This window comes from Daphnia pulex, chromosome 12 (genome assembly GCF_021134715.1).
Source record: "Daphnia pulex isolate KAP4 chromosome 12, ASM2113471v1".
Lineage (NCBI taxonomy): Eukaryota > Metazoa > Arthropoda > Branchiopoda > Diplostraca > Daphniidae > Daphnia > Daphnia pulex.
Genome location: NC_060028.1, coordinates 6,090,529 through 6,161,937, shown reverse-complemented (window position 1 = coordinate 6,161,937; position 71,409 = coordinate 6,090,529). Strand labels below are relative to the sequence as shown.

Below are 71,409 nucleotides of genomic sequence, written 5' to 3'. Positions count from 1 at the left end.
ATTTGAAAATATTAAAAATGAATTTGAAAATTCATTAAAATAGAATAAACAAAACCTTTTTCTACCTGTAAGGTTCGAAAAAGCTTATCACCTTGCCGAATCATGCTACCGTATTCAAATTTCTTTTTATTTCTTATTGTTTTATTAAACGACCAATTATCGAAACGTTTCTCATAGTTGAATATCTTTCGAACATCATGGGCGTTTTTTGTTTTGTTTTTGTTTTTGCAAACATGCACGGGACTTTTCTTTCACCTTTTCATTATTTTTTATGGACTCGGCAATTTCTTTAGAGTGGTAGTTACAACGAAATCAAAGTTACATTGAGGATCATGTCATACATTTTAAATTAACTCATACGTCAATTTTCACAGTTTTTCTTTTTTTCTTCATATTTTTGGAGATAGAAGGCATATTTACAAGCAGCCAGTTTATTTTTACGCTCTGTGGGTTCCCACTCCCTTGTATGTCTCTTTCCCAATCGTAACGGTGTATGCATTGCATACGACCCACCGGCCAGTTTGTTTTCACTAATAAAAAAAAAATTTTGTGTTTAGTAAAATTATGGTTTAAATAAGATTAATTTTACCGGGGACGGCGTATCCTAGGAATTTGAGTCATTCGCAGTTCTTAGAGTTGAGGTGACGGTGTTTCAAAGCTTCTAAAATAAATCTTGATTTGTGAATGAGTATTGTAGAGTTTTCTCGAAATTCTTGATAGATGACTGAGTCCGCACTTCAAAGGCCAACATTGATCCATCAGGGTGCTTTGTAGATGAAGGATCCGTTGGGGGTTTTGTAGCCTTCCAAAATTATTTTAAAATTTAACATCCAATTGTTTTCTTATTTTCAGATTCAAAAATGCTAGCAGCTTCAAAAACGTAATGTTAAGACGTGTATCTAATATGTGTGAAACACACAATTTCGTGTGATTTAGAGTAGTGGGGTGTGCCACACAATGTAAAATTCCTACCAATTCCTTAATTTCTCATTACAGTCAATTGTTTTTATTTATCCTTCAATCAAAGCACTGGGGAAAATTTTATTATCTTGGAAGGACTCTGAACTGGGTATATATAGAAGGCTAGACTTTGCATTTCTTCAGATTTGTTTAATTGGTGTTTTAAGTCTGGATGTAATCTTCGAAGAAAATATGTTGAAAATCGAAATTTACTGCCGAAAAGAACCATTGCACGTAATAGCTGATCAGTAACGTTTTTATTCTGATGGGGTTTATTCTTCTGATTTCAGAAAAAGATCAGTGCTGGATGTTACAATTCCTAAAAATAAACGTTTTACTATATAATTTTTTGTTAGCTTTGTTTGTTAGGTTATTTTAACTATACTGATAATTGAATCTCTATGAGATTCCAAACGTTCGTAGCTGGTTGCATTTCTCTATTGATGCGTAAGTGCTTCAGTGAGAAGTGACCCGTTTTTAATGTGTATAGCATTCGTGTACTCTTTAACTGTCCCTACTTTCGTATGTTTCGTCTACTTTGTACACCACAGTTGGGCTTCTTATGTATGTCCCTTGATATGTATGTATGGATGAAAGTGTCCTTGATATAGATTGCTGCTTGCTGTTTGCGATGTGCTGAGTTACTACAAGCAGGTATCAGCATCCTAATCACTGGCTGTTGAATTCTGTGAATCAAACGACAAAAACTTCATCAAGAGCAAAGTGGGAACGCTCTCATTCGCTCTTCAACTTTATTTCATCTGAAATTGCTGAAAGGTGCCAGCTGGCTCACGAGTTTGTCAAACAAACGAATTTCAATCTTTTTATCTGGTTGTTTGTACTTAACATTATTTCTTATTGTGTGCATAAAATTTTTAAGGTAACCTGCGAAGGCGGATAAACCAAAAGCTGGTCGGCCTTCGACCCCCTGACTATTATCTATTATATATCAGAGGATTCTCGCCCTGGATCGAGTATGGCACCACCATCTCCTGGCCCTTCCCCACGATAAAGTCGAGGGACTCCCTGCCTGACGGCGTTTTTTTTCGGGAGAGAACGTCCTCAATCCTAATACGTTCTCTTACTACGTGGCAATACACCCCGAACGGGTTGTAGAAACTGCATCACTGGCCAGTGTTGCTCCGGCCAATTTGAGGTACAACCTCAATTTACCGGACAAAACCATCGACAGCGGGTCGCTTTCTAAAATTTAAGAGCAGCTGTGGAAAAATGGAGCTATGCTGGATTTATCTACATGTGGTCAAGAAGACATTCTTCTCCTGTTTTACAACTGCTTAAGAGAAGGTCTTGAAAGATTGTTCTTAATTTTCAAAATAAATTTTATTTTATTTTCAAAACTTAAATACAAATTTTTTCCCTTTTTTCTAGATTGTTCGATTGCGTAGTGGAGGAAATGGAATTTATGTTCCAGGTCGTTGTGTTCCACAGATATTGAGTTGCTGACAAAAGATTCTGAAAGTGTCAGCGAGAGAGATTTCTAAATCATGTGCATTCATTTCATGTTTGTTGCCCAGTTCTGTTTGGTTTTTTTCAACCCAAGTCCGAAGGTTTTGTACTTCAGTACTTCGGTATTTGTGGAATTCATTTAGTCTCGGTTTTTTGTAAACCGATTTGGTTTTTTTATTATTTTTTAAAAATCTTAAATTCTTTTGCGTGTTCAACTTTTAAAACATGAAAAAATGTGTGTGCGTCAACAGTTCGGTTAATGAAACACAATTTACCTGCCTCTCGTTTTAGTTTGCAGCTCTTGTTGAATAGAAAGATTCTGGGATTTTTTTTACGCGAGAAAGACCCAGAGTAACAATAGATTCATTTTTTTTCGTAATCTTCAAAGTTTTTAAGTGTTTTTTCTCTTTATTAGGTCCCTCGAACAAATACTCATCGTTGATCCTGACTAATCATCTTATATCTAGACCTACACTTTATTAAAACGATTTATGATAAGCAATTGAATATCCACTGATTTTCTGATTTTTCAAATTAATTAGTCAACGTAAGTCAAAACAATATCATGTCCCAATTTGCCGTTGAAAAATAAGCACGAACAATTCTTCGGGTATTGCTAATGTGGTTGTTAGCAGACTTCCATTTACCATTTCTTATTGATTCTATTATTCACTCATTACTTTTTTACCCTGCTGAACTGCAATTCCTGCTGGTTATTCTCGTGTCCTTCATCACTGGTAAGTTTTTTTATCACGTTGGCTACAAATGTATACAAAGGTATCAGTTTTATTTTAAATAAGTTTAAAAATTAACCATATCATATGTGTTTACCTAAATCTTTCAGGAGCTCGGCGATTTGTCTCCTATTTATTTGTTCCAGTTCCAGCTTCCCCCTTGCCCGCTTCTTCTTCCTCCTGTTCAGTCTGGCCAGCATAGTTTCCTGTCACTCAGGTAAATTTGCTGTTTTTTTCCCATTATTTCTCTTTCTAATCCAACCTGTCGAGTATACACTTCACTTTCCCTTAATGGCTTCTTTCTTCTTCCTGGAATTTATATTCTTTCTCTTGCAATTATACCCGTTCCCTTTTATTGTATTCTTATTTACCTACTTCCCGAAACCTCTCCTTGCGATTACACTTAAGTAAAAAATTCAATTAAAATTTCGATTAATTTTCGTTTTCTTTTTTAAGGATCTGACAATTAGTTACTATTTGGCTTTTTTAGTTTTTTTTATTTGTTAAGCAACGATTACATTAAAAAATTAAACTATTACAATTAGAAAATAAACACAGTTAGGTAGTACTTCACTTAGAATTAGAGTATACATCAACAATTCCAGTGAATCCAATCTCTGGCAAAACTGTTGTTAAGGCTCGTATTTGAAAAAAAATGTCAGCAAGAATAATAGGTTATCAGGTCATAATAGGTAATCAAGGAAAAAGGTAATCAGTTATAAAAACTTTCCACAAAAACTGTCTATAAATCTTAACGTGTGTGCTTAATGTGCAAAGTACTATAAACTGACTATTATGACCGATGAAAATTTTTCAAGACTAATGCAAGGGATGTAGTGCTAAACATGAACCTTTATGAAAAAGCAATTCGTTTGCGACTAATAAGACAGGTTCAATTCACGAATTCATCATACCCAAACAAAAGACATTTTTGATTATGTCACTGAACGAGTAAATCACACAGCCAAATACCTAGGTTTGAAATAGACAGTGAGGGTTCAATAGAATGTGGTATTACGTTTTAACTTACATTTGTCAGTGATGACATTCACATTACACAAGATGTCAGATGGACTTATTACGCTTGATAAAATTTGTCACCAGTGCCTGTTCACTTGGACAAAAAACTAAAGCTATGGACAAACGAAAGCTATGCTACCTCTTTCTGAAATTGAGGTATATGGATAACATAAAATTTTCTTAAAAATGATGCTTATTATAAATACTATTTTCAAGAAAAAACATTTCTGAGTGGTTTTATTTAAAGTTTATTTCATGGATGAAATGATTTCCAAAAAAATTTCAATTACTGCTAACTAGCAAGACATTATTTACCCAAAAAAGCAGTTGTTTTACTAAACAGGAATCCTAAATAATGCATCTTCATAATCTATTCACTACGTAGTATGGAAAATAACTCTAGCCAAACGAGCTCTCTAGTAATTCCACTGGTGTACTTAAACAATGCATAGACAAAAAGAAAAAGAACGATAATATAAAAATAATAAATGCACTTCCTCAAACCCTGAAGGTTCCCTCTGTGAAAAATGTTTTAATTTTGTTTTTAACGAGCAAGTAATTTTGCATCCAATATAGAAAAAAAAACAATCATTTCGTCAAGATATGCTTTTTTCATTATCTAAGTACTATCTTTCTGTATTGTAGAACTGGATCGGATGATGAGTTGCATATTTTTACAATAGTGCTGTTTGAGATCTTTTTTAACATTTTTTTACATCGCGCAACTAAACAGTTGAAGGAACTTTTTGTCTGCTAGAAGAGCCTCAGGTTTTTTTGACTTGGTGGTGGATGAATCGGTGGACGGATCGGATGCGTCAGACGTCAAGAAAAGAGACAAATAATTTTGGAGGAATTCGAGAAAACGAGTTAAGCATCGAGTTAAACCTCTTTCATTGTTAATCATAAGCGACAAGAAATATAGAATCGTAAGCAGCTTACTCTAAAACGTTGGTAAAACTTGTTATCAATGAGTTAAGCAACTTAATTTGTAGGTTAATCAGAAACAGCTGGAAACCTAGCCTACAAACAATTAAGACACATAAAAATGTAAATGATTTGAGAGAAACTAGTACCATCAAGAATAAACAGCTTTACAGGTTAATTCATCCGCAAACTAAAAAAAAATATCACCATGATATGTTAGCAATGATTCATGAATTAGGAATTTGTTCTTGAAAATACGACGAATCACTCGCTCGACGTGAATTCGTATCCAGTGCTTACTCGACCACTAAATACCTGTTTTTTGGGAGTTTGTTACCTTTGCTCACATTGGTCGGAGGAACTATTTCACACCGTTTTTCCAACATCATATTGGTGTATTTTCTTTTGAAAAAGTGTGTCAAGTATAATAATTACCATACCTTTATTCAACAAGTCGAAGAATCCAGGAATCCGCGTCCGTTGTCCTACCGCAAGATATCCCGATACATGAATAAGCCATTAGGTGTGATCACAACATAATATATGAAATCTTGCATAATTTTTTTTGTAATCTGACCATATAACTTGATTTAGTCTTGGAAAATCTTGCTTTAGTTATGGCTGATTATTTTTTATTCTAGCGCAATGAATTCAACTATTAGCTAACTTTCATCAAGAAATTAGCTAATTTTTTTAACCTTTTTTTTATATTACAATAGATATTTGGACGATCCAATGGTTATGTGAAATCGAAGAGCGGGTCGTGCATGGCTGTGCAAGGTTCATGTGATTTTTCTTAACCTGACGTGCCACCGTTTGAACTAGAAAAATTGATTCTAAAATGTAACGTTTTCATCCACGTTATTTGAAAAAGGAAGTTGCCATGTCAATCTATCCTTCTAACTTCTTTTCTTATCGAAGCACGCAACGAGCTGAGATACATTTTTTTCCAGATGCATGGGTTTTTCTTATTCGTTAAATATCAACATGCAATATGATATAGACATTTTTGCGTTAACGTCAATTTTTTTCTTACCTCTTCCTCTCACATTTAATTGCATTTTGCATTCGTTTCATCATTGACTCAAATGGAAAATTTGCTCAAGCCTAACGTGTGAGTTACCAGCCCTTTTATCTGACTTATAGATTGCGACACTTGTCCGTGCCGCCCGTGTCGTTCCGAAGAGTCCGGAAAGCGCATGCATGAATCCCGATGCGGAGAAAAATTATTTCCTGATGAAGTAACTACGAATCCCAGGTTTATCGGCTTTTCTGGTGTTGAGAATTTTGACGTTACACATTATGGGAGTGTTTCGTTCGTACACAGGGTGGTAATATGATGTCAGCGTGTTATCTAGTCAATTTTTTAAATATATTATCTTTTGGAATATGTTATTCAGACTGTCAATTATACCGGTCTAAACCTTAATATTACTGGAGTCTCTGCTGGCCTACAAAAATTCCGTAACAATTTGCCGGTAAAATGGAGTACATTATGGATACATCTCCATTGTCGTTAAGTTCCTAGCAGGATAACGGTAAAATACACTTTATCTTCGTTTTTCTGCAACAAGGTCGACGATATTAAGGATGAGCTCATTCGCTCGAGGGCCGATATCGATCCAACCAGTGTCATATGCTCAATTTCTTTTTTGGACACACGGACCGATGCTGATTTGCTCACTGAGTTCACCTTCGTCAGCACGGAGGATGTCAGTTGGGCCTCCCCCACCAAGTCATGTAGTTTGGATCCGATCCCAACCCGCATTCTCAAAGAAGGTTTCACTTCTCCTTGTTCCAGCCATCACATCCATCGTTAACCTTTCTCTCCAGACCGGTGTATTTCCTCATGTTTTTAAGCATGGCCTGATAACACCTCTTCTAAAGAAGCCAACACTGGACAACTCCAACTATCGACCCGTCACAAACCTCCTCTTCGTTTCCAAAGTCCTGGAGCGAATTGTCGCAAAACAGCTGGACATTCATTTTTCCACCCACGGCATTCTCTCACCTGCTCAGTCTGCGTACCGTCCACATCACTCAACCGAGACTGCTCTTCTGGCGGTTCAAAATGATCTGCTTCAAGACGCGAGCCATGGCCATGGCTGTGTGGTTCTCCTCCTTGATCTGAGCGCAGCATTCGACACGATCGATCACGTAATTCTTCTGGGCCGACTCTCCGCTCATTGTGGCATTCGAGGAAAGCCCCTGGAGTGGATTGCTTCCTATTTGACGACCAGAACGCAGTCGGTCGTCATCGACGGCGTTGCATCCGAACCGGTCGAAGTAAAATATGGTGTCCCCCAGGGTTCCGTACTGGGGCCAAAACTATACTCCATTTACGTCAACTGCCTGCGCCTTGTGGCGGAAGAGTACGGCGTGAGCATCGAGCAGTACTCGGACGACACTGCTATTTACTTCGAATTTGGATTCTCGCGGGAATGCCTCGACCAGTTCGAAGCACTTAGGATCTTGTCAATGTGCGCTGGCGACTTAATCGACTGGTTTTCATACAACTGGGTCAAATTAAACCCACAAAAGAGCGAATTTCTCTACTTTGCCCCCTCTGAACTCGCCAACAGGCTAATCTCGCTTCCCCTACGTGTCAGTGTTAACCTCCTCGAACCTTTAACATCAGCCAGAGTCCTAGGTGTTCAGCTTAGCTCTGACATGACAATGGATCGACAGATCTCCGCCATTGTGAGGGCCACCAACTTCAATCTCTATCGGTTGGGCAAGGTAAGAGGTCACCTGACAACCGAAGCCACCAAGATTCTCGTTCACTCCCTTGTCATCACACACCTGGACTATGCCAACTCCTTGTTAGCCGGCCTTCCACAGATGAAACTAAGACCACTTCAATCAGTACAGGACTCTGCTGCCCGTCTCATCTACCGTGGCGCAATATCCACAGAGCTATCAAGATTTCTCCTGCATTGGCTCCCCATTAAATTCAGGGTCCTCTACAAGATCCTACTCCTCGTCTTCGACTGCCTGCAAGGAACTGCACCAGTTGAAGTGCACCACGGAAGTGCATTCAACTCCACGTCCCTGGTCATTCCGGTATTCGCACCGGGGCCAGAAGCCTCGGAATTATGTCTTTAACCACGAGAAGAAGGAAGAAGAAGAGCACCACACCAAAGCCGGCCTGCCAGAAGAGGTCTTTCACAACTTTCGCCCCGCATCACTGGAACAAACTTCCACCGGCGATTCGCTCCACAAACATCAGACTTGATTTCAAGAAACTCCTCAAGACACACCTTTTTACTTTGTCATATCTTACTTTAACTGCACGTCACTGAGTCATAGCTCCCCTTGTATAACCGTCATTTGAACGTATTTTAGTATATGAGAAAATGCGGTATAGAAATTTTAATATACATACATACATACATACACAGATAAAGACCACTGTGATCTTTATCTGTGCTCTAACATGCTGGGCTTTTCTATAAGTTATTCTTCCTCTTCAAATTTGAGCATCATTTTCTTCATTTTAGTAGCTTGAGCTGTAGAGCAACATCTTCAACACGAATGCCAATACAATAAATCCGCTTAGTGTTGTTTTTGCATATTACTTTTTCATTAACGCGAATACTTCTTCCCGCTCATTATTTGAATTTTAAGAAATGTGTTCGGCTGTAGGGTACTTCAAGACCAGGGGAAAGGGCTAGAATGAACGCACCGTTCCTTTTGGGATCAACTTTATTCAACATCTAATACCCCTTTCCAGTTAGTTGTATTTCAACACGCTATCAACTAATTGTCAAGATGAATGAAAAAAGAGATTAGAACCCGTTGTCGTTTTTTTTACTCAGTTGGCATTAAGCATTTGACAGGTGCGTAGGTTTCCATTTGTGTATACTTATTTTGTACGGCCGAATCCGAACTCGCTTTCATGGGTGCTTATGCAGAAATGATTATGATTCCTATAAAAATTTCAAGAAGCATTATAATGAGTTATCTAAAGACAAAGTGGTATTGATGAAACAATATGAATCCACAAGTGTTGATGGCTTGGACAACCATATTGTTCACCAAATACTTATCCAACAAATAATGCCGGAAGAATATTCTGGCTCTGTCTGAGAAGATCCAATGTTTTGATACATAAAATTACGTAAAAAAACAATATTTAGACCAAACTTTACATTTTTATGCATTACTTCTTAGGAATCACATTGCTGTGTTACATAGTATAACAGCAAACACTGTTGTAATATTAACTAGGACATTGCTGAGTTACGTTTGCAGGCGGGTATTTTGACTGCAAATAACCATCACATCCAAATAGCATCAATAGAACACGACAAATTTAAATCTCAGAGGGTAAAAAATTGTTTAAATATATGGTTGTGAATATTAAAAACAATTTTTCAATGTGTTGATAATTAGGGAAAAGAGGAGACCTTATCACCAGATGAAAACGTTTAATCAGAGATTTCGGCCAATGGAGAATAGTGCTCCGTTGTATACGTTATAGAAAGTATGCACAAGCAATATTCCAGAAAGAGAAGATGTTCATCGAAAAGGAAAGGTCGACAACAGGGTAGAAGTATTGATGGACTGCAAGGCGGAAATGTTTATTTACATGATGGTGAAAGTCTGTGACAACAGCAAGGTGGAAGTGTTTATTTGCGTCAAAGTGGAAGTCTGGGACAGCAGCAAGGTGGAAGTATTGGTCGACAACCCGTCAACTTTTACGCACATGGAGTAAATCACAAATTTGGTGACGTGTACAGCAAAAAAATGCTACATGAACGGCAACTGTACACATATTTGGAAACCAAAAATTTAAAATTGATTTGCGTCCCGGACGATGGTTTTAAGTATTGATAAAATTTTAAATTTATTTCCTAAAAATTTTTATATCCTTTTATGTCCAGAAATTGTTTATTTTGTGCATCAAAGTGTGCATTAAGCATTTTCGCATCAAGTATACGAACACATGGAATACCACATTTCCGCACGACAACTTATTATAGAGTATGCAGACTACTATATGGAGGAGAATAAATATTTCTTCAAAGATTTCAACGAAACCGAACTTTCCTTTACTCAACACGGTATTTTCTTTTATGAATTTGTTAAAACTAAATAAGGGCAAATTATTTAAAATTTTATATTTTAATTGAAAATAGTAAGACAACTACGCAAGCTAGGCTGTTTTAATGATTATGATGCATTGCTACATTTTCTAAAGTGTTTCTTTCTTAAAGTGTTCAACATACCTAGTTTAGTGTTGGAGTATTTGAGTGTTAGAGTTACTACAACATAGTATGTTGTAGTAACTCAAGTAAAGATCACTTAGTTAACAGCTTCTGAATTTTAGACACTAAGCGTAAAAGGCAAGGACGCTGCATACAAAATGCCAATGTTTTCAATGATTGCAGCCTACGTAAGGTTAGGTTAATTGAATGTAGAATTGAAAAACAAAACAGAAGAAGCCAAATTGATTATGGGTACACCAGATATTTAGTCAATTATTTTGGTAATGTAAACGTAATATATGATTGAAATCTCAGATACATTGCAAGCAATAGTGCCTGGAATACCTACTTCACGAATTGTTAAGTATGACATGCCCATAAAACCAACTTTGAGAAGAAAGACATGAAACATACACTTCTGTGGGTTTTTTGAAGAGCAATTTCTTCATTCCTCTTCACTATGCAAACACGAAAGCAAAGTTCATGCAATGGAATATGAAAAATCTATAAATTCATATTATCCACTTGTTAACGAGCTTTCCGATCCACAAATGCAAAATTTACTAGAAAGTACAGTACCTACCAGAAGTTTGGAAACGCCCGAGAGAAGCTTATCTAGAAATCTCATTTTCGTGGCGTTCCCAAAAATCCATTTTTTCACGGGGGACAACCAAATTTTTTTTGGAAGTAGCCATAATGGTCGGCTACTTCCTGAATTTTTTTCAGATTTTTAAAACTAAGGGGAGGGCAGCTAAAAATGCATGTAAGAGTTTGGAAACATGCTGTAGGGGCTTATTAGAAATCGGCTGCTTTGACGGTCTCTAAATAGGGGACAAATACACTTACAACGACGCGAAAAGTTGTGAAAAAAAGAGCTTCGTAAGCTCTACAACACGCGTCATGATTTGAATTTTTCAAAACACATGTAGTATAACTAATTTTTAATTCAAAACGGGATTTATTATTTTATCTTTTTTCTCCCCTATTTTCCAACCAAACAGTGTTGCCGCTTTTTCCCTATTGTCGTGTTATCCGAGGAAGGGAAATATAGCCTGAATTTATTCAAGTGCCGCAAGGGGCGCTGCATACGACAAGTTGAGTGTTTGTTTGTTGAAGCAGACGTGTGTCAGAGTTGGTTCGATCACAGTATTATTTCAAATTTCTTGGCTTGGTAAGGAAGTATTGTTTACTGAAAATATTTGCGAATTATAGCGAATTATGTCCCAATTTTGGACGTGGAAACTAGAAATCAACGCAAGTCATTCGCTGAGAAATATTTAAACTTGCATGATGCAAATTATTGGAGTGCTGCTGTGTTCTCAGACGAACAACGTTTTGTGTAACTTTTTTTTCTACATTTAAAGTGGTTCAAACTGAATGAATTTTTAATTCTTATGTTTCTTTTACAGCTTTAATGGTAGTGGTTAAATTTCACTATATGCTGGTTTGCATCATGTTAACATACCCAACAGTGTATGTGTATGGGGATGTCTATCGAGCAAATGCAAGAGTGTATTGAAGGAACTTGATGGGCGTTTGTATTCCGGACAGTACATTGAAGTACTTCATATGCGAATGTCATTCCCTTCTGCCAGGACAGCCCTCTAATTCATGATCACTATCCAGTTCACACCGCACAGGCAGTCAGGAAGTTTTTGCAGTCCCATGGTGTAGCTGTAATAGAAGATTGGCCGAAAAAATCTGGTGATATTATGCCTTTGGAAACTGTTTGGTTTCATCTAATTGACAAACTAAATGAATTTAACATCTTGGCATTCGACAAGGCTGGTTTATGGTCAGAATTGTCTCAATTGTGGAAAAGTCTAGATGTTGATGGCTACTTCACCCAACTTATTTCTGATATGCCCGAGCGTTTGAAAATATCATTCACAAAGATGGAGCTTAGACTCGATAGTTATGTAATAAAAACTAAATCCCTGATTCCTTGTGAAGACTGGCCAAAATAAATATTTTTCAACATGGGTCCTCATTTCATTTGTTTATTTAATAAGATGTATGGCCACCTTTAGCACGTATCACAGCTTCGCATCGATTTCTCATTGAAAAAATGTATTTTCGCAATATTTTCTTTGGAATGCTATTCCAGGTGTGTCGTAGGTTAGTCCACATATGATCTTTAGAAGTCCGACTACTTTTTCGCAGTCTGCAGTCGACGTTATCCCAGATAGATTCTATAGGATTAAGGTCCGGACTCTGCGGGGACCATACCATCCTCACTACATCTCCTTTAAGCAAACCAGTACAACAACTTTAGCAAATACAATTCCTTATAAATAAAAGAACAGGAGATGGAACACAAATCATTGATATGCTTATCAGATTTCTCTTTCTTCGTAAGATAATTTCTGCACAAATTTGAAGAATGTTTTGGATCATTAGCCTCCTGGAAGATGAATCCTTTGCCAATCTATTTCTTTCCTTCGGGAAGAGCACGTCGCACGAGGATTGTGTGATAAACGGTTTTGTCCATGATTCCTTCGATTCTTTTAACTGGGTTACTCCATTCGCACATATTCCTCCCCAAACCATAACGCTTCCACCTCCATGTTTCATAGTCGGAGTAATATATTCTTTAATAAAGCGCTCGTTTTTCATCCTACGAACAAAGGTTTTGCGGTTGTTTCCAAAAAGTTCAAATTTTGACTCGTCAGTGAATAAAACTTTTTTCCACTTCTTCTTCGACCACTTAACATGCTTCTTGGCGAAACGCAGCCTTTTTATGATATTTCTGGCACTTAGTAAGGGTTTGCGGCATGCCACTCGTCCAATCCTGCCCCAAGAGTGGAGGAAATGATTAATTGCCGACTGGCTGACAGGGATGTTTCTACTTGAATTAAAATCTTCGGTTAAAACCGATAAAGTTGCACGGCGATTCCTTACAGCGCATAACTTCAAATAATGCCGGTGAGACTCGTTAAGAACCCTTGGTCGCCAACTTCTCGGTAAGCTTTGGTTGGTCTTTCATTTATTGAAACGCTGGATAGTTTTACAGATGGTCGATAAAGCATGGCCAGTTAGGACAGCAATGGTACGCATACTTTTTTTGGGAAAACTGTCAGTGAACAGTGCAACTATTTTTGCTCGCTCTTCAACGGAGAGTTCTTTTTTTACACCCATCGTAACACCAATGACGCGATCCGCGGGGAACAGCACAACAGGACATTCAGGGAACGACTAAGGATTACTGAATTCTTTTCATTGTGTGGAAGAGTCAAAAAGAGGAAAATATACAAATAGTATTGACAGCGAAAAGCATTTCAGTTCGTTTTCGAAAAACAAAATTTGGTTTTTGAAAATTTTTCTAACCATCCCTCCAACGGCAGACCCGGATGGCCCCGGCGGCCTTAGGATATTAGGGACAAAAAGGGGAGGATTCTAAAACAAAGGATGTCCTTCCGTTTTTCCACCCCATATTCTTAGGTAATGCCGTGTGGTAGGGGCATGCCTTGCAACATATTTTTGGGTGATGTAACATTTAAAAACGATACAATAAAATACAGATCCCTTTCACCTTTTTCAAAATAAAAAATCATGGATATAGAGAATTTATTTGTCTTTTCGAGGAAAAAAATGAAACTCGTAATCACTACTTTTGGACCGGGGTGATCCAATACCTGGCGCGGGTACGACTGTGTATATCTGCTATAGATAAAAAAACAACATTCAATTTTCCCAACCTTTTCAAACCAACATTATCAAAAACTTTTTATTTTGACCGAATCATATTTATTTGTTTTGGCCGGATCATACCTAAAGAAAAAAACGTACCGAATAAACAAAAGATAACATGTTTTGGCCAAATGCATTTTTTTTAATTCTTCGATTTGACTTTTTGACAAATACAACATAAATAAATGTAGACTTCGGCCGACGGCCAAATCAAAGAATTCTTTTGATACGTAGTGTATAGCTCGGAGTAGAGAATAGCTTCATTCTTTACCTATTTCATCTGCCATTACGGGATCCAAGAGTAAAGTTTGATGAACAAAGACGAACTTGATCAAATTATTTGACAAGTAAATCTTAGTTACCACCCACCTAACATGACTTGGGGTCCATTTTAAAGTAGCGGGAGCTTATTCCAACTTTAATTGTTATTTACTCTCTAAGATTCATTTACTAAACACTAAATAACAAATATCACTTGAAAAACTGAGTCGACTGAAATGTTTTTAATCAAATCCCTTATTTATGCAACGACCCTATTGTATAAGCCAATTGGTAACGTCTTGGCTGCCAGCTCCTGTTCAGATATTCTGACAGTAATATATTTGTCGGAAAAGAAGCCAATAGAATACTCATCATAGATAACGACTATGATATATTATACTTTAGATGATGACTTACTATAGAACTTTAGAACAATAACTTTAAAAAGAAAAAACAAGTTTGGGTCGTAGAAATCGGGAGTAAAGGTAAAAAATCACTTTTGGTTTTATCTCACAAGAAACGAGAAAATTATTTACTATGCGTTACTTTAACATTAACTGGAAGCTAAAACGAAAAGCTAAAACATGAATTTGAATCTTATAAATTGTAATTTATTTTGGCTGCTACGATTGTCACGAGCATCGTGGCTGTCTGGTCCGATTTCTTGAAAGGGGCACTATACACACAAACGACATTGACCGAAACATAACAATTGAGTCATACACTGATTAATTTTTCTTGTGTCAGTGTACATACTTTTCATAAAGATACACAGTATAACCAGAAAAATCTCGTGTAAATAGTAATGGTATTTATTTTGAGTATAGGTTTCTGCTGTCTGCCCATTAGATCATCCCTTGACATGAGGGCCAAAGAGAAAACATGGAGTCGTGGGCTCAGGTATACCCAGAAAACCTGTTTGAAAGGGAACTGCCAAATTTTGTGTATTGTAAACGTATGTATTTTGAGCATAAGTTCATGAAACTACTCAAAATTTAAATTTATAAGCTAGGTGTTATAAAATGTGAATATTGGCCAATTTTCCCGGTATTTTCAATTGTTTTTATCCGATACTTCCTCCTCGTCTACATTTTCCGCCATGATCACGTGTAAAACCCGTTGGGCATGGAAACCATTTTCCACTCGATGATGATGCTGCATAATAGACTGACCCTGGCACTGAGGTGCAATCACCAGATTCCGGGTAACAAGGTTGACTTTTACGTTACGTAAAAATATTTTGATAAGGGAAGTGAAAAAAATGAATATACACGATGAAATTTTATTACCTTGTCCAGTGGTACTGGGGCAAGCACAGTACTTCGGTGAAAAGCAAAAGGAATAAAACAGTGGTTAAGAAGGTCGAACTAGGAATCGTTGTAGACTTCATGACGAGAGTTCTGGTGCTCGGGAAGTCGATTTTAACACTAAAATACTAACGTCATGTAACTCTTCTATCAAGGTGGAACTCAGCAGGTCTTTCTGTTGACCGAATATGGAGACATACCAAATCAAAGAGTCATCCCATTATTTGCATAAGTTTTGGAAACTTACCTTGGGGCTGTTCCTCAGATGTTTTTAGCTACATTGCAGTTACTACCAAAACCTTTGGTCATGTTGAAACCGTAAAAAAAGTTTCTTCTATTATGATTCACACATTGAGTATTTTTTTATGCGAATTACTTTTTCGGAGATCTTTCAATCAGTTAAAAGAAGTCAAAAGTGTTACTGTAAAACGAAACTGGTTTAGGAGAGAGTTGGGTGAGTCGAGACGCGTTTTATTTTTGAGATATGACTCCCAAAAAAATTAACCGATTTAATCTTTTGTTTTCATTTTTTCTGTGCCTTTCTCCATTCCCATTATTTATTTATTTTAATTTTAAAACAAATGGTTTACCTTGTATCAATTTGTAAAGTTTTGAGAAAATTTGGGATATTAGCCTCTATGATATGGGGTGAATTGACGGTGGATGATGTGAGCCTCAGTTTAGTCTATTAAACACCAGGAAAAAATATTTAAAAATGAATTTCTATCCGCTTTTATGATATCTGTTCGTTAGAAAAGTTTTTATTTGAATATACCTATATAAGTTTTCTTTAAAAGCAAAAGAAACTGCTTTATTACAAATGGGGGAAAATTAAATGGGCTTGGTTTCGGGTGATTGATTTACGAGATCTCTTCTGATGTCCAAGACAATCCCATCATCGAAATGGCTCTAGACCATGAGAGCTCTGATCGATGAGCCTAGCTTTGGGTATATTTTAATTTGTATGGGTGACATACGGGCGTTTTATCGTATTTTTTAACACAAACGCACCATTAGTCTTCGGCACACTTAAATTCAAATAGAAAATTTATTTTAATTTTCGAGGACAGAAAGTTTTCATAATTTTTATTGTTATTTTAAGTTTATAATGTTTAATTAAAGACGCCTTTCAATTTACTTGGAAAGCATGACTAAAGCGTGTTTACATAATGAGTCAGTGCCGTTGCCCCCTCCCATCAGTTACTCATACTTCCTTATCAAATTAATTTACTTCACATGTGGCAAAAAATAGCCAAATTATTGATGTGATTTATTAATAACATAGCATTAAGTTGAAACTTAATGCATAAAAGTTAAGCCTGAAACTTTAGGGAACCATGAGGATTGTGCAATTAAAGAAAAATTGACAAAAAATGTCGCGCGACTATTTTTGGTGGTAAATTCAAACTCACTTTACTTCTGATGACGCCAGGTATACATATTGCAAACAATTCTTGAAAGTATTGGTCATCCTTTTTTTGAATTAATGAAAAATCAAACTCGTTATAGGGACATTCCACGCAAAAAAAAACATTTAAGCCATTTTGGGATATCCCATGATATGGGAAATCACTCATGGGGGTGAATGAAGGGGGAATCACAAATCCCAAAATGACCGACTATGAGGTAGGAGAATGCTATGCGACTAAAAAAACGGCGATATGTATGAAAAGAGCCCTTTACAAAAGGAATTAAATCTCAAATTTAAGGAAAAGAGGATTTTGATCAAAATCAAAATTTTGTAAACAACAAGATACAGATTTTGAAATTGATATAATTTTGTTTTTTCTTTAAACTACATTGAATTAAAAAAAAATAATTCGTCAGCTTTATAAACAAACAAATATGGAATCGATTGACCTTTTTAAATTGCAATCGAGTGAAGAAAAGAGGCAGGAATAAGAGCTTTTTTGTATTTCGCCTTTAATCCCTAAGGGCAAAATATGGTTATAGGAACACGAAATGTAAATTAATCCCTCTTAAAGGACCACCCACCAAACATGGCGGGGGTCCGTTTTAATCCAGGAGGGGCTTATCTAAAATTTTAAGAGAAACTACGTCGGGAAATTATAATTTTAAAAATAAAATAGAAATATAGTGTGAGAATCAGCCTAAAAAACTTTATTATAACTAGAATTATTTTGATTTTCACCCATTCCTTATTCGTACAAGGACCCTATTGGTGGAGGCTCTTTTGGGAAAAGAAACCGAAAGAGGCGGAATAACTCTGGATTAGGTCCATCCCAATATTTATCCAATCAAACTACCACTACAATGACCGAAACGATTACGTAGAGTACCCGGCCGACAGGAAGATTGAAATCCAATAGAGGTTAAAAAACCGGCCTCACAGTTGGGACAGAAAGACTTGCATTTCATCGTCAATTCTCCAATACCATCTTCAATAAGCAAAATTTCACGAGTTGGGCAAGGTCCTTGTGTCCGTAATTCCCAACACTCTTTGACCGCTGCTTCATCTAGGCTTCCGAAAAAGTGCTTCCCATCAACAGGACATCCTTCTGGAACAGGTTCACATTGGGGTTCATTGTTTTTAAGAACGAACCATTCACTGTCTAAGCAAGGACCCTGTGGTCAGAGAGTAAACACTTTTATATTTCGAATTTAAAATTAATTCAAACAAATGCCATTTTAAGACCTGAGTGTTGTGAAAATAACATTCACCGATTTCATCTGAATAAAATGCTGGCCGATCGTCAATGTCTACGCAATCACAAAATCCATCTTGGTTAGGTCCGTCAAATAATTGCATGTTTTTTGGACATTGTTCGGTATTGCCAATCGGGAAACATTTTCCATTAAAAAATGTTTCTTCCGTAGACGCACAGTAGCTATAAAAATTTGAATGACGTATTAGGATATGGATATGAATAGATGATATAAAAAAATACCTGTTGCCCTGTGGCAAACAGAATACTCCAGTGAATTTGCAAACGAATAAAACAGAATTTGTTAAGAAAATCAAACTGGGAATCTTTGCAGACATGACGAGAGAAGTCTGGTGCTAGCCAAGTCGATTTGAACACTAAAACACTTTAAATCATGTGGCCTCCTTTTAAGATTATATGCTGAAGGCCAAAAAAGACGCGTGCAGCCATAAATGGAAAGCATTTACATTGTCCATAAGAAAAGTATACGAATGGAAAGACAAAGGGAGAGTGAAAAAAGAGGAACCGACCCCTTTCTTCCCCACTATTCTTCTCTTCCTTAACTTTCCTTCCATTCGTACACTTTTCTTATGAACAATGAATTCTGGTGCTCGTGAAGTCAATTTTAACACTAAAATTCTAAAGCGCCATGTGACTCTTCTTTCAAGGTGAGACTCAGCAAGTCTTTCTGTTGACCGAATATGGAGAATTGCAGATATACCACGTAAAAAGATGCGACGTTGCGAAGTTTTCCCATTATTCACATAAGTTTTTGAAACTTACCTTGTGGCTATTCCTTGAATAAAGGTATATAAGAGATATAAGGTGATGCAATATTGGCCGATACTTTTGCCGTTTCCAGACGCTGCTCACACACTGAGGAATTGTTTTCCAATGTGAATAACTTTCGCGAGGATCTTTCGATTCGTTAAAAGAAGCCAGAAGTGTTTTGTGAAACGTTATTCGGTTATAGATCTAACATTGAACATGATCATTTTCTTCTGTTTTTCGTCTTTATTGCATTTCACTATTACCCCAAAAGCCGCGGTTACATTGACCCAAACAATTTTGCAATGTAAACATTCTATGAGAGGGAGAATACGTAAGCGTAAGGGAGGCTGGAGAAATCACTAAGATAAAAAAGAGTTCTGCAATAAATAATTAAGTAATCAACAGATTGCTCCAGATATCAAATTTGGTCCAGGGGACAAGGCCTCTAAAATCCGATTTCCCAACCCTTTTTGTACGCCAAATCATCCGAGCCCCAGTAGACGTGTTTTCCATCAGCTGGACTTATTTCTGGAAGCTGTTCGCACTACCGTGTGATCTTGAACACCAATCACTGACCTTCTTTGCAAGAGAAAGTATTTTTGGAGGTAGAAATCAAACTTGCTCTTCTTTTGATGGCGCCAGGCATATTCAGGGTAGGTTCCAATATGTATCCTTAAGATATAGTGGTATCCGAACTTCAGGTAAGTTCCGCTCTTTGGTAGTAGCCGCTATTATCTGCTCAGAAACCACTTGCATCGACAAAGTTAGTTACAGCTTCTTGTATTTTTTTGTAATATTAAAGTTTGAATATAGCAACTTCGTAAACAAAAATTTCGCTTTGGATATCGTTAGTTTTCTTATTGGATTTTATTCGTGGTTAAGAGCACATGAAAACTGCACTGAAGGAAATGTCTATGCTCCTGGGTCCGTAGACAGAGACGAAAACGATTCCCCTTTTGGAGATGTTTTCGCTTTATTTTCTTATTATTTTTTATAATAAGCTTAAAGCAGACGTCGATGTTTTCATGAAGAGTCCAAGTTTGTCCTGTTTGGTGGCTTAGACCGAGAAGATTTTTGAGTAGTTTTTACCATGCTCTTCAGTTTCCTTGAACTTAATCGTTTGACATCTTTACTGGAAGTTGCCCGCGAGATCTCAACTTTCACTGGTCGTGGTTGAATACGGTTTACAAAATTGACTCAATCAAAGGTCTGTTCTAATGACTTGATGGCTATGAAAAAGGCCAGAAGCACAGGGTAATTTTTTTAGTTTAAGTGGCAAAGTCAAAATCGGTGGGTGACATTGATATCCAAGAATATGGTATTTCCTTTTTTCCTAGCCATGCATGTTAAACCAAACTGGTAATAACAAAAATGTTAAATTCTCTTATACATTTTTTATATAATATTATTGTGCAGTTGAATGGGCCTCAAGGGCTTGCCCAAAGTGATTCATATCAAGAGAACGATCTGTGCTGTAAGTATACTGTTGTGTGAACTGTTATAAAAATTTATTTACATATAATTGCATTTTGAAGTAGATTTGGTGAATCCTGTTGGGGAAAGTTGTGGTGATAACATAATGTGTGATGGGTTAATGGTACAAAATGGGTTGGATAAAAGAGTTTTGGGATACGAGTCCCAGAACAGCACAATGCCAATAGTATTACTGTTCAATCATCAAAAAGTAATGTTATCTTACCACATGTATTATTGTATTGTTAATTTATTCTCATATTGTGTTGCCTTATTTCACAGGGAAGTCAACCAGAAAGGATTGCAACGTAATACTAATACTTACAAGTGCCATTCCAGACAAGAAATTTGTACGAGCAGCCTACACTCTATACCAATTTTTTTCAGTCAGTCTGTTGAGCTTGTTCTTCTGAAAATTGTAACGTTACCCAAAACTTCACTCCTAACAAGTTAAATCCATCCTTTCTTATTATGGATCTATCAGACTTTGGTAATTATAGTAGCAAATTTATTGCAAATTATCTTCATTATTAACGGTTTTCAATTTCAGAACAAAGTCCTCACATCACTGGAGTTGCTGTTGCTCCCACAATTAATTTTAGCTGGAAGACGTAGGAAGAACATTCGTCAATATTTCATTGATTGCAGAGAGCCAGAGAGCCAGAGAGATATAAAATTTTAATGATAAGAGTGTTTTCTTGTTGTGTAACGTTTAACATAATGCTGTTGGTATTAATTGATAGGATTCTGTGGATATTGCAACAGCAATACAAGAAATAGATCTTTCAGCTCCTTTTCTATTGAAGTATGACAGTTCGTTTCACGTTATTGCTAGGAAGGCCCCCTTTGTCAGCGCCCAAGAATCTAACGATGGCTGAATAAGTTTATTGGCTGTATTTGATCTAAAATGGTGTAAGGAGGTCGAATCTGTCCTTCTGTCGAGGAGGAAAAGTTATTGAAAAGATCACTGAACAATTAAAATCATGTGGTACCGCAAGCATTTTTCGTAATATGATACTGACACCATCAGTCAAAAGTTGTTATACATGCTGTTCTGTTTTTGCCACCTTGTTCCATTCAAGTATAAAATAAACAAAAACAGTTTGCATTGATAAATAGAATTTTATTTGTTATATAGTTCAGGATCATAGAAAAAATTTTTAATTCGGTTCAGAAAACGTTCCAGACAAATATTATTGGGGTTGCACAACCAAATACCAAAATGCTGTTATCAATTTTAAAACCTTCATTTTTAACAAGTTTAAACGTTCTAAAACATTATATCAAACTTGTTATAACTGTAGGTTACATATCTTACTAAAATAGAAACCTGCAAAAAACAGCAGGTTATAACTTACTAAAAAACCTAACTTAACCTAACCTAACATAACCTTTTTCGTTTTTCAACTTAAAATTCAACTGAGATAATATAAAAGAAAAAAAATTGAAAATAAGACCTGATATAAAGCTAAAGCAGGCCGATTTTTAAAAAAAAAAGTCGCGTTTCCCTAGCCCTAGTCGTTCAACTGCAAAAAAAGGCAAAAGTGGTATAATTTGCATAAGGTCCTCTCGGCATTCCAAAGACTTTTAGAACCGGCTAAAAGTACTTCAGGAAATGTAAACAAAAATATGAAAAAAAATCAAAGGTGTTCTCACTACCTCTTGCTATGTACATACCAAATTTGAAAGCATTTGGTTAAAAACTGTAGTAGGGGAGACCGGGGCTATCGCAAGTAGAACCAGTTATCTTGTAGATATCTTAAAGATATCAACATGTCTATCTGCTGTTTTACATTTCTAAGATATCTACAAGATACCGTTAAGATAAATCAAACTATATACAGTGGGTACCGAAAGTATCCGTACGGCTGAGAGGATCAGTAGGGAAAACACGTTTTTCAAAACGCTCCCAAAAATAGAATTCTCGGTGGAATTCAATAAAAATTTTTTCAAAGGTTAACATTAAGGCGGGGTATCATGTGATTTTTTTGGGAATTTTTCAACAACGCGATAGGTGGTTTTTATCGCGTTGCGTAAGTATCCGTACGGCCGAGAGGCCCAGTAGGGAATGGGCTTACTTTGGAGGCCTGTTATTCAGTAACTACGTAATATTATAGGGTGGGAAATTTCTTAAAAAAAAAGAGCTGCATTAGCTCTATCTGTGGTCATAAGATCACATTTTTTAAGTTTCATTTATAGTAATGAAATCAAAAATGAAAACACGAATTATAAGTTTTCCGTTTTCTTCCCCTCGATTCCCCATCACCAGTGTTGCCATATCAAAAAATATTTACCCTTTCTCTTTCTCCCTCTTCCGTCCAAGGGAAGAGGGAGATTTTGGGATATGGCAACACTGGTGATGGGGAATCGAGGGGAAGAAAACGGAAAACTTATAATTCGTGTTTTCATTTTTGATTTCATTACTATAAATGAAACTTAAAAAATGTGATCTTATGACCACAGATAGAGCTAATGCAGCTCTTTTTTTTAAGAAATTTCCCACCCTATAATATTACGTAGTTACTGAATAACAGGCCTCCAAAGTAAGCCCATTCCCTACTGGGCCTCTCGGCCGTACGGATACTTACGCAACGCGATAAAAACCACCTATCGTGTTGTTGAAAAATTCCCAAAAAAAATCACATGATACCCCGCCTTAATGTTAACCTTTGAAAAAAATTTTATTGAATTCCACCGAGAATTCTATTTTTGGGAGCGTTTTGAAAAACGCGTTTTCCCTACTGATCCTCTCAGCCGTACGGATACTTTCGGTACCCACTGTATCCAAGAGATACATGCGATTCTATCTTAGAGATATTTTGTAGATAACTTGGATTTACATCTTTTTAGAGATATATTTTTCTACTAGGGAAGACTCTTTCCGTCAAAAAGAAGCGCCCCTTTTTCTTTCATTTTCATTTCACACGATACTGTAATTAAATAAAACAAAAATATAAGGTTAGGTTATTTTTATATGTACGTAGGTATTGAAAAATCCACGAGCGAAAATGCTATTTATGTGTTACGTAAGTGCGCTTTACGTTTAACCGGCATATTTTATCTTTAATTAAGACCTGATTACATTACTAGTTATGGTAGTTACTTTTGCACTTGAGAGCCTAGAATGCTCCCCAAAACTTGTTAGACAAGTTTGAGATTTTTGGCAAGATATTTTAACCAAATTCTTTGAAAGTTGTTGATCTCAAAATCTAATTTCTACATTTTTATAGATGAGTCAGAATAGCTGAAGGGACGAATATTTATCATTCTTTTTTAGGCGAATTTTTCCGTTGAAGTTTCGATTCGTTGTTACAGTAGAATATTTTGTATGTTAAATTTATACATTTTTCTTTCCCCAGCATGTTTTTGTGCGGTTTGCTTCTTCTTCCCAACATTTTATTTTCCGTTTGTACCCGCCAGGGGTGCTCCATGTCGTTGCCCCCCTTTATTTTCTTATTCTAACATATTTACTCAAGTTAATCTATTATCTATATATGAAAAAAAACTCGCAAAATTTGTACGTGCACGTTGACCTTACACAGTGTGATATGGTTTACGCGCTATCTCATCAATCAACAAGGTAACAAACTACTCTAATAAAACTGAATTATATTTTATATAATTCAGTAGTGGCGTGCTGGTATCGCACGTGATTGCCACTCAGACAATCCGGGTTCAAATCCCGAGAAATGCAGAGCTTCTATATATGGCAAATGCCTTAAAATGTGTGCAATATCGTCTAATACGATAGAAAATCGAAGTATACAGAGAATGAGGAATATTAGGAAGGTGTGAAGAAGCGAAAAATACTTTATTAATATATTAATTTATTTAAGATGTCTTGGGCAAGATCTTGGAGAGATGACATTTGGCAACTGTATAGCTTGTACAAAGATATCATTAGTTATCTTTACAGTAGATGTAAATATATCTAGAAGATATCCGCAAGATATTTTGTTCTACTTGGGATGTGGGACATTTTTTTTCTTTACGCTGCCATTTATAAAAAAATGAGAATTATGAAAAAATAAAAACACAGGGGTGATTCCCTGGCATTCATTTACATTTGGTAATTTTTTCTATTTTTTCCATTGAATATTTGTATAGTTATGGGATGAAATGCAAAAATGCCGAAAAATAAAAAGTTTAGGGTTAAACGGAACAGAGCCAGGGGTAAAATTGAACATCGTTTTTCTCTGCAACGACTGAATTATATTTATTAAATAATGCACTGGTGAAAAGGAAATTCATTTCCCTTTCAGAAGTGCTGAATTTTTATTTATTTCACAAAGTAGAAGTGGAGATAATATCAAAAAAGTATTTTTCGATCAGTTTTCCTTTATTTTGTCGCCAGGGGGCGTTTTTTGGAATTAACATTGATCTGGCAATACCTGTTTTACCCCGTTTTCCATGTTCCGTTTAACCCGAACCCAAACAACATAAAAAAGTTAATTTTGACATACTTAGGAACACATTTCTTCTAAAAATTAAATACCATCTTAAACTAGGAAAAAAAACCTATCAAACAGCCATCTGGGTTTTATAAAAATATAAATAAAAGTATTACAAAAATGAAAAACTAAACGTCAGAAATTTTTTTCCGATTCCGATTTTTTGGTTTTTCCCATAAAACTCGACAAACTCATCGAAATTTCAGGAAAAAAAGTTTACAAGATTAACATAACATAATTTAACATACGATTTATTTATTTCATAATTTTTAGACAAATCGTTCATATTTAATTTTCCCTGTACATTTTAGCCCCTAGTCCCACATAGCCCCGGTCTCCCCTACTGAGAGGACTGCAAAAACAGCGTTTCTGCATAAGGTCCTCTCGGGCTTCCAAAGACTTTCGGTAGGTACTGTATATATGTTCACTTTTTCCCAAAAAGCTTTCCTAAGTGCTGAAGCACTTAAATTAGAGATGGAAGTAAATTAAATAGGTAAGTTCAAAACAAAAATAAGGTGTACAATAAGGTGTATCTACACCTTATACGTTTATATTTTATATATTATTATACATCTTTTTTTACGTTGTTTTTTAAACGACCTTAACATGAAAAAACTAAAAAATCCCTTCGGGTACTTTGCTAACGCAGAAGCAGATAGCATGGTATAGGATTGCATGGTACGCGTAGATGAGAGGGCGCAAATAGGGCTTTGGCCCGGGACGTTTTTAGCGGGGTTTTTTTTATGGGTTTTTTAGACGGGTTTTTCTTCTTCCGCGGGTCGTAGCGGGTTGGGCCAACTGAGTGAACGGGTTTGGCCCGGGCCAACCCATGGGTCAAAAAATTTTTACCGGTCCGGTAACGGCCCGGGTAAAAAATCGGGTCAAACAAACTTTTTTTTTACAGACTTAAAAAAATTCCCTAAATTTCTTAATTATCTTCTTCTTCCAACAGTGACACGTCAATTCTGTCTTCTGAACACCCCTGAACGCCCTTTTCTACCACTTATCCTACTTTTCATGCTACGAAATTATCGTAGAGCATTTGGCGGCAATATTTTGAGGCCGCAGGCATAGAGAATAACGAGCTTCTCTATGTGACTACTAGATGGCGCCACCACTCGGGTTGGCCCGCGGACCCGGGGGTTCAACCCGTCGCCCGCCCCGTTAAAAAAAATGCCTCGGTGGGTCGAGTCGGGTTGGGTTTTTTTTCGTTCAGCCCGGGCGGTGGCCCGGGTTTTCATCGCCCGGGCCACAGCCCTAGGCGCAAATGGACCGAAAACTGGAATCTTCAACTATCGGCAACTCTGGCCGGGTGTGTAACTAGAGGGCCCATTTTAACATGGAGTCTCATGGGACTACCCCCTTTGAGGCCCTAAATTTTTGCGTTAAAAAAAAGTTTTTAACTTGTTACATTTTTTATTATGTGTAGAATAATTTTTAATACAAAGTTCATGTAATTAATTTTAAGAAAAAAATGTCGAAGTATTTTTTTAAAAATAAAGAAAGTGGCGAAATCGCCGCCGCCAAGAAAAAAGGGGGTGGACTTCCTTGTCATTTTGGCGCTTGGTGCCTGGGGCATCGCGCGTCCCAGAATCAGGCACTGCGCGCCAAAAAGAAAAGAAAGTCCACCCCCCTTTTTTGTTGGCGACGGCGATTTCGCCACTTTCTTTATTTTTTAAAAAATACTTCGACATTCTTAACTAAAAATAAATTACATGAACTTTGTATATAAATTTATTCTACATACAATAAAAAATGTTACAAATTGAAAAAAAAATTCAAACACAGATATGCAGGGCTTCAAAAGAGGTAGTCCCATAAGACTCCATGTTAAAATGGGCCCTCTAGTTACGCACCCGGCCAGAGTTGCCGATAGTTGACGATTCCAGTTTTCGGTCCGGTTTGGCAGTCGACGGCTCTGGGAAGAACGCGTACCATAGAATCCTATACCATGCAGATAGCTGACAATTATTTTTTTATTATTGGTGGAGATAGAAAGAACTACCGCTAGATGGCCCCGACTGCTACGAATGCTTAAAAAGAAGCACCAAATACTAGTTTACTGGTATTTATGAAAATAAAGGGGGCCATTGCTCATTGACGTTCCGTAGTATATTTTTAGTCTATCGTGACGCATTCATTGTAAGCTTTTAAACGTTATAAAAAATGCAAGGAACAAATGGAAAATTCATAAAGCTTTCCACAATCACCATTACTATAGCCTATCATATTACATACATGGTGAAATTTTTGCATATTTGCCAGTGTGCGCTACATGATCGTATAGTTATCTAATCAACTCTTATATAGCAAATATTGATTGCACAGAGCTAGTCACACTTGTGCCCAAAAATGAATATCCCGCAATATAGGTTTAAAAGAATAAATGCGTAATGTACGTTATTCCTAATTTATTGTGTTTTTTTTAAAGAGAGGATCAACAAGAGAGATAGAAGAAAAAGGAAGGAAAGAGTAATGATCCAAAGGTAATTGCTTTTTCAAAGCCTCCCAGAGAGACAGCCAGTCACTGTCGCTACTTTCGCCTCCTGAACCCGAGATCCATCAACATAAATATTCGTCGTGTTCCAAATGATATACTGTAGCCGATCCAAATTAATCATCACAAATTGAAGCTATCGCGTGTTTAAAAAAAAAACCTGGGTCATCCTCGGGTTTGCGGTAGCCTACCGCGTAGTATATAATTTACATTTGAATTGAATTGGAGAGCCGTGGAGAGCTCACTTTTCCCCATATGGAGCCCTAAATTGCAAACAAAAACGTTTCTGTTTAACTGCGCTAAAGAGAGGGGTTTTTTTTTGTACATATGTTGGTGGTATATTCCCTAATGTGCGGTTTGCGTTTAAAAGCGTGAGTATAATCTGTCAAGCTGACTTCAAAATGACCGAGTTATGTAATTGATCGAGTCCCCTCTACTCTCCTTCCTTACAGCGATCCTGAACTGAACGGTTCCAGAAAATTTAAAATGCTAATCGATCCACTGCTCAACATCTGGCCGATTTTATTTCTAGAAAATATTTTTCCCCCTCACTTGTTATAGGCCTATCAACCAACATCAGCATTTCACTATTTTAACAAAAATCGAGATCATCTATTAAATGTTTAAAATAGATGACGCTCTCACTATTCCACACTGAAAGTATTATATAAGACTTTGTTTTTATGCAGAGAATGTTGGTATAAACGACATTGCTGAATGGATCTCGTGGTTTTTATTTTCTTTTGTTCAAAATTCTGTCCAAGTAGGCGTGTCAGAGGGTGTGACTATATACACAAAAGGATCTCGCAGTGCCATCCGCTTCCCGTCTCATTGTTGCTACTGTCCTTGAATCTCAACACATTATGATTCTTGTCGGACACAGTGTTATAGCACGACACGCCTACAAGTATTGGAGATGAGCTGAAATCATAAATTAAATTGGGGGTTTGTGTCTGAGGGTTGGTCTGCATAGCATAGAAAAAACCTCCGAAATATGAATGGGCGATGTTTTACTTATGCTCAACATTAAGTTCTATACCGTACAGCCTTCATGTGAGTTCTATATCATAAAAAGAGCATAACATAATGTATTTACGTATACAGAAGAGAGAGAGAGAGAGAGAGAGAGAGAGAGAGAGACAACGACGGAAGACAATTCGGAACGGAGATTGATGTGCTTTCCAAAGTGTCCAGGTGGTCCATTCTGCGGCTGCTGGGAGCAGATTTTTAACGAGGAAAAACACAACCCGCCCGCGCGCAAAGCCAAGTTGATCCGTCCAGGGATTAAGAGCGATGGCTGGAAATGGTAGGGGGGTAGCTTTCGTCTATATACAGTATAGTATGTACGCACATATCACGCGCGGCTACTGAAACTTAAATGAAACATCGATATTCTTATTAAAAGAGAAAAACGTTGCCTTGCTGTAGATTGTAAGACGATCTGCATGAGAATAAATTTTGCTAACCGTCTACAAATAACAGCTCAGCCCAAAAATTGGTTGGACCCTCGTTGCTTACTGCCCAATGGCTTTTAACTAGCTGTAAGTAAAATTACAAAAGAACCGACGGGAAGCCCTATATGCGTTTCTCCAATGTCAGTGTGTCATTAGCCCGATTGACAAAGTATAAGTTGAAAGGAAGTTTTTTTTAATTTTTTTTTACCGTCCTATATAGGCAAGGACGAATAAAAATAATTTTGAAATCGGGGTAATTTTTGGGATTGATATACCTAATTATTATTGATAAAAATGTCGCAAAACAATATTTTAGGATAGGCCTATAATATGATCCTATAGCTTTAAAAGATTACTTTAAATGGGATCTCAAAAGCCTTTTGACAAGTTTGCGACAAAACGACAGGATTTATAGTTAAACCTTAGAGATGAAGATGATCTCGGAAGAACTTGAGGATATCCTTATATACTTACGATGAGGTCTAGTTCCAGTGTTATGAAGAAACGACATGTCGTGAAAGGAGCTTACGTGGCAAAGCCCTTAAAACAGGCGCAATCACGATCCTTTAAGGAATGTATGAGGTAATATTTGCAGATGTATAAACTGCAACAGTATAACGTTGAAAAAGAGAACGATTGTCGCGCGAGTCATCGTCTCGATGAGGTCTTAACGAAATATTTCTAATAGCTTATGGAAGGTGCATAAATTTCAATGCCTTTCATAAGTTCATTGCAGAAGAATTGATCGGTGAAGTTGACCACTAAAAAAGTCCCGTCTGCCACGCAGCGCCAAATGATCCGACCTTTAGTAGCCTATTAGCTATTAATTATCTTGAGTGTTTGATACTATATTTTGAGGTGCTGAAATAGACCACCGAACCGAAGTGTAGGTATATATGATGTACTATACATATTGCATTTGGATACCATGATTGTTACTTAAGAGAGATTACCAACGGATAAAGGGCGCTTGTAAAATATATAAGATCACCTTGTCGCAACGCGCGCGGTCTCCACTATTTTTATGGCCGTGTTTATCTATACAACATCAGTGCGCCGAGTTGGATTACACAAGACGGAAAACCAAATATAATATGCTCTATTTGTTCACACAAAATGCGAACGACCATTTCTCCAGTGTTTTTCCGAAGGTTTTGGGAGAGAAAAAAAAGAAAACGCGTGTACCGCTTCACCTCGATTGTAAATTATCCTCACGCGTCATCGCCCAACACTATTGATCGGTCAACACACCAATCTTGTCGTGGGAAGACATTAAACGAATAGGCGCTGATGGGAAATGTTGGACTGTGAAGTACTATTTTCATAAAATTGTTTCGTCTTGAGCTTTCAAAAACTTGTGCATATGAGAAGGGTGTGACGAAAGCGATAGAAAATATAATACAAGAGAGCGCGATACGGATTTCAAATAAGTTGTTCACAATGGAATGAAAACCAAAGTATTAAAAAACCTAGCTATGCCAACAAGATTTGTTTTTACAACGGCGCGTGCTCGGCGGCCGAAAGAGTGGCATTTACAGAATAAACCAGCAGCAGCATGCAGCCACCACCCGTGTATAGAGCTCGGCACTCAACGCACTTAACATTTTCCTGCGTTGAAGATGTTTGAATAGGGTTTTGTTTGCACCCCACTTTGCTCTTTCGACGATCGCTCTTTCAATCTCTTTTCCGATCTTCAAATCTTATAGTCACCAATTCTGAATTAGCTACATCACTTTCCCGTGTAGTATGGACTAATATATTTGATTATAGTACATTGAGTTATTTTTAAAAACAAAACTTGGCCATTTGGAGGAATCTGAAAGTGTGATATATATCAACCCCTTACGTGTCTTTATAGCTGATAAAGAAATTCGTTATCTTTTTAATTTTTCTTCAATAAAAAACGAGTAAAGTCTAAAGTAGACGTACAAAATAATCATAGTCGTATAACTGCTGAATATATAGTTTTCCTTATTATTATACATTAGGCCAACATTGCAAAACAGACTGGGAAAATAAAATAGACTAGTCGTGAATAGAGCTCAATTAGTGGACGTTGACGAATGATGTCTTCTGGCAAAACCTGAAATGAAAAAAAAATGAAAATGAAAATATTCGGATATATTGTATAAGAAAAATGATCGGCTACTGTTGTAAGACACCCCCCTATCATTTTTTTTTTTTTTTTTTTTTTTTAGCTGCTGCCGTTGCTACTGTGGGTCGCTTTGGGAACGTAGCAAGTGTCGGCCATTTTCCACTCGGATACACGCGCAGTACATGCTCTCTCCCGCCCCTCTTGGCTCTCTCTCTCTCCCCCCTTCCACCCTCCTCCCATCATCCGCCATTCTTCGGCGCTACTGACTGATAACGCGCAGTCACAGCTATAGAGTTTTGGGAGCAGCATAGCGTTGAACTGACGGACATACAGCCTCCGCAGGGAAAAAAAGATATATTCATGCGCAGCACGTTAAATCATTCAAATGTAATCGGTTGCATTTCACCTGCACAGCTGATTAACCCTGACAGTTGCTGACAGTTGCGACACAGAAAACATTGCGTAATGACATGTCAAAGGCGGACCTCTACATAACACCCCCTATTTCCTAGGCCGGTCTCCGACAATGTACTGTGTAGGTGATGTTGGGAACGTCCCAGCATGCGCTCCGAGGAACGATGGCCCTTTCTCTACGTCGATATCATCCCATCATTTTCTTTCCGCTATTCAATCAAAAAGCTTTGCTGTCATCGCTGTATCCTTATACAACTGCAGACATTGTGTCACTCAACCAAGATTTTCATTTATCATCGCGGACGCAGAATTCAGTCGCAGCATCTGCCAGTTTCTCTGGGACAACGAACGAGTTTATTGTCTCTTTCATGCCGCTTCAATACAAGTGTAACGCCATTCATTATTCATCCATAGCATATTTCTTTTCCAGTAGTCAAATTAATGAAATTAGGTTAGATTTGGTGTCAGATCTCATTGACGCCTTTATTGTCATCTCATTTATTCCAAGATTTATTCACTGCATACGAAGAAAAAAAAAATTTTGTACAGCTTCTACTTCGCCAGTAATAAAAAAATGTCTAAAATTTTCTCAATTCCAATTTTTCTTTGCTTTTTTTTTATTAAGAACAATCGTGTGGATAAGCTGTAGGCCAGTGGTTTGTGGAAGAAAACGAAGCACTTGAATAATAATGGACGGAAGGTCGAACCCTCTGGATGGTTTTCGTTATTTACTCGGTTATTTAGGCCCTTAAATAAGCCTATTTTCGGAAGGTTAGGTTAGGTTAGGTTAGGTTAGGTTAGGTTAGGTTAGGTTAGGTTAGGTTAGGTTAGGTTAGGTTAGGCATTATATCAACTTTTACATACCGTAGCCATAATTTAGAGAACAATTTAGATGCTGTCGTCATAAAAATTGGAAGAGCTCTGCTCGCCGCCTTATTGAAATATTGAAAATCGAAAATTCTTGGCGCTCAATCGCTCATAACTGTCGGATTTCATCCCATCCCGGATTGCAGATGTCTATTACTTCGCATTTTCATACGCGCTCGGTTAATACATTTACGGGATTTCTTAAATTTAATATCCAGATTTTTAGACCTAATCATATCTTATTCATTACAGGGGGTTAAATAGTCACTTCAGTTTACTAATTAGAATGAATATAAGAAAAATTCGTTTTACAATCGGTGCAATCTTCCAATCTAATATATTATGTAGGCCTAGCTATGGATATTATGTATACGCTTATACTAATTATTACCACCTGAATTGGTGGTGCAAAATTAAAAATAGAGACTAGACAAATTGTTGTCGATTTGTTGAGCTGTAGACTATAGATTTTCTCTTGTTTGGTGCTAAAAAAATAAGCAAAGAAATATCGTTTAAAAAGTCCCATGCTGCAGGGCATGTCTACAAAAATGATGTTGATAAATACCACAATTTTAGACATATTTTCAGAATCACGCAATTCTGTTAGATGATTTGATTTTAGCGGCTCAAGTTCTCCCACTTTTTTCATTTGCATATTCGGGAGCAGCGTCCTACTAAATCTTTGCGAGGATAAAGAAATGACTGAACTTCCTTTACTAGAACTTCACATTGGCTGCTGGGTTCGTTTGGATTTTTCCTCAAAAGAACGTCGACGAAATGAGGGTTGTTTGAATATTGCTCGTTTTGACGTGCTATAAAAAAAACCCTTAAAAATGCATTCATATCGTGTGTGTAAGGCTAAAAATACTATTTCATAAATGTACACACATATAGCAAGCTTACGCTAGAGAGTAATACTTTCGATATGCCAAAATCAAAAGAATTAATACGTGGGGATTTCCGGGTATGTCGTGGAAGGTTATAACAAACTGTTCAACATGTAAATGAAAACCGGATTCTCTAGCTGGTTTAAAAAAAAAGGAATTTCTTTCATTTAAAACAACTCAAATTGGCGATCTACCCGTGACTCTGATGGAACGCCAGTACAGCTAACAAATCCGCCAAACAGCATATTAGCAATTTGGATGCGCATCTTTCGCTTCATCAAACTGCCCATAAATATAAAACCGAAAAGCTGAAACTATGAGCCCGTGCGAGAAGTTCGCTATAAATATTTTGTCTTCGATATTTAACTGCAGCGCTACCCTGCGACACACTTCCTTGAGCTGTATAACTATTGATTTTCGCCCAGCTTTATAGTTAACTGCTAAAGGTATATGCGGCGGAGCATCTTGAAACTTTCAGTTGTTTTTTTTTTTATCCAAGACGGCTGGTGCTTTGCTCGAATCGAGAAGTATGACACGCCTCAACGCGGCTATATAATACGTAACAGCGTTCAGTAAATAATAACTGAAGAATAAAGAGACGGAGGAAGAACTATACACTTATAGAGAAAAGCAGTCGAGTGTATGTGCTGCTGAGGGCAGTGGGACGAAAGAGAAGCCCATCCGACAGACACACACATATATGTATAGGGCCTATAGTAGCAGTATATATATATATGTGTGCGATGTGTGTGTATGTGAAAGACGATGAGGGGAGGCAGGAAAAGATCGTCGGCGAATGTCTGGTTCTAAATCCCACTAGATCCCGCTTTCCGTTCTCTGTCGCGTGCTGCTAAGGCCATGAATAACAGAGAGAAAGAGAGAGAGAGGGACCAGCAGGAGCAAGGCGTTGTAACTCTGATGATATATATATCTAAAAGAATATAGCGCGCAGCAGCAGAAAGAAGAAGAAGAAGAAGCAGAAGCAGTCAAATCCACAGGGCTATAAGAAAAGCTCTAGGGGATTACAGAATGAAAACCGTCTACACAGTCTCCGCCCACTCAATGGCCTCTGCTCCGGCAGCGATTGGTCGACCGGTCGAGCGAGCGGGAGCGTCGGGGAGGCGACCAGAGTCGAACGGTTCACACGGATGGCGACGGGGGGTTGCATCAGCCCCATACCAGAGGCTGTGAGCAATGGGCGGAGCCGAAATTCGGGAGTGGCTTAGATCCTTTGCGCTTATTTCTACGCCGGAGTCGATATGGGCCATGGCTCTGCCCACCAGCACCACCACCACCCCCAAAACTTCGTCTATTCCCGGCAACTGGGGTGTATGTATGTGTGTGTGTGTGCAGTAAATGTCTGCGAGTGTATGCATATGCGGCGGGTGGGGGGTATAGCCAGCCAGCCCAGCCGGAGAAGGTGGGCATGATATATTAGCTGCGTCTCGCTTCTAAATCGCAGCCAGAGCCCAGTCAGATTAGAGAGTGAGCTCGCCTCTAATCCGTCGCATTCGAAGCACAGCTTCGCCTCATCACTGGTGTGTGTGTGTGCATGTGCTTGGTTTGGCTTGCCCCGCGTGTGTGTGTGTGTATGCGTGTGTGTATGTGTGTGTGTCTCTTTCTATAGGCCGCTATACAGACTCTCTCTCTCTTTGGCTCACGCTCACGCAGGTCTTACGGTCCTCCATGTTTGCAGTGGGACCCTGTGGCTAGAAATTGACACACTCTCGCCAAATATCCAAGCTGATTTTTTTGGTCTTGATTCCGACTTCCGGTCCGAATTTGACATTATTCGATTTTTCTTGGAGGTTTACGTCAACGTTGAGTTGAAAAGGGATCGTGTGGCGCCGGAGCAAGGGCGGTCGATCTCTGCTGCTTGTTCTTCTTCTTCTTCTTCTTTGAGTTGTGCGAGTCATTTCGACGACGACGCAACAAGCTCCTCCCTCTCCGTCAGCCGTTTCATCCGGCAGAGGCCCACAAACTCCCATCGCCGGTCGACTCTCTCTCTCCTCGCGTCTTGCCCGCGCGCGTTTGCCTGTACAAGAGTAGCTACTGTTGACTGCTGCTCCAGTTCTATACTTGCTACACTCTTTGGCTGCTGCCTGACCGTCAAGGCGCAATCCCGCTTAATTCCGGCCGTGAGGGGGGCTTTGTGGGTGAGTTGAACCCGAGATTCCGACCCAAAGATCCACCGAAAAGCTTTTCGAGGGTCTTATTTCTAAAGTCCTTCTTGATCGGCATTGAATTGCTGCTGCGTGCTTCTACATCACTACTCTTGAATCCCGACCGACCACACACACAGCACAGCACACCGAACTAAAGGAGGAAAGAGAGAGAACAATAAAGTCGACGAGAAACAAAAAAAACAAAACAATCTTTCACACCAATCCCCCACCCCCTACAAAACAAGAAGAAGAAAGAGATTTAGATCCTTGTGGCGGCTCTAAGTGCAACTGTTTCCTTCTTCTTCTTCTTCTTTTTTGTTTTTCCTTTTTGTTTTGTTGGAAAAGCGACTGCGTCGTGATGGAACTGGCAAATAATTCTTCAAACGGCGGCGGAGGTGGCGGCAACTTGACGTCCGACCCGTCGTTGTGCCTCCAAGATTTGGTGGCCGGAGTCGGAGGTGGCGGATCGGTGGATCATCACCGGTCCATCCCGGTCTCGTACGCTCAACACGCGCCGGCCCATCACCACCACCACCAGCTGAGCCATCACCATCACCTGCAGAGCATCCAGCACCACCATCACCAGCTCCATCATCACCACCTGACGGGTGCGGGCGTTCACCAGGGCGCCGAGTCGTCGCTGGATCTCAACCAGCACCATGTCCTGAATCCTCCGCACCATCACTCGGCCGCCGCCCGTCATCTGTCGGCCGCTATGAACGGCGGCGAAGTCCCGTCCTTCATGACGTCCACCTCGTCGTCGCCGTTCCTCTCGGCCGGATCCGGACACCACCACCATCATCATCCCCAGCATCTGATGGTGACCGCAGCGGCCGCAGCGGCCGCCGCCAATCACTCCCGGAGGCCCATTCAAAGCGGATCGCTAGGAGGTCCCGCGCCTACCGCAGCCTCCGGATCGTCAATCGACAAAATCAAACGTGGTATGTGTTCTCATCTGATAACCGAAATTTGACTCTCATTTTTAAGTAAAAATCGTTTCGTAATGATTGGCAAATTTAATTTAATTATTTTAATATTCATTTTTGGAAGACCATGTTTGTTGGCGAAACATTTTTTAAAAATTGATTAAGTCTCTACTTGTATTAATTTGACCCAGAAAATCGAATAGCTTAATCAACAATCGAAAAATTTATGGCCGGATGGATACGTATATTCATTTCTAACTGAAAAATATGTTATCTGCCAAAAATTGCTGATAGAGAAATATCAATTTGTCACTCCGCGATACTAATGAACTAATGTGTGGGTCTTATAGCCATCAGGCCGGTATGTATAGGGCCTATCGATTTCAATTTAGTGCTCTGATGAAAGGTATAGAGCAAAAATCCTACATCATTAGGCGCGCAGGTCAAACTGAATGGATCATGAATATGGCCGTCGGCAAGCTCGTCAGGTTTGGAACTAAAGTCTAGGCCACAGCTGATTGGAGACAAGCTGAGCGAGTATATAGTCAAGATTTCAATACATTGGGAAGGCCTGACCCGACGGTGACTTGTTGTAAAACTCTGCGGTATTGAGATAAATGAATTTTATTTCGAAAAAAAAAAGGCATCGTACACCAGTTAAGAACTTGAACTTTAAATGAAAGAGAACAAGTCAGTTGAGCTAGGCTAGATTTCAAGGGTTTATTCTTTCCCCCCCAAATGGTATCCTAATTTTGGACTGCAATAAAAACCACAAAGTTCTAGAATGGACTGGGCCGTTAAGAACTTCCTTAATCTAATGTTTTCGAAACAGTTATTGGTGACAACGGAAGCTACATTCATCATCCATACAGCACAACTGCGTTGTTAAATTTATTTCTCTTTTTGAACCTTGGAAATAAAATTTTTGCTAAACGTTTCGTTGATTGAAAAACCAGCAGCCGTTCGCCAAAGTCCCTTTTTTCCGTCGTGAAATGTAATAGAGAAAAAGACAAGCAATGTAATGGCGAGTCAATATAGTATAGCTTGAAGTGGGTATAGCCCAGTGTGACATGTGTTCGCGCGTGTTCTTCCCAACGTTGAAGAGGATTACACTGAGCAGTTACAGACTTGTGTGTTATATAGTACAGCAGCAGAAGAAACGTAACTCTCCCCGGGTATTTCCCTCTCTTTTTTTCTTTTCTCTCCTGTCGCCGCTCGCGTCCAAGAGGCGGTCGCCGGTGTTCAGCTGTTCGCCCCCGGTTGACAATTTGACAAATGCGCCCAACAAAGGCCGGCACCTCTTATATTCCCAGCAGCAGCGGCAGCGGCAGTAGCAGCAGCAGTCGTCAAGTCAAAGACGTAATAGGAACCGCTAATGGTTTTCTCACACCAGCCGGGAATGAGGGCCAGCACAACAGTTCAGTATAGTATAGAGACAAAAAGATCATGATACAACACCTCCCTCGTCCTTTTCTTTCGCCGGTTTTCAGGAGAAGGAAATAAATTGACGAAATACTTAAGCGATTCTCAGTAAGGTTCTTCCGTTACAGGGAATATTTGTTTTCCCCCTTCCTGGAATCAGAGCCCGCATTGTCGATTAGCGATCGGAAATAAGAATTTTTTTAACGTGTACGTATCGACTTATTTCATTTTTGTCTGTCAGCGTCAGCGTCAGAGTATCGAGTGTCGCGTGTCTCGGCTAATTTATTTTTGCCAGGTATATTCTAGAATTAAATTGGTTCCTCTGTCGTCTCTTTGTCAAGCAAAATAAGAAATATGGGGGGTTATAAGACGGGCTATATGCAGCCATAAAACTGTTGTTGAAGATGTATAGTAGCTGTAGTTGTTGTACTACCACTTAATGAGTTTTGAATGGTCCAACTCTGATATAAAAGTGAGAGGCTGCTATACTTTGGCAACTTTATTGGGTTTCGAACACGGCCAGTTGCTTGTGTGCGCACACGCCAACTATTCATTTTCTCATTTGCTGGAACTCACCTTTTCCGCCCGTGTAGACGTGCTTTTTTAGATGGTCAAATAAAAATGTGACCCTTCGTGCACTCAACCCGAGGAGATGTTTGTCAAACCGATTCGACAGCAGCTGGTCAGTGGTCAGCAAAGGGGGAGAATGACTAAATAGATTGGTGACAGTATATAGACAACTTTTGGGATCTATTTCCTGCTATAGACTGTCAAAGAGTTGATCTTATACGTATATAGCCTGGCAGTATACAGCAACAACCCCTTCGGGGTGTTCTTCTTTAGCCTATTGGACTATACAATGTCGAGTATCTTGATTGCTAGTTGACACGCGTTTCCCCCCCTTTATTCTTTCATCGTCGATGTAACATTGATGGATTGTGTTTGCTTTCGACAGAGGTGGATAAGAGCGGCGGATCAGCGGGACTGCAGCACCAGCACCACCACCATCATCAGCAGCAGCAGTCGCAACAGCAGCAGCAGCCCTCACATTTGGTGGCCGATTCCAACGAGCAGACGGCGGTGGCCTCGGGAGCCGAGGAGACGGACAAGGATGGGCGCAAGACGAGCAAACGCCAAAGACGCCAGAGGACTCACTTCACCTCGCAGCAACTGCAAGAGCTGGAGGCCACTTTTACTCGCAATCGCTATCCGGACATGAGCACCCGCGAAGAGATTGCCATGTGGACAAACCTGACCGAACCCAGAGTTAGGGTAAGAACATCAAATATTCTAAAAAAAAAAAATACGTTACATAACAATAATACCCAAGCGTATTTTACTCATTAAAGAAAACAGTACTTAGACATTTAAGAATTTAGTTTCAATTCGAATTTTAATTTTGGTCGCCTATAAAGAAAAATATGAATTGAATGTTTCTGATGAGCATTATATGCGCATCTGTACTGTAGCCTATAGTTGACCCCCGTCCGGAAAAGAGGTGACAAACTGGCGATTGACAGCTTCATTCTCTCTCCCCCCAAATGTTGTCAAAAGTAAAGGGCGGTTCGTTTCCTTTGAGCTCTACAGCCTAAAGATAACAAAAGAGAGAAAGTAAAAAAGGGAAGAAAACAAGAGGCGAGAGAAAAATAAGGAGATTTAGGTTACACCGAACATTGGAAACATGTTGGGCTACCGAACTCTATCCCCTGCTGCCCTCCTTCGTCACTCCTATATAGTAGTATAAGAGAGTCAACTAGCTAGATACACAAAGCGAGTTTTCTTATTGACCAAGTTGTGTGTGTGTGTGTTTGGGGGGCTCAGACTGTCTGTTCGGCAAACTGTTGGATTAACTGTAGCATTCTTCATTCGTTGTGAACGTCGAGTGGGTAATGACTGATGACGCGCTTATCGACTGATTTTTAAAAACTATTTAGAACGCCAACATAACACCATAATAGGCGACTACTGTGTATAGATTTTGGTCGGATTTTATACAAGTCGAATGTGATGTCATCGGGTCCGCGAGGTTGGGAAAAACGTCTACAAGTTCAATAGACTTTTGGCGATTACCAATGTAAATGAAAAACTATAAATATGAGTTTGAATGGGACAGTGCTGCTGCTGTGTAATAAAAACGTAATGCTGCGCAAATTGCGGTCTCTGCTCTCTCGTCTCTCTCTCCTCTCGCGGGGCTGTTGAACACACAGCAGCAACACCGTAAATATAGGCTCGTATTTTCATACATGCAGAGGTCCCCAGAGTGTCGTCAGAGAGGAACCAGTAAGAGCTCTGCCACTTTGACGCTGCCTTTTGTTCGCTGTGTCTATACCGCCAGCTATACTGTACACACACATAAGAAAAGAAGAATATACGCAGAGGGTGTGGGGGGGGGGATATAATGCTCCTGACTATATTGTGTCGGTTGCAATCACAGCACGTAGATATATATTCGAATCCTCCCTTCCTCGGAACACCCTATTCGAATTTCTCCCCCCCTCCCAGCCCAAGTATGTTAGACTTCTATTATATATATATATATAAATAAATACAGATTTACAGATGGTTAGTGACTTGGAAAAACAAGATCACAAGTCATTGATGTGGGTGGTTGGGTTGGTTAGTCGAAACAGACTGTTATGGTGATGAGATTGTGCGGCGTGAAACTAGATCAATCTGCTCTTATATTTGGCCCCCCTCCCTTTTTTCCATCTCGTTTGATTTGTTGTGATTAGTTTAACGAGACGGAAAGATGCTCGGGGAATTCTTGTTGGCACTCTGACATGTAGACCAGAATTTGTACAACTTCCACGGCCCATCTGCGAATAAATAATTTCAGGTTTTCTTATTCCGTCTATTTACAAATGAGCGATTATAGAGCTCATGTGGGTTCTTGTAGGAGTTTTTAAGCTTTAAAAATAAACTAAATCTCTTGAAGACTAAGATCGTGTAATAAAGAAAGCCGGACGTCACATATTTTCTCCAATACGCAATTGTTTTAATACCATATTAAGCTACAAGATTCCCTTCCATTGTTGGACATAGTCAGAGCTAATAGAGCTGTAGATTACGTTGACTTTTGTTCCAACTAATCACGATGAGGTAATATTTAGCTTATTATTAGATGCGTGTCAACATTAGGGGTTATAAGGCTTAGCAGAGGCGTGCAGTATTTTTATTTAGAACAGCGTTTTACTTTTGTGCTGGGCAACTTCTGGTGGTGGCCCACTTAGAGCGGATGCCAACGCACAGCAGTTATTTTGTCAACCCACGCATGTAGTCCATGTCCACTTAACTTGGTGGCAAGAGCCTAAAACTCTCGTCTATCTGTCAAAACACAGTTGTAACTGATAAGACCGGAGCCCAGCCTAGTACAACTCTAAACATTTCTGCTCCCCATTTCATTTATTCAAATTATTAGATTATTCAAAAAAATTTGAATGATCTCTTCAATTGACAATAACTCGCAGGTATAATCACGTTCGATAAAAATGACTCTCCGTTATGATAAAATATGGCATAGGCCTATAACTGGGCTATGGCCTACATGATTTTTGCCTACATCCTATATACATCCTATTATATATCTTACATACAAAGTGATACAGCACACAACTCGTTGTTTGAAGTTCTGCCCCCCTCTCTCTCTCTCCTGTTGAAATAGATTAGCCTTGCACCTATTCAACTGTGGTGGCGACTGAGATGGTGCAATTGTAGACGCCATCATTCATAAATCATATAGTAATAGAAAACAAAGGTGATGAAATGATAAAGTTCCGCCTATAAAGCCCCGACGAACGACCAGTCAACACGGAGTTATTTTCTTTTTGGGTTTGTAATCGTCCAAGTGAAACAAAGTGCGCATTCGTCGTCCGATATTCTGTTATTTCTTTTGTCTTCCTGTCGTACAGTATGTATTGACACTCTATCCTTCCTACAGGCTAAATGTCGTCACTAACATGAGCTCCTGCCATTGCTGTCCGTGTCGTGTTGTGTGTGTACGTGTATGTTTTAGAGCCGTGTTGACCATGGAATCATTGATAGTGGGCCCTTATTCTAATCTTATCTGTTTGCTGACAAAACGCGCACGCCGGGCCTCTCCGGCCGCTTGTTGGTGCCAACTCGCACACAAAAAAGTGACGCTGCTGTGCGCGCTCAAGTTCCCAGCACATGATTTATATACCGCGCCGGCCGTCGGCGCTTCATCAAAGAGCATTCCCCAACACTCGCTGACAGACTCAAGAGAAAACAAGACGGACAAGTAAATCCTCTTGTTATTTACTGATTGCGATCGTCAAATCAGCCCAACAGAAAGGACTGCTCACGCTTTTCTTTACATCTCTATCAAGATTATCAAGAACGTTATATACACTTTGACTTACATTACATGTGTATAGCACAATCATCGCCGTGTGGCGATCAACACAATTGATCCGGCTCTCTATTTTTAAACTGCGCTGACGTCAAACGTCAGCAGCAAATGAAATGTAGCGCTGCTCTTTATCGTAGGCCTCAAGAATTTTTGCCGAAAATATCAATCAAATTTGAATACTATCATTCTAAACGTCCTGTTGTGTGTATCATTTCTTACAGGTTTGGTTCAAAAATCGCCGGGCTAAATGGAGGAAACGGGAGCGCAACGCCATGAACGCGGCTGCTGCCGCCGCTGCCGACTTCAAGTCGTCGTTCACTCCGCAATTCAACGGCCTGATGCAGCCGTTCGGATCGGCCGCAGCGGACGAAGCGGCTCTCTACGCCGCCGGCTACGCTCCGCCGACGTACAACAGCTGGGCCGGCAAAGTGCCGAGTCCCTTGGCCGGCACGGCCAAAAATTTCCCGTGGGGGCTCAACTCGGTGAACATGTCGCCGCTGAGCGCGGCCGGATTCAATCCGGTGGCTCCCGTCAGTCAAATGGTCAACAGCAGCGCCATCGGAATGTCGACGATGGCCACCATGTCCAACTCTTTGGGAATGGCTAGTCAGGCAGCTGGACCTTGCATGCAGCACTACAGCAGCCCGTCCAACCACTACGCATCCTACCGGGACCAGTGCGGACCTCCGCCGCCGCCTCCCCCGTCGGTGACTCCGTCGACCGCCGCCCCGACGTCGGCCAGCTCGGCGGCCTTGCGCTTCAACAGCAACAAGTCCAACAACAGCAACAGCGTTGCCAAAACGAGCAGCAACAGCAGCTCGAGCAGCAGCACGAGCAGCAGCGGGAGCGGGAGCAGCAACGGCTCTGCCGGCCTGCTCTCCGGCTACGGCCAGCCGGGCAGTCCACGTTCGAATGCCGCCATGACGGCCTGCCAATACGCAGGCGCTGACCGCTCACCTGTCTAAATCCAAATTCTTATTCAACATAATCCAGTCGGTAAAATTCGCGATTGTTTGTGGAGGGGGAAAAAAAATGAATAAGGATTTTTGAATTTTCTAAATTTGACTCGGTCATTTTTAATGGATTAAACCTATATACTTCTTTCTTTATTAGTCATATAATAGAGAATCGAAGTTTCTGTAACGGTCATATCCAATCAACTATAAAGGCTGTACATACACGTAGCTCTCCTCGTCTACACCCTCTCCTCCCCCCTCCCTCCTCCTGGCACCTGCGTTTGATATTGTTTTCTGTATGTAGAAAAAATCTGCCATGCAAATGCGTTGTGAATTTTCTGAATGAAGCGTATTTCATCGTGCAACTAAAAAAAAACAATTCCCGTGCAATTGAGTGTCTATACATTTAAAATACGTTTTTTTTTAGAAGCATAACCATTATGGCTGTATTTTGACCGACTTGTCTTGTCAATCGTTTCGTTTTGTAATAGTTTTCCCTTCGACCTGATTTCATTTTTTCTCCTTATAAAACGAAAATCAGAAAAAAGCAAACAAAAACAAATAATAATAATAATAATAATAATAATAAAAACTATCGCATGTCTAATCATATGATATCGACCTCTTCGATCGTTTTATGATATATGCAGTCCTACAATGCTGCGCAAATGCAAAAAAACAAAAAACTAAAAAATAACACAAAAAATATAACTGTCCATTATTTCATCGTATTTGAATGACGAAAAATAATAAAATCCATTCGGAAACCAATCTATACAAAGGCACACGTCGGCACTGTTTTGTCTGATTTCATTAGCATATCGCACACGTAGTATATATATTAGCCTACTTCTAGATGATCAATGGCGAAGACTGTGTGTATGCTCCGCGTCCATCGAATATTATATATACACAGCCAAAAAGTTCCAGTCGAAGCAATAAATATAGTCCTAAATTGAAAACGTCAAAGAAGCCAGCGCAGCCGAAGCCTTTATTCCGCTGCGCTGTATACAGGCTGACAGGAGCTGAGCGAAAGAAGATCTGACGGCAGCCCGCCCTGGACGTCACCCGACGTCTACATTTTCCTGATTTAATGAAACTTTGATTCCCGTATGATTTTTCTCTCTCGACTCTCTGCGGGATAGATCTGGCAAACGCTGCTGCCGTACACACAAGGCCAAAGCGCGTGCAGCTTTCTATATTAGATGTTTGCAGTGATGAAGTGCGCCGGGAATCAAAGGTGACAGCTTTTATATTGACATAATCCCGCGCCCCGCAGCAGCACACCACCACCCTACCCCAGCCCCCTTTGCTCCGGGCTATATGCTGCACACATACGTAGGCCATCTCGCCACATAGAAGAAAGAGAGAGAGCGAGCTCGAATGTGTTTTCTCCCTCGTGTGATCAAAAGGGATCAGACATACATCCGCACGCGCCCCCCCCCCCCTTTATATAATGTATGCTGATTTGAGGCTGTGTAACCTTCTCCCCTATATATTTATATTCTGCCGTATACTTTTTCCACCGAGTATTATTTTTATTTATTTATTTGATTTTTTTTTTCCGGGTTACAGACACAATATTATTCTTTTGCCACCCTCTCATCTCCGATGCGGCTAGTGCTACATTCCCACCCTCGATGACCGTGGTTCGACACACGCCCCCGAGCCCCATACCAGTCGTAATATGAGGAAAATCACAATTCACAATTGACTCAATGGCGGCGGCCAAAACAGCATCCCCCTTCACCGTGTGTTGACTGTTCCACTTTATTAAGCTGCTGATTCGGCTTATAATGGACTGGTAACGGGACTCACTAGTGAAAGCAACGCTTATGTTTTAACTCTGAGTTCAATCAGATTATCTACGCAGGTTGGCAGATAATCAGATTTTGTTCATTGCCTAATTAAAACGTGTTAGTGTCTTGTTGAAAAATTCTGTATGGAAGAGATGAAATCTAAAGAATTAGTTATGGCTCTGAATTCCACCCGCAATCAATTTTCAGCATCGGATGATAACATCGCGTCGAAGCAATCTAAGTATCTTATTAACCATCCAATCCAGCTAGTAGTATTTGAAATTTTGCACAGCTTTTATAAAATTTTAATACCGTGAGTGACTCGAGCGAGTATTTAAATAAGTACAGATTGAACTTCAATTTTATATTTTAACCCAACTGATCTGTTGAATTTTTTTCCGTTATAATCTTTATATAGAAAAGTGACTGTATATCCCTTCTTGTATTCCAGAAGCATCCAATAGGCATGAGAAAATAGGGCCTAAAAATTATATTTACCACGCACGTAATACATAGTTTCCGCATATTAATATTGTACGCTGAAGAAAGGATCAAACTGAAGAAAGACTTCGTTTAAATCACAAGTTTATGTCGAAGCCGCGTTGTAACAAAATCTTACGCTGAGGCTGAGCTTACCACTTTTGAAACACTATTAAGATTTTCGAAACAAATAACTATTTTCTGGATTTTGCATAGATGAGATAACGCAATTGATTTATACAATTTCCTTCCGAAACTAAAATTTGATTATTTGAAACATAAAGCTTGTAATATGCAGGTATCACTTTTGTAGTGAATTAGTGATTCAGTTATATTACTTCTAGGAAAAACAGCACAATTTAATAACTACTTTATAAGTTATAATACAATAAAAAAAAAAGCTTTTAATTTGAAGTGTATTTCTGAGAGTTTTTTTCTGGATGATGCATCGAGCATAAAACGTCTTATTGGGAATGACTTTGGAGACAAACGTTTAATAAAGGTAGGTATCTTCCACGACTAGAAGATACTTGTCAGTATATGGCTTAGCCCGTTTTCCCGCACGCATCGACTACTTGTAGTTCACATAGTTTATCGATAACTTCACTTTCATCTTTTGATTCAGAATGTTTTTTCTCATTTTCCTCTTCATCGTCTTTGTCACTTTCTTCATTAGCTTCGTCACTTTCATCACTCGTCCCTTCCTCATCCGGCAAGTTTTGATTCTGCTCTAAAATTCTTTGAGCTTCTTCAAATGCATCCTTGAATAATTTAGCATCTAGGGATTTTTAATAAAATCAAAATTAGAATTTTTATTTGAAATGAAACAGTTTGAACTCTTACAGAATACTTACTTTCTGCATTTGCAAACCGAACAGCAAGAAGCTCAGGTTTGGGAGTCTCATCTGCAAAATCAGCAGGAACACTCCAGATCCATGCCCGATCACTGTCACAATTGGGTTTTAATTCCATCACAGGAGTAACTAGGAATAGGATAACGTTTTGGAATTAAGTATGAAAATGTAAATTGTGGTTTAACATCATGAGTCATTACTGTAATGATTAGCACAAATTTTCCATGTTCTATCTCTCCTCATTAAAACTCTTGCAGTATTCTGTTTCAGATGACACAAAATCTTAATTTCCCCTGTGCCTCGTTCTTTCCACTGATGAGGATCTTCTGAGGTATCATACCTGTATAGCTTGGCACGTCTGGAAATAAATTAACTTAGGTTACATGCAAAATATAAATTCAACAAATAAACCATCATACAGTTTCACTAGATCCTCTTCATCTTCTTCCATGGAATATATGTGCACTTCTGGAAGATGAATAATTGGTTCAAAATATGGATCATGTTCCTCATGCTCTTCATTTTCAACATCATCTTTGTGGTCTTTATTGTTTTGGATTTCTACCTGAGTAAAAAAGACAAATCTAAACATATTGTGCAGTCATACATTGTTAATTCATTATTATTTACTTACAGATGTATCAGTCATTTTCATGTAAAATAAAGAGGGGAATGCAGTGAATTCAAAAATCCTCTTTACAATTCTATTTTAAGCAATGATCGAGGTGTCGATAGCGACGTTAGAGTTTCGAAGAAATACTGAACTTAAACCAGTTTTTTTTGTTGAGCCCCTTCAGTTTTTATTCTCTTTCTTTTCTTTTAAAGGCGCTAGGGCGAATGTCAAGTAGATCTGCAGTTGTACCAATTGTATATTTAAAAAAAAAATCATCTTCTCTCCAGAGTCACCAGACAGACTCCAGATGCAGTTATATTAGTGGTTATAGCATAGGCCATGGACCATGGTTATTAATATAGTATTTTTTATTTTAAGTCAGGCGAAAAGGGTTAAAATTTTATATATTTTTTACATGTTAATATGAAGTTTGTTGTTATGAAATAAAAATATTACCCAATCATAACATCCAGTGCAATTTATTTTTTTTATGATGTAAATAAATCATCTCCAACCCCCAACCCCTAACCCTAAAACAGAACAAAACCGACAAAACAAAAAAATATAAAAATATCGACAGTGGAACACCATGGTAAAATCTTGTATTGACTCACTGCATTTTCTGAGACGATGGAAAAGACGGTACGGTACTACCAAGAAGATTCAAACTTTGTATCTACCAGTTTTAGAACCTTGATAGGAGGTAGAACTGGCCAATCGAAGCATTTCTTCCTTTAGAATACGGACAATTTCTTTTCGTGCTTTTGAAACTGCCATTTCACTCGTGCTCTCGATGGCTAAATATAATTTTCTCTCTTCGTCAGCGATCTTCTTTCCCGGTGCGCAATATGTTCCTCGGACAAAAACGCCAGCTTCTGAAAATTCGCTTACCTGGGCCAAAGCCTCCTGAAAAAATAAAAGATGATATAAAAAAAAAACGCTACAGTCATTAACCGTATTCGTAAGCTAACCCTAGACGTGATTTTCCAGCGAACAGGTTGTGGGAAGTCGTTAATTTCTAACTCTTCCTCGAACTTCTGAATGACGTCCGAGCTAGATGGAGTATTTTCTCCGCCTTCTTCTACTGATCCTTCCATAGGTTCTTCACTTTCAACAGGGGCATAATTGAGTCGTGTATTGAGTTTTGCCGCCAACTGCTCTGCAACATTTCTAGCCTGATTGAAAAAACAAGATTGAGTTTTGAAATCCGAATTCATATTGAAATATTTTGCATATTTACCGAAATTGCTCCTATGGATGTTTCGGGAATGGCTGGAACGGGACCAGTCGATTGCTTGGCAAGATTAATCCTTGAAGCTAACCGTTTGGCCAATTCCAGCTTGTCGGTAGCCGTTTTGCTTGGAATGCTCGCGGCAACAGAACCGCCACCCCCAGACACCAGTGTTGAAGCTTGAACTTCACGCACAATACGTTTTGCAGCCATTAAAGTTTCGATTTGTTCATCCAAATCATTTTCTATATCTTCTTCATCTGAATCTTGCAGACCTGAATAATAATAAAAAAATTAATATACTCAGCCGAAATGCACACCAAAACCAACTCTTAATATACCCAAAGCGGCTTTCTGGAATTTTTTCTTTTCTGACACAGCCATAGCTTCAGATTCATCAAATTTGAACCCTTTACCAGAAAATCCACCACCTCCTGAGCGGACAGTTTTCCCTTCCTAAGAAAGAAAGAAAGAAACAAATTATTTGATTGAAAGGGTTTTTAATCTTCTGCTAAATTTACCGCAGCAAGCTTGGATTTGTATTGGTCCCAAAGAGTTTGTAATTCAACTGGCACTGGCGTTTCAGATTGTTCCATTGCTTTAATAATATCCCCTGCAGCCCTTTGCTGATCTGGAGTAATAAAAGTGTAGGCAAATCCTTTATTGCCTGCTCTTCCGGTGCGTCCACATCTATGAATGTAGTCTTCATGGTGGTTGGGGCAATCGTAGTTGACGACCAAAATAAGGTGCTTCACATCTAAACCACGAGCGGCAACAGATGTGGCAATCTGATCAAACAAAAGTATAGAAAACGGCGAACATCAAGCAAAATCTTTTTAAAATTTTCTATTACCATCAATTTGATTTTTCCATTTTTGAAGTCAACTACAGCTGAATCACGATCGTACTGATCAATACCACCATGAAGGGAAATGCAATCGTATCCAGCTTTCATCAAATCTTTGAGCAGGTCATCAGCACTTTCTTGTTTCTCAACAAATACAAGAACACTTCCTTGTTCCTGATAAACCCCCAATAACTCTAAAAGCTACCAAAATAAATTAGTTTATAAACAAAAATTCATTGTTAATTTAAGAAAAAAGCTAACTTTCAAAAATTTTTGTTCGTCTTCCATAACAAGAACATGCTGTTCGACGTCAGCACAAACAACGCTACGACCTCCAACCGTGATTTCAACAGGTTTGTTTAGGATTCTACGAGCCAAGGCCTCCATTTGACGGGGAAATGTAGCACTAAACATAACAGTTTGTCGATCAGGGCGAGTGTTATCAATGATTCGCATTACCTATATAAAAGGAATAAATATTTCTAGTCACCCGACGAAGTATTACTATCTTGCTTACTTGTGGCTCAAAACCCATGTCGAACATGCGATCAGCTTCATCCAAAACTATGTAAGTCACACGCCGCAAATTGGTGACACGTCCTATTTCAAAGACTAAAATTAAGACACTTTTTTAATAGTTAATCTATAGGTAAATTTTACCGTTGTTGGCAGCTAACATATCAATCATTCTTCCGGGTGTGCACACAATAATTTCAGCGCCACGTTTTAGTTCAGCTATTTGCTCTGATATTCCCGTTCCTCCGTAGACCGTCACCACACGCAAATTCAATGACTTGGTGAATCTTTTACATTCTTTGCCGATTTGTAAGCACAATTCTCGGGTAGGAGACATTATGATAGCTAAAACAGTGGAATATTTATGAAGGTAAAATAATAATAATAATAAAAAAAAATAAAATAAATACATCGATGATATTAAACACTACGTACCGATTGGCCCATCAGTCTCTTCTAATGCAGGCTGGTCTAAAATATGCCTAAACATAGGCAGCAAAAATGCCAGTGTTTTGCCACTGCCAGTTTTGGCAATACCTATTATGTCCCTGCCTATATATTTTAATAATAGTATTTTTTAAAATTTATACAACAAAAAAGTGTTCGTTGTTGTGTACCAGACATGATTGCAGGGATTGTCTGCGTTTGAATGGGGGTTGGTTTTTCATATGCTAATTTTTTTAGAATTTCCATTTCCTTTTTACTAACACCACATTGTGCCCATGCTTTTATAGGTCTCGGACACCCTTTTCCTTTAACTTTAATGCCTTCAAGTTCCTATATGTTAAACAATTTTTTTTTAACGTCCTGGGGCACTAGCAATTGTATCAGTCATACACACCTGTCGGTATTCATCTACTTCTTCTTGGGTCATACGTGCTATGTCGGGTACTTCCACGTAAAAGTTCTTCCGGAAAGGAAAATAGTTGATTTTGTTGTGATCAATTTTAAAAACTTTTTCTTTCTGTTTTATGTTGCTATTCGCCAGTCCGGACATTGCTGATGCCAAGTCTTCTGACTCTTCTTCTGAGGAATATTCCAAAGCGTCCTGATTTTGTTCCACAAGCTCACCTTTCTTTTTAGCAGCTTTCTTTGCTACTCCGGTCATTACCATCACGCCAGATCCTTTTGATTTTTGAACGTCAAGTTTCTGAACCTTTCGAACTTCACTTTGAATGTCCTATTTTTTTTTTTTAAATTAAATAGATGTTGATTTAAAAATACTAGTGTAAGCAGTAAGGTACGAATCCATGTCGATTCGGCAAAACCAAATCGGCACATGTAGATATTCTGAAGTACCTGCATAAAAGCATCTAAAGGGTCAACTTCTTCCTCTGCTTCTTGAACTTCAATTTCTTCGTTGATCGTTTCAATTGCTTCAACTTTAGCAGATTCAGTTTTCAATTTTCCATCTTCCTCTTCCTCTTCTTCATCATCTTCAAGTGACCATTTTTTCCCAGCTCTTTGATTGGCTGTTTAAAAGGATGGCAATATTATGAAGTATATAAGACAGTCAGTTTTTTTAAAAAGTTATTTCTAGATTATTACCTAGATCAGATTTAACTTGAGCAATTTCCTGCATCTTTCGTTCTAAACGCCATTTTTCTATTCGTTCTCGGCGTTTCTGCATTTCCAAGTCCAAAGTTTTCTGCTCCTCTTCCTATATGCAAGAAAAGAGACAAACAAACAATGTACACCCTTTCAAAATATTAAAAAATAGAACAACTTACTTTGGCAATCATGGCTGCAACAGCTGCTTCCTCCTTTAGCTCTGATTCAGATTTCAAAACAGGTTTAATTTCTTCGACTAAAGTTGGTTTTCTATCAGGGGATTTTGAAATTCTTCGTTCTGAAGTTGTTGTTGATCTTTTAGATTTATCATGATCTCTATCTTTTGATCTGCTTCTTCTCCTGGAAAATGTTACAAAAAGGTAGTTTTTACTTCTTAACATGGATCAGACTATCTTTTGTAAACATGAAAAATTAATTACTTGTCACGCTCCCTGTCCCGATCTCTATCTCTTTCACGTTCCCTGTCTCTTTGCCTGTGTTCCCCATCTCTATCTCGTTCTCGAAGTTTTTTAGAACGAGGACTACTGGATCTGCTTCGGCTTCTGGATCGTTTATTATGCCTAGCGTAGATGAGAAATGTAAATAAAATAATAATATTAAGCAATGAAAAACTGTAAACAAAAAATTTACATAATCTATATCGTTATTATAATCTGCATATTATTTTACTTAATAAATGAATTAATAAGTTAAATAAAAATAACAATTATACTTGTGTCCGTCACGAGCCATCGAAAAGACGTTTAATTTCGGAATACTTAATAAATTTTGCAATGAAATGAGTTAAATACAAAATGCACATGAGTGCGTCAATTTTGATACACAGATACAGGCAACATTGCCATGTTTAAAATGAATTTTACTTCAAACAAATTGAAATTGCCAACTGCTAGCTCAGGGCTCTGCTCAGGCTACTAGCTGCTGCTAGCTTTTTGCAAAATGAACTTTGTCCTGTCCTGTCTTTTCCATATCCATGTTTATAAATAATATCTAGATTTTGAAAATGCAAGGGAAATTTCTTCTCCCGGCTATTCAGATTTTTGTCCTACACACCAGAGGGTTTTCAAAATCGGCCGGTAGATGGCTTGCAAAATGAAGTGGGATGATTACGAAAATCGTTAGAAAATGGCGGAAAATTTTCCAGATTTTAAATCCCTTATATCTCTGCCAATAAAGCTTAGATAAAAAACGGGGCAAGACGTCTGTGGAAAGGGGCAAAATCTTCTGAAAAATCCGTTTTTTAAACGGCCTGGTTCACCCGAAAACTGATGTAAAAAACCCGAAAAAACGCTACAATTTCTGGTGGGCCCTCATAGTTTTTCGTGAAGAATTCAAAACTATAACAACAAAAAACAGTAAAATTCCGATAAAATGGTTTATTTGGGGATGTACTGCGATGCCTTGTCACCAATTCCCCAAAAATGATAAGCCCCCCAGACCCCCAAATCCGGCCTCCTTGACTGGTGGACTCGATGTTAGAAGTATAATGGTTGCAACCCAGAAAAGAAAGAAATAATTGTCTGTAGACCTCCTTGGCAGAGTAGTAGATAATGGTGTAGCCACTAGGACAGGAGGCCTTCCATTTCCTTTTTCCCTAAAAGTGTTTCTAGCTTTCCACTTCCCAGCTCTTAAAATTAGCGCCACAGCAGGTGTGGTGGGAAATGGGGAATGGTTTTGCCGAAGGTTTCGCTCGGTAGCAAGAGGCGTTGGTGATAGAGGATAAACATAGATACCTAAGCTCAGTTTTCACTATCGAGTCGTGATGTTCGCTGCAGCTCTAGGAAAAATTTCCGAGAGGAGGAGTTAACATGGTAGTGGGTACACCATTATCTATTACTCTGTCCTTGGAGTAATGGAAGCCAAAACCACGATATAATAGGAAAGGTACAGTATCCTTCAAAAAAATCCGAACGGCGATTTTTTTTCAAATAGCCACCTATCCATATGGCGGGGAACTGGGTTTGGTTTATAGGCCGAATTTGGGGGGGTAAGGAACAAAGCGAAAGGTGGGAAGAAAGAAAAAGGAGTAATTAGCCATTGGCCATGTCTCCCCCCTCCCCCCCCAAAAAGAAATACGAATGAAATCAGACAGGCTGTCTGGAATTTTCATGGCGCGAAAAGTTTATTTAACCGACTTAAACTCATTGCCGATTATTAAACAAATGACTTAAGGCGATTCCTTTGAACTTTCCCGCTTTTTAATGCTAGATTTGGTAGCTTCTGGTTTTCTCGTCACTTGTCGAAAAAATGACAGTGAGCCTGCGGCTATTCCAACCAGCCTGTCTGGTTTTGTTTCACACTTTTTATTTCGGAGGGGGAGGGTTTCTTTCTTCCCACCTTTCGCTTCGTTCTTTACCCCCAAAATTCAGCCTATTAACCAAACCCAGTTTCCCGCATTATGGATAGGTGGCTATTTAAATAAAAATCGCCGTTCGGATTTTTTTGAAGGATACTGTACACTCTCGGCTATCCCCAAGACCGGCGGGTGTTTAGTAAAGGATCTCAAAATTCCCCGCCAGGTTCGCTATAGGTTAGGAGGCCCCTCGCCTCTCGGAGGTATAGCAAAAATAGAGGTTTTTCGTTCTTAATATAGAAAGTTACGAATCTAATTCATCTAGATTAGTCAATTTTATATATGTTAAATTCGTGATTGAAATTCACATTTTTTTGAAATTTGCGCCAAAAAAATCAAATCAAATTTTATTACTGATTTTAGTTTATTCTATTTTAAAATATTAAACATGAATTTATAATATTAAAAATGAATTTTCTTAATTCATTAACAAAGAAATTACACGGTTTTTTATTTGTGTTTATGTTAAAGGGATAGTTCTTCTTTCTATTAGAAGCAATCGCATTCTCTAATTTTTTGGCAAGCTATCTTCCATTTGTTATTGAAGTTTTCTCTTTTTTTGGTGTTTTTCCCCCATAACAATTATAAAAATTCATCATTATATATATAAACCGTCATTCTACGTCGAATGCGATAGGTCGCGTCGTGATCGGTGGATCACGATAGCGTTAAAGTCCCAAAAACCGTCTTCGTTTTTCCCCGCCCAATTCCCCAGGGACCTTTCATGGTTAATAGTATTTGGAGGACTGTCGGAAAAATCTCGGCCTTAAAAGGCGGTAAGCCTTCGGCTTTTTAAAATAAGAATTTTAAAAACCTCTCAGGGAAAATTTTGGCAACGTTGCAAAAACTATCGGCGATTATCGCACCGATACTTTTTTTATTAGTTTCGTCGTTCGATAGTCAGGAACGCTCCGCCAAAATGAGGGGCGGACGGTGGAGAAAATATCCACTCGATATTATGAGCGCCCAGCTCGTTGGCGATGGCCGTTTGATTAATACGATCCAGTCTGATTTTCAGTTCTTTTTCACCAGCTTTAAGGTTAGTGCCGTTGTCTGAATATATCAGGTCTGGCCGAATTCTTCTGCGCGTGAACCTCGAAAATGCCAAAAGGAACCAGGAAGTGTCTAGGTGATTCGCCATGTCGAAGTGCACAGATATGCTCACCAAGCACGTATAGATTATTCCCCACCTCTTTTCCGTTCGTCGGTCGACAGTCGTCATGATTGGCCCGAAGTAATATATTCCTGTGTTGGAAAATGTGGATCGGTCGTCTTCAAGCCTGTGGATTGGAAGAGCGCGATTGGAATGTCCAGTTTTGCACGGAAACGCCGGCAATCAAAACTTTTCTTGAGGATGCGGTAGATTTACGATCTGCATCGCGGGATCTAATATTTTCATGTAGTTCTGTAACAGTTCTCTCGACCGTCACGTGCCTAAGGAAAATATACTACCTATTTACGATTAATTTAGTTACAAGGTGGTCCGCTGATAATGACAGCGAATGCTTGATGGCCAGTGGAAAGTTACTGGAGCCCAGTTGTCATCCTACGCGGATCGAGTTTGCTTCTGCATAGAAGAAAGGGGTTAGTGTGATGATATTTGAACCTGATTCCAACTTTTTTTCTTCACTGAGTCCTTTGAATTCCCTTCCGTACTCTTCACGCTGGGCGAGGCGGACAAGAATTGTGATGTATTGAATGCGATCACAGATGGCGCACGAAAGGCTCACGCCAGAAGGCCAGGGGGTGAACGGCATTCGAGCCAAGAGTAGAGTGGAGGAAGGTCTTGTTCCCGTCTTGTGTATTTCATACGCCTTGTGTACTTCGAATACAGTGCTTAACGCAGACATAACAAGAATCATTTCGGCTTCTACAAGAATCTTTTAGCCGGCATATACTGTAGCTTGGCTGAATTATGAGAAGAAGCGGATGAGTTGTAGGAGCGGAAATATTTCCGGCCCATTTCGAAGAGTTGATTTCAGGTCATTGACTGGCTGGAAGAAATATTTTGGCATTGCTGGTCAGCTCACCCGGGACTGAAGAAGAAAATCTGGGCCAGCCCACAATTAATAATTTTCCGTCAAGACGGACGCCTCAACACCACGGCTGTAGTCGTCGGTGGGGTTTCGACTTGTGACAAGTGCCCGGCACATATAACCACTGCTATGGAATCGCGATGGTAAGAATTTCGCCGACTCAGTTGGCCACCATGGTGTGGTCGGGTGTGGTACCAAAAATTGCGTCATGTTAATCCAACGCAGTACAGTAGAAGAGTCCAACCAAAATATTTCGCTATCTATTTTCAACCGGAGCTCGGACTTCATGGTTCGGGCCAGACGGGAACCAAGCAGGGTGGCCATTCTTCTATCCGTGGCTCTACACTTGAACATCACAAACATGGTAGAGTTGCTTTTCTTATTTTGCAACAACAGGTAAGCCAGAGGCGCCGTAATCCAATTCACTGGCGTCTACGAACACGTGAAGTTAGATGAGCGTTGGAGAGAAGGGTAGAAAACACCTCGCACAGTCACGAACTCAAGATGATGCAGATCGGAGACCCAGTAAGGCACTTCTATCGGAATGACGGACGCGGACTTTAAAAATTAAAAACCATGGTTGAGCTGTCATCTTCACTAAGCTCAACTGTGATCTCTCCTAATCCAGCAGCATTCAATTCAATGACCTTCGTTGCTGTTGGCTTAGGCTTGCTAATCAGGTCAAAATTTTTTGAAACCACAGTTAACACCTTAAAAAATAGTTCAGGTTCGAATTCTCCATCTAATAAAACAGAAAATCTATGACAAATTTTCTAATCTTTTTTTAGTCATATTTTTTACCGTCAATAGCGCGCGGTCACCGAGTATTCGCAAGAAAGGCAGTCTGTCTCTCCATGCTGGAGCTTGATCTATTATGTCGTCTAGTAGTAGGTCTGCCTACTAAATTTATAAGTGCAAAAGATAGAAAAATTACATTTTTTAATTAATAACATGCAGAAAACGGGGGGGGGCATATTATAAGACGAATAATTAAATAAAAACGAATTCTGAAACAAAAAAATGGCATAACAATATAAATGCCATAAATGGATGACAATAATTTTAAGATTTGATGGTGTATTTAAGTCAGTTACCTGTAGATGATCTTGTGTACCGTCGACTATATGGTTCGGTCCCAGTGGTTTCTCGTGGCATTGGACTAGCCTCGCTTACTTGCGCTTGCAGAACGCGCACTTGCGCTGATAACTGCTCCAAAATTTGCTGGTTCTCTAAGGAACTCATTTTGCACGCACGTGTCAAAATGTAAATGAAGACTGGTCTCAAAAATTCTGCTGTTAGACTTTTTAAAGTCTGCTAGTCTGCAAAAGTATGGGCGGTAACATAAAATTTAAGACTACTAGATATTCCCGAGTTGATGGGCATTTATAAGTTCATTAAACTCTATAGCCCTGCCCTGCCCTCTGAACCTGCGCCATACAGCACATGTAAGCAAGGTCATAAGAATATATAATGAGCCAAAAGTCAATAACCTGAATTCAAAGTCAATAACCGGCGGATTGAGCCGGGACCGTTTTCCTATTGTCGATTTTGGATTTCACAAAAGGAAATTCTTTCTTCGCTCCGGGGAGTTTTCGAATTTGTTGAGAATTCATTTCCGTTTTGGAAATTCGTAGGTTAATACGTAAATTCAGAATGCATCATGAGAATTGGTGACTTTATTGTCACCTGAAATGGCTATCGGCCCTTCTCGCAGGCGTACAGCACGTCTACTAAGCTCGTCAACAGGTCTGGATTGGTCAGTAGACAATTATTAAGGGAGATTATGTGGAACGTGGCGACACCGTCAAAAACTACCCGGCATTATCCAGGTTTGTCCGGATGAAAAACTGCATGATGTGGGAGGTACCACGTGAGCCCGACTGGTCCTTCCAAGGGGGATTTCTTCCAACTTCGAAATTGCGTGTGGAACCGAGACAATGCTACAGCATAGTTGTCAGGCAGATTGGGTTGGTTCATCTTCCATAAAAGCGGCGCCTCATAGCGTTTACCTAAGTAGCTGACATTTTCTTCGAGTAGCTTTAAAGATCTTGCGTTTTCTCTGCTGATTGGCGCCTTCACATCCGGATGTGTACCAAAAGATTCGATCGACCATAATTGGTTGACTGTCTCGTTTAAATTGGATTGGATGGAGGTTGTTGGTTGCGGATGATGTTGAAAGAGGGCGGAGCCTTGTGGCCGGCTGCTTGCAGTAGGGGGTCTTAAAAACACCACCCAAACACAGTTTTGATTGCCCATGGGCCTGGTGAATCTGGAGTTAGTTTTCGTTTCTCTAGTTCTTTCAATGCTTCTTGATAGTCTAGGAAGAACCCCAGGAATATCGTAACCTTGGAGAAGTCGATCAGGTTGAATTCTAGATCGGCGAGTTGCGTGTAATTTAGTTTTCTTTCAGCCAATTGACCGTCCTGGGATGAAGATTGAATCCCTTTATCTTTAGTAATTCCATTGCGACGAAAGAAAAGGAGTTGTCGAGCGACGATATCGTGACGTCTTCCCGTTGTACAGCCATCAAAGCATCTCCGTGCAGGGTTACCATAAATAATTCCTTGGGGCGGTTCAATTTTAGTGCTCGGAGCGCTTCACGTGACATCATACTGAGTTCTGAGCCTGGATCAACCAAAGCATAGGTGACGAACAAGAGGCCAATTTTTCGACCTTCAGCTTCACCACGGTTAACTGGACCTCTCCAGTCGAGGCTCGCTTAATGCAATAGCTTTTTCCCCCTTTCAGAATTGGGAGTGGAAACGAGACTTGTTGGCGTCTCAGATGCAGGCGTTATATATTCGGGCGTCGTCTATTTCTCCGGAACCAGTCCGTTCTTGGTGCTCCGTGCATAATCGGGTGATGAAATGAGTTGCAGTTTTCGTGGGTGCAGGTCTTTTTCTTGGTACAGCCTTTGCTCGGATGGCCGGGTAGTAGACAACGGAAACACTTTTTGTTGACGATCAGCTCCACTCTCTGTTTGAGATCTCATCTTGACAATTTTCCGCAATTCGGTAATGTGGTCGGCCCTGAAAAGAGTACCCATTGGCTCGGCTGAGTCGTGTTGAAAATCCTTGGTGGACGAGTGAACACTGGAGGCCTTTCTTCTTTTTCTTTGGTAAATCTTTTTTCTTCGGTATTCAAACTTGACAGCCGGTTCTGCCCATGTCCCCGCCATAATTTAGTCGAGCCAATGATAAAAATCAGTGAGAGCGACTGCCTTTGGTTAAAGTTGGCACACGATCCCCCCCCCCATATCTGCTTCAGAGCGAATGGGAACTTTGATGTGACTCGATAACGTAATACTTGCGCCTACAGATGGTGGACGTGTCCGCCGTTTTAAAGATCGGCAACGGCGGAAAGAAAAAGGCTGTAGGCTAAAGAAACAGATTTAGTTTCCAGACCAAGAAAAAGTTTAACTTGGTGAAATCGGAAAAAGCCCTTTTAGCATTCCACTGCCTTGTTTTAAGGTGAGACATAGCCTAGAGTGCTAACAGTGCGTATTTTTACGATTTTCAGCAAATTTCTGTTTTTCTTGCTCTGAAAAGTGCATCATTTTCTTCATTCTTCAGCCTTTAAAAAAAAACAGAGACTTCAATTTCTCTGACCAGCCACTTGGTGGTTTAGGACAGAAAAATCGCTGTCTCAGTTTCTGTCCAGGATACTGTAGATAGGCAGAATGACTAACAGCTACAGAAGTCGGTGGGCCAACAGTTACGTAGGCCGGATGTCCAGCAGCAACTGAAGTAGGCGGGCAAACAGGTACAAAGGCCGGATGGCCAGCAGCAGCAGAAGGCGGTGGGCCAACGGGTACAAAGGCCGGTTAGCCAGCAGATACAGAATTAAGCGGGCCAACAGTTTTAAAGGCCGGATGACCAGCAGCAACAGAAGTCGGCGGGCAAACAGGTACAAGGGCCGGATGGCCAACAGCAACAGAAGGCGGTGGACCAACGGGTACAAAGGCCGGTTAGCCAGCAGATACAGAATTAAGCGGGCCAACAGTTTCAAAGGCCGGATTGGCAGCAGCAACAGAAGTTGGCGGGCCAACAGGTACAAATTCCTAGCCAGCAGTAACAGACGAAGTTGCTCCAACAGGAACGAAGACAGAATAGCCGGCTGCGACTGAAGTCAGAGGGCCAGCAGGCCTAAAGACCAAGTAGCCAGTAGCAGATGAGATGGGAGGGCTAGAAAAGGCAAAGGCCAAGTGTCCAGCAGAAACAGTAGTCAGTGGGTCAGTAAAAGCAAAGGCCGAGTGGCCAGAAGCAACGGCAGTCGGTGGGCCAGGAGGAACAGAAACCGAGTGGTTAGGCTCTGACTCTGATTCGCTGCTCGAGTCAATCTTCCTCCTCGACTGGCTCAGGGTCGGGATTGGCAGTTGGATAGGTACTGCCGGGGCTGGAACTTACATTTGCTGCAGTTGCTGGTGTTGTGGTCTGAGTCGCGGCCAGAATGAGCATAGGTTGTTCCTTGAGGAGTTCGTACTCTCCGCTCTCCAATGGATCCATTGAATCAACATCGGATTATCAATTTTTTGAGTTTTTTATCACTCAATTGTTTTGGTGTCTTATTGTTACTCCCTGATGGCACCAGGAATATTATTTTTTGGAAGTAGCTAGAGTATCATTATTGGTCTGGAAAATAGTTTTTCAAAAACATTGCTTACAAGCCGGTTGTTAAGATTAATAAACAGACATATGTTTATTGGCAATGCTGTACAAGCTGGTTGTTAAGATTAATAAACTGACATACAGTACCTACCGGCACAAGAATAAGCCAATCTTCATTTTAAGTAATTAAATTAATTTTTTTGTTAAAGTTTAGGGGTGTAAAAAAAATAAAAATAAAAAATCCAATAATGCAATGCAATAAGATAAAGACGAGGAACCTTCTTCGGCATACCTGCTTCAATTTCTTCTCTGGTTTCTTCGGTCCAATTAATATCTTCTTCCTCGTCTTACAACTTCTCTTGGGTTTCCGATACCTCCAAACAATAAACAAAAAAAACAAACAAAAAAAAACAAACAAAAAAAAACAAAAACAAAAAAAAAACAAACAAAAAAAAACAAAACAAAAAAAAAACAACAAAAAAATACAGAAAGAAATATGCAGAATGTGAAAACTTACTTTATCCAGTTCTACATCTTCTTTTATTTTAGTTCTAGCTAGTTAACACGTTTTCTTTTTGGGTTGAGTCAGCAAAGCTGAAATTATTTGCTAAAATCCCGTAAACTTCGTCGTCTCTTAGTGGATTTTTTGGGACAAAAATCTTGAGAAAACAAAGCGATGGGGGGGGGGAGAAAAAGATAGGTCTAGCATGAAGAAAAAAATTACGAAAATTATGAATTAAAAATTAATAACACAAGAAATACAATGCATAACAATAAATAGGTAGACTTACCAGGGTAATGTAAGAAATTTTGAAAACTTACTTTTTCCTATTTTTCTTCATCTTCTCATATTTTAGAGTAAGCTGGGTAACACTTATGCTATTTTCCTTGCACCTGCAAACAAGCATTCGAATTTGAGATATTGCCAAGGATGGGGTGAGTGACAAAGATGGTGAAGAGGGTGGAGTCAGCAAATATTTGTCAACATTTGCCAAAATCCCGTCATTTTGTTGTCACTCAGTGGATTTTCGGCAACAACAATCTTGAGGAGACAAAGCGACGGAGGGAGGGAAGAAACAGACAGGTCTAAAATAGAAAAAACAAAACAATGAACACAAGAAAGACAATGCATAACATTTTATTTGTAGACTAACCAGAGACATGTTGTCAGGTAAGCGGCAACGGAATGTGAAAAAAACTATATAATATTCATTGACTTGCAAGCAAAACAATAAGGCGACAAACAATAAAGCATAAAAAAAAAACTTTCCTGTCCTACTTCTGTTCATCAATAAGGAAATAACTTATATTTCTGTGCTGCGAGGCTTCTTGTAAATCATAATACAAGAAAAACACAATGGCACACAATTGCAATTGCTCAAAACAATTGGTGTGCATGATTGATAATTACCTTGCGGCCGAGCTCCACAGAACAAACAATAGAACACAGAAAAAAAACAGAAAATTCACAAATCTAATATTGGGCTGCTGAACAATCAGGTTGCAAGCTGTCAGAGAAGAACACAGAAGAAGAAAATTCTGTCTGCTACATAGCGCCCAGCTGGAAGAAAAAGGCCTACCGATAAGGTGTAGGGTTTATGCTCCACTCGTTCTTTCCTGACGCCAAAATAAAAAAAAGAAACAATCTGCTCCTTCTCGAACATAAGGAGAAAGAAGTTGTTAAATTTAATTATGCTGAACTGTAACAATTCCCATCAGCTTTCTCTAGGCGGAGAACGAGGATTGGGTAAAGGTTTTCTTAGACTGCCAGTTGACAATCGGTGGAAATGTACTGCACGTCGATATCTCCAGCTTCTTGGCGTTATCGAACAAAGTAGTATCGAACTTTGATATGCTTGCTCCTTTGATGGTGAACAGGATTCTTGATAAGGGCAATGACGGATTAATTTTCGCACATTATGCGGATTGGACTTCCAAAACTGGGTAAGACATCTTTCATTAGTCGTCTGAGCCAGACACCCTCTCTTGCTGTCTTGGATGAGGTGATGAACTCTGCCTCCGTGATAGATAAGGAAACGGATGCTTGTCGACGGCTGCTTCAGGAAACTGGTCCTCCATGAAAAAGGAAAACGAATCCGGAGGTTGATCGCCGAGAATTTCGGTTACAGCGTAGTCAGATTCGCAGTAGCCGGAGTACGTCGTCACTTTGGCCAAAACAGATACCATGATGACCCTTGAGATAGGCTAGGATCCTAAGCACTGCGGACAAATGATCCGGTCCGGGATCTTCGCAGAATTGAGAGAGCTGCCCAACGGCAAAGGATATGTCCGGTATCGATGCCAATCCTAGATACCTTAGGCTTCCTACAGCCTCTCTATACGGGAATTTTTCAGTGGAACTCTTATCGATTTTTCTTTGAAGGCGCGCTCCGGGATCAGCTGGCAGGTTTCTGGGGACACAATCCATCATGTTGAACCGCTTTAAAATCTTTTGTATGTAGTTCGGCTGCGTGACATACAGAGTTCTGTCTTGGCGATTCATTGAGATAGACAAATCAACAAAATTATTAGCTGTCCCTTGACGCATATCAAAATATTTTCCGAGGTAGCAGATGATTTCTCGATCAGGGACTTGTTGTTGCTGGCCAAAAGGCCGTCGTCCACCCAGATGGCTACGGACACAAATTCTTCTTCGTGATGACGTAAGTATTAGCATGGATCAGCATTGCTTGGGCGTTGTCCAAATTTTCTGAGGGACGCATCGAAGGTGGCGTTCCATACTCTCGACGCCTGTTTGAGCCCGTAGAGGCACTTGTATAGACGGCAGACTCATGTTTCTTGGCCGGAAATGATATTCTTCCGATTGTTGGAGATTAATCCTTTTTCTAAAAACAAAGGACCAGCCACTAGGTGGTTTTGGACAGAAAAATCACTGTCCCAATTTCTGTGCAGGATACTGTACATCCCGATCGTTTAATTGGCGTGGATCTAGTGATGTCCGACTACGAGTCAGCAATTCAGGGGTCACTGACTGCAGCATTCTATGGTAGTCAAGCTGTCTAATTTTTATTTCATTATTCTCAGGCATGGATTTATTCAAATAGCTCGTCGGTACGATTGTCTTTCACAATTTAATCTAGTCTTTAACACAATTAACATCTATTTTCTCTTCTACTGGATCGGCGAAGTTTTTCCGGAGGAATTTTGTGTTTTTGGCTTGATCCATTGGACTAATAATTTGGTGGAATCATAATACTTTTGGCTGAACAAACGTATGGGCGGATTGCACCTGAACGTGTGGGCTAACTTATGTTAGTACACAATCTACTGTTAAACAGTTACATCTTTACTCACTCGATATTATTTAATCTTAGCTTTCCTCAAAGAAGCCGAAAATTCTAAAGCTCGGGACTATGAGGCCGAATCAGCAACCAGGTGATACACGTGGCCTAAACCAATTTGGGTGCGGAAAAGAGACGAATTCATTGATAAAAATGAGCTTGACTTCATCTGGGGAACTATCAGTTTGGGACTTTCTTTTTTATCTCAAAAAATCTCACGGAACCGTATGCAAATATAATTATAAAGTTCATACATGAATACGTAAATTAACACCTCTTTAATATTTTTTTTACAGCATGATACTTGTAGTCATACAGATCTTAATGACTCTTACAATAATGATACTGCCAATCAAAAACGACCGGCGGTCCGATCTAGGCGAAGATTTTTGGCTGGATCAGTCAGGGCAGTTCTGCCTCCTACTCCTTCCGAGGTTCGTCTACCCACTGCTGAGGTTCAGACACGGTCTGACCGACGCCGCTATACACCTCGGGTCATTCGCTCTCCTATTATAAGACCTACTCGCCGACCCCGTCTTAATCCCCAACCTTAAACTTAGAATGTTCTTTTGTGTGTGTCTAATTAGCTTGTTGATCAATTTTTTTTGCTTCGTGATAGTAGTTACGTTGTCTTCGTTTTTTACCTCATTTTTAATTGATTTATTACACAAAATGTTTTTCCCAGTCAAGTCTTATTTCAAAATATAAAAAATTAAATAAAGGGGTAACATTTGAAGGGGGGGGGGGCTATAGTCATCCACTCGGGGGGGCATTAGTTAAAGGGGGATATCGTAGAACAGCAAAGTAATTTTGTTTATTTTGAAAGTGCTGAGCCTCGTTTTTTTGCTACAGAATTGCCTTATCGTTGGGAAAACGAAACTTGTCACATTCGACACTGGCTAACCTGACACTGTCTATCTATAGAAGGCGACACTGGCTTCCTCCCAATTAGATACCTTTGTGAAATTGTGCGTAAACAACAAGAATCGTCTGACTTTTTATTTTTTGGCCAACCTCAACAAGATTCCAGAACCGTCGACTGCACAAATGAAAAGAAAACATGAATCATCTGCATCAGCAACTCCAGCTGGGTGTGTAGTAGAAGACATCCTTTAACATGGGGTCCTATGGGACAATGTTTTTTATTGAAAAATCATGTTTCTAATTTTCGGGTAAAAATGCCAAAATAATTGTTTTTATAAAGAAAGTAACGAAATTGATATGGTTTGTGTATGATCCTCGTCAGACAAGAAATTCACACCTTTTTTTCTTGGCCATTTCAATTTCGTTTCTTTATTTTTTGCGTCGAAAAAGGGTTTAATCATCTTTGTTATGTTACAATTACTGATTTTACAATTCAAATGGGTGTTGGTTTAAAAAAATGAAACTCTTTGTTACTTTGTCTTGGTTGCAATCTGATGAGTTAATCACTCAAAGGGTACATGGTTTTGTTGTACGACTACTTTCGTTTAAGGTACACATTTTAAAGAAAAATACTAAAGATATGAATCCACGATTGAAGACAAAATGTTTTATTTTATTTATTGATTTTTTTCGTTCTGGTATACGTTTGGATATGAGTTAAACTCTCAAATTCATCATCCATATGTGATTTGGTATTGTTCCAATCATTGTAGTGTTCTTCTGATCGGATATGATCTTTTTTGCATACTGTACACGCAACGAGAAAACATGTAGAAGAAACGAAATATAAAATCTACGAAAAAAGGGAAAACGACGTTGAATAATGAATCTTAGAACAAAGCTGTTTAAAAAAACTTATAACATAAAAGTGGAATTATTCCCATCTGAAATACACCTTCAAGAGTTATTTTATTTCACGGAAATTTACTGAGCTTTAGTCAACCCAGGACCAGAATTGATAATAAAGAGATGAAGGTCATCGAATAAAATCCGACAAGATATACAGTTACTTTGCATTGAAAGAAGTGCGGACGTGTCGCCGGGTTGTCCAAACCGGTACCCATATACAAAACAATCTCTTTGAATACTGGTAAGTTCTTGTCAGACAAGAAAATCCGCACCCTTTTTCTTGGCCGTGTCAATTTCGTTACTTAATATTTTCTCATTAATTTTCATTTTTATCTTAAGATACAATACTAATTGATTTTAAACATGACAAAATTTCGAAAATTGCAAACAAAAATTAACAGCATATTCTAAGACTCAAGAGTCTAAATTGGCAAGTAATCACAAAGATGAATCACTTAGACTGTGTGACGTGGGGGGGCATGAAAAAACTGGGCATTAGAAACTGATAAACTTGGGTTCGATGGCCAATGCAAATTCCAAGGCAAGAAAAAAATCGAAATTCTCTCTGATTGTTGTATAATGCGATAAAATAAAACATTTAAGTAGAATTGAGTCAATTTATACAAGTTTTCCATGATAGACAGTGCAAACTGTTGGAAGCTCTATACGGAAATGGTTTGTTTTGCCGACGTTATAATATCAGAGGAAAAAATAGAAAGACGAAGCCGTTTGAAAAAAGCCTTTTTCTTCCTCTATTCTTTCCGCTTTGAGCTTGGTCATTGGTTGAAACTGCTGAGCAAAAACCACACTAGCGCCATGTATAAATGAAATCATTTGCTGGAAACTATATATCTCATTACTAAAATTTCCTCAGATTTATCAAATACTACAAAGACGTCAACGATCTAGAGAATTGTGTTTCTCGTCACTTGAGTTTCAAACTACATTAAATTATAAAACTCATTTTAAAGCTTCAAGCAGTTTACCCATTGAGTTAGCCACAAAGAAAATTAGTTGCTGTCCACACAATTCCATTAATATTTCTCTGGCTCCTAAATCAAAGAAATTACGTAACGGTAAATGTGATGAAGAATAGCACGCTTCGAAAATTGACGTTGATGCAACTTTTAAACCAATATTTGTTGTCTATCACTAACAATTTAGATTTGTACTTGCATTAAGGTGTTAAGTAGAAGTTTGAGGTCGTTTCATTCAATTAGGAACATACGCCTAACAAATAAATGTTTAAAGACCAACACAAATCAGGGTTTATTGCACAATATTCCGGTCCTCTGACATTCAATAGTTTTTGTCACCTTCCAACCGTTGTGCCGTAATGGCCGCATTCGAGATGATATCAGATGCCAAACGTCTTTTTGGTAATGTTGAAGCGACGTGGACATTCTTGATCGATTGATCCTTAAGATTGAGATTTAGTCAAAACCCCTTATTAACTTTTATAAATTAAAAACAACTGAGAAAAAGCGAGGTGCAATAAGATGTATTGAAGAGAACATGACAAGCCTTACAATTTCAATACCCAAGGTTAGTTGTTTTGGTTGGGTTGTTAACAGTTTCCAGTGGGGGAGAAACACGATTTGGGAATTTGTGTCGGTTTAAGTTTTGGATATTTTTGGCTTCATTTAACTTAATCATAAACAACTTCTTAAGAACTGTTGATCACCCATGTCCTAAAGCGTTTAGGAAACAGGTGATCCTCAGTTCTCCTGTTTCTTGAAAGCTCTTGACATTGATGTGCAGCAAATCACAAACACACACACACACACAAACACACAGCACTCACACACACAAAAGGCTGCTCCACTAAATAAAAAATATTAAATGTTACAATTTCTGTAATTTAGCGAAAGGCAGAAGAAATCTTACCGGATGAGCCGCTCACAAAGTGTCCAAAAATGGATAAAAATTGGCCAGTCAACTATGGAATCGATGCAACCATCGTGAATCTTGAACGTATATTTGAATTCCTCGTTCAAAAACCGAGTATTGTTGAAGGAGGCACGTACACATCGCTATCTCAGGGCTTTAAACTATGAAAGACTCGAATTTTTGGGAGATTTCGTCCTAGGTCATTCTACTCTAACCACGAAGGAGGAATGGAGGAGGCAATAACCTGGAATAAGTGTTCCAAACGCCAATGCTAATTTTTCTTTCCATGGTAGCACCTCCTCTATTCCACCTTCATTTTTAAAATTATAAAAAAAAAAATTATAAATTGATAGAAGTACAGGCCCGACGAATTCACTTGCCACAGATCGGCGCTTACATGGTACGACTGCTTTGGGGTCTTGGCAGCTAAGTTTGGAATGCACAGATTCTTACTTTGCCTGCCACAACCTTATTACACAATATCAACAACTTTGCGAAGAATCAGAAAGAGGCATCTCATCCATTTTCCAATATGGCAAAATCCCCCTTTTTAATGACCATAGAATGTAACATTAACAATGAATTGATTCAGTCTTAAAATTTGACGCGTTCAACACCTGAGTTCCCTGTAGGAGCAAGATGCATCAAGGTGCCAGACGTACTGGCGGATGTTTTTGAATCCATTGCAGGCGTGGTTTTATTGACTTTAGAAGGTTCTCTTACAGCTGTACAGAAATCTTGTCAACCCTTCTTTGGCGACGCGAACGGTAATAAAAAAGTAATTTTAAACCTCCCACTCCAAAAATAAATACAAAATATTTCCATCATACTTCGTCTCATGTCACCGGCTAGTGAAATTCTACCATGTCTAAAAAAAAAGACAACGAAGTGAAGTCCGCTTACCCATATCCCCCTGTAGGTGATACGTGTGTCATACCGTATAGTAGCGCTGGCGTGTCGTACGCTGACACAATAAGTTTGGGTTTTAATCCATTTCGCAGAAGAGAAATGAATTAAAATCCAAACTTTTTTTATCAGCGTGCAATACCGATGCGCCACCGTAATGGTGATTGATCGTTAATGAATTTAATTTAATAAGCAAATTAATTGTTTTAATTAATTTCAGATTTCACGAATTGATAACGGTGTTTGTCAAATCATTTTCAAAACACATTTGATCATGGCTTTGGCTGGCAGCATTGTGCCTGTTGCCAAAGGATTTATCTTTCGTTTAGTTGTGTGATTTCGTCAGGTATAATTGAAACATCGTAGAATTTTATTTTAATTATAAAGGAGTACATGAAACTTCCCAAAAATATGCTCACTTTAAAAATGTTGTTTTTTTTCGAATAATAGATCAAGATACTCAAGAACACGATGTTTGGGTTTCGATGATTTCTATATATTGCGATACGTCATGACACGCACGTCGCTACCACCCCATATTCCTCTCAGCCCCTGGGCGCATTCGCGGTCTTCCACTTCGTTACTTAAATTAACTTACTAACAAACAAATAAATTTTAAAAATTAGGGAGACGGAATCGCCGAGTGGATGTTTTATATTCAGAATAACAATCAACGGAGAAATATACAGGGGCGAAGGCAATCCGAAACACAAAGCAAAATTGGATACCTCCAAGTAGACCCTCTGCCCAATTAATAAGACATGGTAGACAAGATCAACGAACGAATCGATATTCTTGATAATCAAAATGTAAATACTTGATAATTCCATGTAAAAATTTTCTGACCCCGCGAAAAAGAAATTGTAGAAAAAAAGGGACGATCGACATTGAATTTTAAAACAAAAGATGTCAATACTTGATTTCACTGTAATTCATGTAAAAAAATCCCACCCAACAAATAAACACAAATTTCCGCGCGGATTTACACATGAAAATTGTTCGAGCTATACTTTAGGCCAAAAATTCTCGGTTGCCTTGGTGAGCATATCAGTCCTGATGAAAACGAGGTAGAAAATAATAAGATGAATCGTGGATAAGGGATGAAAAAAGATGACAGAAAATATATTTTTTTGGAGGGAGGGAGGGGGTTGACAAAAATACACACTGTAGCTTTGGGTATGGGATTTTCAACGTGTGCGTGTACAAGTTGTTCCGTGTTTGTGTCCGAGACACGAGCAAAAATGTAAAAGGGTACACAAACAACAACAACCACTTTTCTTTTTTAGAACACACAGCGAAGCCGTAAACATCTGGATCATTGCCAATTCCAACATTTTCAATTGGGAGCCTTCGATTAGCCAAAAAATCTTCTGCATTTCAGAACGCCGATAAATCAGCCAATCCATAATATAAAGGAGTATTTCGATGATTTGTCTTGCTTCAAGTGTTCGCTCGGGAGTAGTCTCGTGAAATCTCCGAATTTACTGATAGTATGTAAAAAAATTCAAATCAGTATTTTATTCGATTTTTATTGATGACTTCAATTCTTATAGAATCTCATCGGCTGGGAGGGAGAAATTGTCTAAAATAAGAAACAAATTTTATTAGAAGAATTTTTTTGTTTGTCATTTGGTTTGCAAGTGCACCAGTCCCAGATAGACGTATTTCCAATAAATATTGATAAATATTATGATAAATATCATTCATAAACGTTTAAGAGGAGGACTAACGCTTGCAGAAATAAAAGAGTTTGAAAATATTCTACGATACAGATTCGTCAACAAATCGCTTCTTATCGAAAGCGTAATCCATCGAGCGAGCGGTATCGTAAACTACAAACGCCCTGAATTCCTCGGGGATTCAATTGCCGGAAAGCATTAACTAAACCATGGTATAATAGCTCTAAGGTAGGCGGACTCTTTCCGTTTACCTTGTGCAACTCATGATTCCTAGGTGGCACTTGCTGGGCACCAAAATTGATTATTCAAATTATTCTAAGATCTAGGCAAATTCCAAATAAACAACTTCCATTATTACAATGCCTCATAAGTTTATGAATCAACATCTATATTTCTGAATCAAAAGAGGAATTAGGAATCGGAGTCAATGTAAAAAAAAAATTGTAAAACAGAAAAAGAAAAAAATTAATTTTGGATGTTCATGGCTATTATACCAACGATTAACTAAACAAACTGTCTTAAAAAATCTTTATTTAAGGTTTGCTGGTATCGACCCACCTGTTCGACTATTTAGCAGACTACACCCCGTCGCATCTATCAAGATTTCGGTCAGAAATTACTTGCAACGATTCATTTGGCGTTTTGGCCGTTAAATTCGGCTTCCTTAAATTTTTGCGTGGAATGCCAATTGAGGTACAGTAAAGAGTAAATTAATTCGCCGATCGTCAAATTAAAGAGGGGCATCCGTTTGCCAGCAGAGTAAGAGAGAAGAGATGCAATAAGCTCTGTTGAAGTTGAAGTTGAAGAAGTTTTTTAAACTAATTTTCTTTCTTTCAGTTTTTTTTGCGACTGAAAGCAACTCCTGGTAATGGGAACGCGACAGCCAAATCGCTCCTGGTGCCCGGTATTTTATCCGATCTTTTCAAAGCCGTGGCAGGAGCAATTTACAAGGATTTTGGCTTTTCCAGGATTGCGGTTTTGAGATCTTTCAATAGTTTTCTTCGCCATGCTAACGGTAACAAATTAAAATTCCCAGCGTTTCCGCCCGCTCCCGATTCTCTTTATCTCATATAGACGTATTTCCAATTGCTTCGTACCCCTTGGGAGACTGCTCTCTCCCAACGCAAGCAAAACACAGTCGCGCACCATCCGTGTGTGCACCTCGTTATACGCTACGATGACCAATGGACAAAACGGCATGGTTTAAAAAAAAGTCTATAAAAATAAGAGGTGGAACATCGAAAATCCATCGCCGCCTTAATTCGGTTTCGTGGATGGTTTGAATTTATGGATGTTTTGTTTTTATGGATTTTAAAAATTTATTCCATGGGCTCAAAATTGACACAGGCCAACTCCCTTAGTACTTCGAAAAGAAATGTAAAACTTGGGGCTTGTAAGTTGGCACTTAGCGAACTTGCAGAGTAACACTAAAAAGTGACAAAAATTTTAAAATTTCACTCATATGACCAGTCTATTTTAACAGTTTCGTCTTTATTTGCCTAATTCCTCTTGAAAAAGTCTCTTACTGCGTGAGCATAACGTCTATGTAAATTAACTTAAGTATGGCAATATTTTTGTAAATCTTGGAAAAAGCAAATAAAAGTGTGTGTATCTTTAAACTGGTGTGTTGGGTAAGGCAAACGAAAAGGATTTTCAAAATTTCACTCTTTGATCCCATTAGTACAAAAAACTCAATGCGAATTCATCAATTCCACACAAAAAATTTACAAATTTATTTGATTACGTATTAAAATTATATCTGGATTGTTTAAGAGACAGGAGAATGACAGCCCATGCAAGGGAAAGTTATTTTCCCCCTCCATATCACTCGTTTCTCCTGTCATCCACACGACAACCGCAGTCTATCCTCTTCACTGTACGCACAATTTTTTTTTGTAAATGCTATTTAAAAAACGGCTTTTTTCCCCCTTCTATTTTCTTGTGTGAATAAAAATATTGCCGAGA

The 71,409-nt window shown here is 39.0% G+C and overlaps 4 protein-coding genes across 7 annotated transcripts; 1 reads left to right on the top strand and 3 right to left on the bottom strand.

The window, feature by feature from the left end:
* Positions 1 to 14,698: 14,698 nt before the first annotated feature.
* Positions 14,699 to 18,745, bottom strand: LOC124209816. 4 transcript variants are annotated; one of them, XR_006881080.1, is made up of 6 exons: positions 18,483 to 18,738; positions 18,230 to 18,422; positions 15,821 to 18,159; positions 15,556 to 15,748; positions 15,255 to 15,483; positions 14,699 to 15,196 (listed from the first exon to the last, which is right to left on the bottom strand). XR_006881080.1 is itself a non-coding variant. In XM_046608010.1 (4 exons), the coding sequence occupies exons 1-3, from the start codon at positions 18,575 to 18,577 to the stop codon at positions 17,824 to 17,826; spliced, it is 624 nt and encodes a 207-aa protein (XP_046463966.1). In that variant the 5' UTR covers positions 18,578 to 18,657; the 3' UTR covers positions 15,185 to 15,483; positions 15,556 to 17,823. The 4 variants fall into 4 exon arrangements, 1 of the variants encoding a protein (XP_046463966.1); XR_006881079.1 differs by having other exon boundaries at positions 15,185 to 15,483; positions 15,821 to 16,258; positions 16,349 to 18,159; positions 18,483 to 18,743; XR_006881078.1 differs by having other exon boundaries at positions 15,185 to 15,483; positions 18,483 to 18,745.
* Positions 18,746 to 34,599: 15,854 nt separating this feature from the next.
* Positions 34,600 to 43,757, top strand: LOC124209815 (pituitary homeobox 2-like). The gene is made up of 3 exons (XM_046608009.1): positions 34,600 to 36,254; positions 38,617 to 38,933; positions 42,252 to 43,757. Exons 1-3 carry the CDS (start codon positions 35,672 to 35,674, stop codon positions 42,993 to 42,995), a joined length of 1,644 nt encoding a protein of 547 aa, XP_046463965.1. The 5' UTR covers positions 34,600 to 35,671; the 3' UTR covers positions 42,996 to 43,757.
* Positions 43,758 to 45,663: 1,906 nt separating this feature from the next.
* Positions 45,664 to 46,953, bottom strand: LOC124209814 (ran-specific GTPase-activating protein-like). Its single transcript, XM_046608007.1, has 5 exons — positions 46,754 to 46,953; positions 46,539 to 46,684; positions 46,320 to 46,477; positions 46,120 to 46,248; positions 45,664 to 46,043 (listed from the first exon to the last, which is right to left on the bottom strand). The coding sequence occupies exons 1-5, from the start codon at positions 46,772 to 46,774 to the stop codon at positions 45,811 to 45,813; spliced, it is 687 nt and encodes a 228-aa protein (XP_046463963.1). The 5' UTR covers positions 46,775 to 46,953; the 3' UTR covers positions 45,664 to 45,810.
* A 364-nt stretch (positions 46,954 to 47,317) lies between these two features.
* LOC124209813 (probable ATP-dependent RNA helicase DDX46) lies at positions 47,318 to 51,809 on the bottom strand. The gene is made up of 17 exons (XM_046608006.1): positions 51,611 to 51,809; positions 51,318 to 51,458; positions 51,057 to 51,237; positions 50,875 to 50,986; positions 50,626 to 50,798; positions 50,168 to 50,506; positions 49,944 to 50,103; positions 49,762 to 49,878; positions 49,471 to 49,671; positions 49,328 to 49,410; positions 49,072 to 49,269; positions 48,817 to 49,011; positions 48,485 to 48,751; positions 48,305 to 48,419; positions 47,973 to 48,238; positions 47,704 to 47,907; positions 47,318 to 47,638 (listed from the first exon to the last, which is right to left on the bottom strand). Exons 1-17 carry the CDS (start codon positions 51,628 to 51,630, stop codon positions 47,396 to 47,398), a joined length of 3,015 nt encoding a protein of 1,004 aa, XP_046463962.1. The 5' UTR covers positions 51,631 to 51,809; the 3' UTR covers positions 47,318 to 47,395.
* Positions 51,810 to 71,409: the final 19,600 nt, after the last annotated feature.

What these genes read in the sequence shown, in the direction of transcription:
- LOC124209816 (XM_046608010.1), bottom strand. Translation starts at nt 18,577, where the DNA reads ATGTCTGCAAAGATTCCCAGTTTGATTTTCTTAACAAATTCTGTTTTA. An exon ending in TGTTTGCCACAGGGCAACAG is followed by an intron (nt 18,423 to 18,482) that starts GTATTTTTTTAT and finishes AAATTTTTATAG; the next exon opens with CTACTGTGCGTCTACGGAAG. An exon ending in GTTATTTTCACAACACTCAG is followed by an intron (nt 18,160 to 18,229) that starts GTCTTAAAATGG and finishes CTCTGACCACAG; the next exon opens with GGTCCTTGCTTAGACAGTGA.
- LOC124209815 (XM_046608009.1), top strand. Translation starts at nt 35,672, where the DNA reads ATGGAACTGGCAAATAATTCTTCAAACGGCGGCGGAGGTGGCGGCAAC. An exon ending in AATCGACAAAATCAAACGTG is followed by an intron (nt 36,255 to 38,616) that starts GTATGTGTTCTC and finishes TGCTTTCGACAG; the next exon opens with AGGTGGATAAGAGCGGCGGA. An exon ending in TGACCGAACCCAGAGTTAGG is followed by an intron (nt 38,934 to 42,251) that starts GTAAGAACATCA and finishes CATTTCTTACAG; the next exon opens with GTTTGGTTCAAAAATCGCCG.
- LOC124209814 (XM_046608007.1), bottom strand. Translation starts at nt 46,774, where the DNA reads ATGAAAATGACTGATACATCT. An exon ending in TGAAAATGACTGATACATCT is followed by an intron (nt 46,685 to 46,753) that starts GTAAGTAAATAA and finishes TTTTTTACTCAG; the next exon opens with GTAGAAATCCAAAACAATAA. An exon ending in TCGGTTTGCAAATGCAGAAA is followed by an intron (nt 46,044 to 46,119) that starts GTAAGTATTCTG and finishes AAAAATCCCTAG; the next exon opens with ATGCTAAATTATTCAAGGAT.
- LOC124209813 (XM_046608006.1), bottom strand. Translation starts at nt 51,630, where the DNA reads ATGGCTCGTGACGGACACAA. An exon ending in TTGCAGCCATGATTGCCAAA is followed by an intron (nt 50,987 to 51,056) that starts GTAAGTTGTTCT and finishes TCTTGCATATAG; the next exon opens with GAAGAGGAGCAGAAAACTTT. An exon ending in GCTGGAAAATCACGTCTAGG is followed by an intron (nt 47,639 to 47,703) that starts GTTAGCTTACGA and finishes TTATTTTTTCAG; the next exon opens with GAGGCTTTGGCCCAGGTAAG.